A 71681-nucleotide genomic window follows, 5' to 3' on the forward strand; every position below is an offset into this window, starting at 1 on the left:
GTCGCTCACAATCGCAATGAGCACTTGTAGAAATGGATCTTGTGGGATGCCTGAGCAGCTATGGCCTGAGTGACTGTATATTTTGTTTCAGCTTTAAATTGCCGCAGGGCTAATTAAAGTTTTCTCCTCAGGAACCTGCACATTAATGACATCATGTTAGCAGCACCTAGAACACCTACTTTGTACTAAAATATATTAACCACCAATTTGGTTGGCATTCCGCTTTTTGGAAGCAGAAGCACCAATGAACCAAACACAGCCTGAGTAAGAGCTAGAGTTTTACTTCAAGACTTCAGCAGAAGAGCATAATGTGGCATATTCCTTACCTTCTTCCACGAACTGGAGGCACGTGGATCAAATGATTGCCAACAGCCTCATCCAACCGAATTGCAGCCAGTGTAGCAAGCAACTTCATGGACTGTAGTAAAATAGAGAATAATTTTCAGCTACTACAATATAATCCATTTATATTTCAAATATATAGTACTGACATTTGACCTATAGCTGAACATGCGGTTTTAGTAATTGCTTTTATGTCCTTTCCTGTCCACATCCTTGGTATTGAGTCAGCATCACAACTGAATTGAGTATTTGAGTTGAGAACCTACAAGCTTTTCCTTATACAATGTAGCTTTATACAGAAGATGTGTCATTGTATTGTAGCTTTTTTAGAATACTTATTGCTTGTTGAAAGCTGGTCTGCTCAAGTTATGGTTTTGGACTCTGAATTTTAGGAAGGGCGCGTTTAGTTCCGAAAATTTTTGGCTTTTGGCTACTGTAGCACTTTCGTTGTTATTTGGCAAAAATTGTCCAATTATGGACTATTTAGGCTTAAAAGATTCGTCTCGCGATTTCTCGATGAACTGTGCAATTAGTTTTTTTTTCGTCTACATTTAGTACTCCATGCATGTGCCGCAAGATTCGATGTGACAGGGAATCTTGAAAATTTTTGGTTTTTGGGTTGGAACTGAACGGGGCCTAAGTCACTAAGTCATACTTCTAGCCTACAGATACCAAGAGGAAGTTAATAGATAGCATTCCAGAAACTGTACCTTCAGGCTTCAGATCCTTTAGGCCCCGTTTAGTTGCCGGCCGAAGTTGACGTCGCCGGAATACTACATCACTGCAGTACACTGTAGCATTTCATTTGTATTTAGTAATAATTGTCCAATCGTTGACTAATTAGACTCAAAACGTTCGTCTCATAAAGTACAACCAAACTGTGCAATTAGTTTTTGATTTCGTCAACATTTAGTACTCCATGCATGTACCGCAAGTTTAATATGACGAGAAATCTTCTTTTGTATAGTGCGGGGATTTTGGGATAACTAAACAAGGGCTTATTTATCAAACTTTTCTAAGAAAGTCTGCGTACAATCACGAGCTGCAACAGCAAATACCTCCTTTGTGAGGGCTTTGTCAAAGGACTCCTTATCAGGTGAGGTTTGTACTTTGCTCGGCGGATCAGGAACTTCTCCTGCACGTCGAGGAAATTCGTGAGGATATCCCAACCAAATCTGCAATATATAAGAAGCAAAAAAAAACCAGAGAAACTCGTTTCGAACTTTTGGATTTGAGGTCGAACATACCTTGGATTTGATTTGATTTTTCCAATCCAATTCCAATTAAGACTCGTTCGGACAAAATCGCGCCGGTCCGCAACAGTTCGTGTGCGCCGCTCCCGCCCCGCTCCGAGTCCGTCCCGACGTCCCTGCGCCTCGGCGGCCTTGGCGTCTGCGTAGCCCAAGCCCAGCGCGCTGAGGATATCGCTTGTGGTAGCGGCATGGTCGCCGCCCGCGGCGTTTACGTCGTCGAAGCGGCGGTCGAGGGTGATGAGACGGAGCAGCACAGAGTTGGCGAGCAGGCTGCGGCGAGCGAGCCTAGGCTCCCGCGCGTGGGCGCAGCCGCGACATCGACGCGCCTCGGCGGCCTTCCCTTCCATCCCGGCGTCCGGCGGCCAGCGGCGGCGGCGGCGACGCGGCCTTTTTCTTTCTTTCTTTTTTTAACGGGAGAGCATCCACGCGAGTACGGGAGAGAGAGGACCTGGAAGGCCAGTCGTCATTATAGATGGCCAACCGGCCGGGGCGGCACAGCACGCAGTGCCTCATAGGGCCATGGGCTTGGCCTTCGGCCCAGGTATGATCCTATGGGTCGATTTTCTTGTCGGACTGGTCTGAGAAGCACGGCCATTTTCACAAGCCGTGCCAGCCCGAGGCCCACTGAGTCGCTGGGAGCAGGGTCGTCGTCGCCGGGACGCAGGGGTCATGGAGGAGCGGCGGGGGCTCGAGGCCAGCCACCGCGCTGGGGCCTTGGGAGAGGAGGGCGGCTGCCAACGTGCTCGAGGCTGAAGCGCGCGCCGCGGCCGCGTGGGGAGGCGAGGATGTGGCCGTTGGATCAGCCCGCCCACGCGCTCCTAGCCGCGTGCCGCTGAGGGAGAGTGAGGGAGGGTGGGAGGCAGGGATGGGGAGGAGGCACCGCGCCAGCGTCGAGGCAAGGGTGGGGAGCCGGATCTGCGGTGGAGAAGATCACGCCGAGGAGAGGGAGGAGGCATCCTGGACTCCCGGTCCCGCATCCGCTCTCGCTCGCCTCGCCCGACGCGAGGGAAGGGGAGGGGGCATCCGCGGCGCCGGCTCTAGGGTTCGAAGTGAGGGAGAGGGAGAGCCGCCGCGGGCGTGAGGGAAGGGGAGGGGGCGGGCGTCCGCGACGCCGGCTCTAGGGTTCAGGGTGAGGGAGAGGGAGAGCCGTCGCGGGCGTGAGGGAAAGGGAGGGAGCGTCCGTCCACGGTGCCGGCTCTAGGGTTCGGGGTGAGGGAGAGGGAGAGCCGCCCCGGGCGTGAGGGAAGGGGAAGGGGCGGTCGTCCGCGGCGTCGGCTCTAGGGTTCGGGGTGAGGGAGAGAGAGAGCCGCCGCGGGCGTGAGGGAAGGGGAGGTGGCGTCCGTCCGCGACGCCGGCTCTAGGGTTCGGGGTGAGGGAGAGGGAGAGCCATCGTGGGCGTGCCCGCTTATATATGAATATGAGGGGGGCGGGCCGGGGAGCGCGTGGGTCGCACTGGGCCGTGGGGAGGGGAGGAGTGAGGAGGGGGTGGGGGGAGGCTGGGCCGCTGCCGGGCCGTTCGTTGAAGGCCGGGCCGTGCCGTGCCAGCCCACGGGCCTGAGCAGCGGCCCAGGCACGGCCTGCTCCCTCGGGCCGTGCCAGCCCGAGCCCATTCGCCACCGGGTCGGGCCGTGCTTGGGCCGGGCCAAAAAAAACGAGCCTCGTGCCGGGCCAACAGGCTCAGGCTGCATGGCCATATATAGTCGTCATCCACGCGAGGGAGAAGGGAGCCGCACTGAGAGCGGGCCGTGCCGAGCAAGCCGTGCGGGAAGAGGGCCAATGCACCGCGCGTTTGGACCAAAAAAACGTGAGTGGGACAGTTGTGCAGCAGAATGGCCCAGACGAAAAAAGAGGTTGAAATTTTGCCTTTTATTAATAGGTATAGATGTGCAACTATAATATCTACTGATAGATTCAATAAAGTTGTGAATTTATGTTTTGAAAAATAGATAGAGAGAAAATTCTAAGAGGAACACATAGGACAAACAAAAATGTTAAAAAAAAAGACAGCACAAACTAAAAAGGCCAAAATGCAAAAAAAAAGGAGAATGGGGAAATTGCTAAAAAGAGATCAGACAAATAATGATAAACTATAAATTTACTTAAAAAGGAGAGAGAGTGAAATGCTAAAATAAAAGGCAGGACAGACATAACAGGAAAACATTAAAAAAATACAGGGAAAATGCTAAAAGAGGACATGAAAAGGGGAAAGAGAGAAAAAGAAAATACTAAAAATAAAAACATAGGACAAACAAAAAGGGATAGGTCAAAATTTTATTTTAGAAAACAAGAGGAAAAATATGCTAAAAAGGAAAAACGGAACAAAAAGGAGGGAAAACTAGAAAAAGAAAAAGAGGAGAGAGGAAAAAATGCTAGAAAGAGGACAAACAGAAAGAGAAAAGATACGACAAAAAAAGGATAAATTGTAAATTTATTTAAAAATGATAGGAAGAAATGCTAAAAGAGAAGACAGGACAATACAAAGGAGAAAAAAACTAGAAACATGCTAAAAGTGGACAAACAAAAAGAGAATAAAGACACCAAAATGGATAAAAAGAAAGGTCAGAACAAACAAAAAGGTGTAATTGTTTCAAAAAAGAGGGAAAACAAATAGGACAAAAATACATTAGAGGGAGGGCTTGAACCTCTGACCTTGTGGTTAACAGCCAAATGCTCTAACCAACTGAGATACTCCAGTTCTTGTTATTGTCCTCTGGGTAGCAATTTTATCTAAAATGCAACAATAGTTGTTTATCCCAACTAATCTCGAATCGAGGCAGGATTCCAATACAATTTGCATGCACCAGAGATGAAACAAACTCTTCAGAGCCTGTTCAGTTAGTGTGGAATGAGACCAGAATTATTGGTGCTAATCAATGTTATACAAATTAGACCATCGTTCCAGCTGTGAGTTGTTCTGGGTGTCCATTCCGAGGTGACCGAACAGGCCATGAGTGAATTTCGACACCTTTGTAATGGCGCAAATTTTGAAGAGTGATTTTCGACACCTTATTAATGGCGCAAACTTTGGTATATATTGTGGTGTATAACTCCGTATAATCGAAACAAGACCATAGACTGAGACAGCGTCTGCATAGCCGATCCAGTTCGGTTTTATGGAAGAATTTATAAGATCTGGTCTAGTAAATAAAACTTGCTCATAATTCTAAACTCACTTTTTGTGTAAGCAGATCCTAACTCCAATACATTGACCAAAGTTTCTCTGCACACGAGTGAAATAATGGATACATTTGTCTACAGTTCACTAAACTTTCAACAGCCATTTAGGACCTGTTTGGCACGGCTCCTCTGAGGGGCTCCTCCGGAGGAGCCGGAGCCGTTTTGGAGGAGCCATAAATTGTGGCTCCTCCAAAACGGCTCCGGCTCCTCTGTTTTTTACTGAAAAACGGCTCCTCCAAGAAAACGTTTGGCAGGGCTCCTCTGGAGGAGCCGGAGCCAGAGCCGGAGAGGAGCCCTGCCAAACAGGTCCTTAGTATTCGTAACAAACCACACTGGCGTCCCCAATTTGTCTCAAACAAGGCCCTCCTTCCAGGTGGCACTACAACATAGCTACAACGAGAAAACACCATATAATCATTTAAAGCCTGCAGAGCAGCAACAATGAAACCTGAAGTCTGAGAAATATTAGAGCTTTAACAATCAGTGATATTTGATGCTCTTTAAGTCAAATATTCAAGAATGTACAACTGGCATGGCATAAAATCTAGACACCACATCCTCATCTTGCCACACAAACATGCCTTGCGAGGTTAAAGGAATGAATTACAACAAAGCATCAATGGCTTTGCAGATTACCAATGGTACCATTAACTCAATTGTTTTCTCTATACAATGCAATAGCTATGTACAACAGCTTATATAAGAATTCACAAATCTTCAGCACAACTAAAAAAAATATGGCAGCAATAAGATTTAACTGTGAGAAGTATAGGCTCCAAAATAAACCCAAAGAAGTTGAGCTTCGTCATCGTTCTCGGAGATCAATCATATCAAACTTTATATCGGTGTCCATGTACACATGGGAGCACTGCTCATAGATTGGTGAACCATCAAGAGGTGCCTTATGAGGATGGAAACCTCTCTCTTGACAATCATGGATCACGCCCATACCACCTGGATCCGTGAGATGAAATATACCATGTTTTCTGGTCAAACAAATACATAACCATGATCACAGTCAGATGTCTTCTGATGCTAAGATGCTTACAAACTACAGAAAGGGTAACACAAACTAGCAAGCTGCCAAACAACACAAAAGCCAGTTAACTCCAGGTACGAGAAGATTTACCAAACCTATGGATAAAACAATAACCACAACCAAACAGGTTTACAACGTAGATAATTTATATTTTAAAGCTTGCAAAGATAATGATGACCTAAAGAAACTATACATTCCTCAAACCAAATGAGACCCAATCTAGTGGAACACTGGAACTAGGCTCTTTTCATTAAGAAGGAAAAGGTGCACAAATTCGAGTCGAAGAGGACTCAAACCTAGGTGGTTGAGATGCACTACCACACCTCCCACCTGAACGAGTTAAGCTAGTCACACTTCCTGAAACTATATGTTCCTTACTAACCAAGTTATTTTGGAACATTGGTAAACATTGGAAAATAGATGAAACATTGAATAATTTGGCACCCATGAAATTAAGTATCAGGAAATGATGTACAGTATCATATATCAACAGAAGTGCTGAAAAAAAATGCAAATAATGGATATCAACAGCATAGATGGATAACCTTGTTGTGTCAGTAGGTGCCATAACTATTGCAATTGCTTCAGGTAGCATGACCTATCAGCAAAAAGAAAAGGCAAACCACATAATCAAAGTAAAACATTAAGTATTTTCAATTGATAGACTAGTAGACTATGCAGCACGGATACAGATACGTGTATCGGTATCGGACGGATACAGATACGCGGATACGCCATTTTTTGAAAAAAACCGATACGTGGATACGTTTTATTATTTTTTTAATAAGGGACAAGAAAATTATTGGCAGTCGATTGGTATGTATGGATGCCCTCTGGAGACTACTCCAATCATTTCACAACTTCTAGTTGCTACTTCTACCTGTGCTGGCAGTTGGAGGGGTATTTTTTGGCATGTAAATGTGCACGTGCACGTCTGCTTAGCTGGGCCCAAGATTAGATTTTTTAATCTTCTTTCTCTCCCCAACATTCTTCCCCACACGGTGCCTCTTCATTCAGCCGTCTGCGCGGCTGCGCTCCTGCTGGCCTGCTCCTCGCAGTTCCTCCTCCACCGGCGCCATGCCTTCCTCCTCCCACGCCGGTGACCGAGGTCCCTCTCAACACAGGCAGCCGAGCGACCATGGCTGCGCCCCACTCCACCACACACGCATGGCCAGCGGGAGACCCACCCGGCGCGAATGCAGCTCGTGGATCTCGACGGCGCGGAGCTCGCCCAGCGCGGGGTGCAGTGCGGCGCGTGGCCAGCGGTCAGCCTGCCCGGCGTGAATGCAGCGCGGAGCTTGCCCAGCGCGTGGCTGGCGAGCAGCCCACTCAGTGCGTGAGGGATAGGCCGTATCGCCAAACGCCCAAACGGATTGGATACGTATCAGTCCACGTATCGGAATTTTTTTTTGCCGATACTACATGGATACGTATCCGCCGCGTATCCAGTGCGTATCCGTATCAGATATATATCCAATACAGGATACGTGGTCAACCTCACGTATCCGTGTAACGTAGCCAGTAGATATTAAGCAAATTAGCAGGATGAACTTCTTTTTTTGGAGGGGGGGGGGCACACTAAACTATTGCACACATAACAAGCGGATACCAAAAATTTAATTACTAGAAAACACTTTGCCAAATCTAATCTTTGGGTATGGATTAGTATTCCAGAAGAGGATTAAACATAATTAAACCTAGTGTGACCAGTCATTGAGCTTATTCTATTGAAGAATAGTAGAAGAACCAAATCTCATTGAGCTACTCCATTGGATCATTCAAATCTGGAACTATGAAAGCGCACTAAGAACATGTTTTAGTATTGGAGAACATCCTCACAATAGCTAGAATCCAGTAAGTTTTTCCAAATTTAAACAATAAAAAGAATAGTTATGAATCAAATAAGATCAATGGCTGAGGGACTGGTTGCAGTAATAACCAGAGAACTGTGCCATCAAATAAGCAGAAACATATTATGAGATCCAGTCTGCCAGCATTACCTGATAAGAATAATGATTGTGGAGGTCAATGGAAGAAAGGAAGCAGGACTGTGTCGGATGTGTCTGGAAAAAAAAACATTGAAGAATGTGATATTTTCTCTAGCATGAGTAAAGCAATCAATCAACCAATGCAACCACAGTTCCAAGTAATTACAAGACTATTTGCACTTTTGCAGGTACAAAAAAAACATCAACCACCACATGTAATTTAAAAGATACAACTCCTGAAAGATTGGAAGAATATTTAATACCAAAATTGTAACGGCCACATATAATATAAACATGCAAGTGCATGATGTCAAAGTTAAATGATAAATCATAGTGTAGTACATACAATGCTATGCAAACATGCTAAATGTTGGTCAAATTCTTCTGTACGACCAATAAGATAAGACAAAAGTGCTGGATCAGGCACTGCTCAACATGCACAATGAGACTCTCAGCCTGGTGTAGCAGAAATGAAGACCATAGGCAAAAATCTCTATCAGACACCCAAGCTTCCATGTTCCATGACAGGTCAAACCAAGCTAAAGATTTTTCATATCATAATATCCATATTTATAAAGCACTTGCAATGCTTAAGCAGATATTTTTGCACAAGGCAGAAGCAGCTTGAAAACAAGTAAGCATCTTCATCAGTATGTTCTTACAAATATTGAGTGTAGTCAAGGGTGCAAGTGGGTATCCAATGGTGTTTTGTGGGTCAGCTAGCCTAGTTCATTTCTCTCCCTAAATTAATTACATGGCATGACATTCTAGTTCATCTTAACAAGTTTAAGGTTGACCCAATGACCCAAAAATGAGGGACTTGCATCCCTAAGTGTAATCCATATACCCTTTTTTTCCTTCTCTAGGGGATGGAGACATACTCCCTCCGTCCTGAAATATTAAGGTATCTGAGCAATTTTAGGACATATTATATGGTAAACAAATGCACATGTAACCCTCCCTGATTACCATATTTGGATTGGTGGTAGACATTAATGGTAGCCTGGTAGGTATGCATGTGAATGTTTCCTTTTAGAGGGTTTGTACACCTAAAATCCCTTATAATTTGGGACAAATTTGAATGCTTGGATATCCTCATATTACAGGACGGAGGGAGTAGAGTACATCTACCTTATTCACTTCACTTGAGAAACCAAAAGAAAGTGTCCAAGTTAGATAGAACTCACATGAATCCAACCAAGAGTGAACAGTGAGCCTGTGTCCTGAACTTCAAATAGTTCTTCTTCATTTGTAGCTTCACACTGGACAAAGAAAGTCATGCCATTCAGTACTAAACTCAAGTACAGGGGTACAAGCATACAGCATTGCATGTGTTGTTAACTTTGCAATAAAAAGAATAGGAACGGAACGAGGAAGACAAAGATAAAAAGTAAAAACTAAGATCCTACCGTATTAGATGTCGATTTCTGCTTTGGAATAATTAAGGTTGTCACATAAAAAATTCTCTTTTTCTATATGAAAAAAAATACGAAGTGTCAGAAATCCAACAAACCACCATTCTTATTTCCTGTAAGTGATGTATTCATACCAGGGTACCAGCAAGAACCCCACAGGTTTCTAAGCTTCTTTTGGTGTTTGACTCAGCAACCCTTAGAAAACACTCCATCAACTTGATCGGCTAACAACAACGCACAATGAAATAAACAATCAAAGTAAGTTAAAAAAGTACATGAGTTAGAATTTAGAAATGTTAGAAACGAAATAGATGGAAGAACCAAAATTGTTATAGATAAAATACGTGTGCATGAAATGCAATGTGATGATTGATATAGATTTTAAAAAGGAAAAAAGATGCATTTCAAACTTACAACATGCAAGTTCTGAAAACGGGCAGTTCCTGAGGTCGGAAGTCCTGGTGTTGGATCAGCAACTCTTGATGGAGAAATTGGCCTTTGTACCTCCGCCAGAACTGGTGGAGGAGAAGGTTGTTTGATATTCAATTGGAACAACTCTTCTTCCAAACTAGCAGAAGGAAGTGGAGTGCGTTCTTCCGCTGGCACAGACCATCGACCATCATCAAGAGAGAGAACAGATTTCATATCATCATTGTCATTTGAGGAGCTATCTGGAGGTGGAGGTGCAGTACTGGGACCATGCGAATCATCTTGGTTCAAGATGGATGGCACTAAACTGCAGAAGAAAAGCATCTGATAATGTCAAGCAATAGGAAACAAAATGGCATAGCTATGAGGATGGACTAGTTTCCAAATAGATATGACTAACTGCATCTCCCTCCAATCATTTTCATACATGTCTCCTCTAGTCTAATCTCATACACAAGGCTAAGTTTCTCTTTTAACTTGGGTGATCAAGTAATCTTTCTTTCAAAATTCTATTTGACAGATTCCACTTGAGCAATACATGTTCAGGTGCCTTTACGTTGGTACAAAACATTTAAAATATTTGTGCAAATTTGTAAAAAAAATAGCTAAAATTTGTAAAACAGAAAAACCATTACAACATTACTCCATAACGAAGAAACAGTAAGCTTCATTCACCTTGCCAATATCTCATGTTTACCATTAGTAAATTACTGTAACCATATGAAATTATTGTCATGTATTGTGGAATAATTATTGCTAAAATAAAATTGGGATCTCCAAATGTACAGGTACCTTGTAAAAACAAACAGAGAGGAAATCAAAATATCAACGAACGCATAGGACATACATGTGTTTATATTGCCCAAGTACAACATAAACCCAAACATTGAATATTAAAAAGAAACCAATATAAAGCACAAATGACATAAATCTTCCAAAAAATGATCATATTTCATGATTAAGGAAATAAAGATATTGCCAGATCTGCATTTTGAACATAGAACAGTAGAATCTCTCCAAATCAATGAATTTTAAATAAAACAGCCCTTTGCTATTTTTTACAACAGTTGGATTATTTTGGTTTTCCAGTAACCTGATACATGCTGCTGGGACGGTATAATTTTTTAATCCTCTACAACAGGATTTAGAATGAAAGAATTTCACATGAAACAGTTCATATCCTAAGGTATCCCAGTTAGAGGCATAACTGGTGGAGGTAGAAAGGAATTACACATTGCAACAGAAATGAGAACAATGGAAAAAGTATACTTCTGCTAAAACTATCAGAGGTAATGAGCTATCACCTTGTTATATCATTTTGTGTTAATTCAAAATTGCTTGGATACTGAACCTGTAACAAGCAGTAGGTAAATGCATAAGATAATGCTTGTATGTGATCAAATTCTCAACAAACATTAAACAATGAAGGAAAATAACAATACCTTAATTTCAGTAACAGGCCCATTCCATCGGCCATTAAGACCATTAGGTCCTAATATGGAGTGTCTAGCTAGTGTTTCTTCTTTTGGATATGGTAGATTCATAAATCTGCATAGTTTAGATAACAGATGACAAGGTCTATTGCTCAAAAGTACCAAAAGAAAATTAAAAAAAAAGATCAGGGAAAGGATAGGCCATCTTTTATCTAAAGGGAGCACACTGGACAATATGAACAGTCTAGAGAAGAAAATAATAGTCAGACAAAGGGATAGTCTAACTATGATTGTGACAAAGCACATAACTACATAAGTTATTGACCTCTTGCAATAACAATAATTTTGTAAGCCTCCTGTGTTTTTCCTCATGCAAGAATGTTGTTTTTTTAATTTACAAATATAAACCATTTGGAATGACCAATCAACAGAAAACCCTAGATGCAGTGTTATTCTAGGAGGTATAAATTCATTTATCTAGTTGAAGGAAATTCAGAACATATCGATAAACGTTTCAAAAAAAATGTATTGATAAAAGTACTACTGACCGATAGGATAAAGAGAAACTACGTTAACTAATTATTAAAAAAATGAACTGCTCAACTAGAGCTAGATCCTTGAACTGGTAACCCAAGCCATCTAGTGAAGATTCTGAGCAATGAACTATAGTCATGTTTGGTTACAATTGAGGAAAAACAAAATAATTCTAAACAATATATGCTCTGTTTCTTGCAAGCAGCATTAATAATTAACTTTTCTTTCTCGAACACGCCCTAAGAATTAGGTTACTATATGAGGATCATATGCTCCCTATAAGCCAACAGTTTTGCTTTGCAATCATCAAGCTACTACATTGTACTCCCTCTAGTTCCATAATTCTTGCTGTTTTGGATAAGTTTGAGGCCAAACTTTTAGAACTTCGATTGACTAACACTAACTTTTAAAATATTTAGTTTGAAGACATCATGTATAGATTAGTCATTTAGTCCTAAAAGGTACTTTGATAAAATTATATATTTGTTGATTTTTTGGTATATATTATAATAGAAAATCATAACTCCGCCTATGGTGGGGCGCCTTTGGTGTCCCAGCATAGCAGGTCCTAAGCCCTGGTAAAGGAGAAAAGTTGTGTTAGGCGCGGCGAGCCAATGTAAAAACGTAGCCACTTTTATGGAGATGAAACCCAAAAGAATCCCATTGGGGCGTAACCCTCTTAGCGACGCGCCATGTCGGAACCCGGGTATGGTGTTAAATGAGCAAGGGCTGGGTCATCACCCCCATGACGCGCCGTGTCGCGATCTAGGCACGGTGTCAAGTGAGCAAGGATCGTGTCGTCGCATCCTTAGTGGCGCACCACATCGGCGCCTGGGTGTGGTGCAAAATGAGCAAGGGTCTTCACACCTACCTCGGCGGGTGCGAAGGGTAAGGAAGCTAGTCGAGCCAACTAGGATCCGTTTAGGTAGCTGGAATGTAGGGTCCCTTACGGGTAAGTTAAGAGAGTTAGTGGACATAGCGGTTGGGAGGCGTGTAAATATCTTATGCGTCCAAGAGACTAAATGGAAGGGGCAAAAGGCGAAGGAGGTGGACAATACCGGCTTCAAGCTCTGGTACACAGGGACAACTTCAAATAAAAATGGAGTAGGAGTTTTGATTGATAAGAGCCTTAAGGATGGTGTGGTGGAGGTGAGAAGACAAGAGGATAGGATCATCTTAGTTAAACTTATCATTAGTGATATGGTCTTAAACATAATTAGTGCGTATGCCCCCTAAGTAGGCCATGATGAGAGTGCTAAGCGGCTTTTCTAGGAAGACTTAGATCGCTTGGTTAGAGCTGTCCCTAGTAGCGAGAAGCTCTTTATAGGTGATCTTAATGGCTATGTAGGTACATCAAGTGCAGGTTTCGAGGCGGTTCATGGGGGTTTCGGATTTGGTAGTAGGAACCAAGAGGGAGAGGAAGTCTCTTCGCCATAGCTTTTGATCTGATGATAGCTAACACTTTTTTCGTAAGAGACAGTCCCATTTAGTGACCTTTAGTAGCGGCCAGTACTCTAGTCAAATCGACTTTGTCCTTACAAGGAGGGATAAACGAACATGCGTGGACTGTAAGGTGATACCTGGAGAATGTGTGGTCGCTCAACACAAGCTGGTGGTGGCGGACTTCCGCTTTCTGGTGCAAGCTCGTGGGAACAAACAAGCTAGGGTTGCTAGAACGAAGTGGTGAAAATTAGAAGGGGAGGCATCAAAGGTCTTCAAGGAAAAGGTCATTGAAGAGGGCCCTTGGAAGGACGAAGACGATGCAAACAACATGTGGGAGAAGATGGCAACATGCGTTCAGAAGGTTGCTTCAGAGGTGCTTGAGTGACCAAAGGGAGTGGATGCGACTCGAAAGACACTTGGTGGTGGAATAAAGATGTGCAAAAGGCTATTAAGGAAAAGAATGCGTGCTATAAACGCTTATAGCATGACAGGTGTGCAAACAATATAGAGAAGTACAAGGTGGCAAAGAAGACTGCAAAACGAGCGATGAGTGAGACAAAGGGGGTGGGCCTATGAGGACCTTTACCAACGTTTGAGTACGAAGGAAGTAGAGAAGGACATTTATAGGATGGCTAGGGCTCGCGATAGGAAGACAAGGAACTTCAACCAAGTCAAGTGCATAAAGGATGAGTGAGAGCAGCTCTTGGTGAAGGAGGATGAGATCAGACATAGATGGCAAGAGTATTTTGATAAATTGTTCAATGGTGAGAACGAGAACACCACCGTTTAGCTGGACGGCTCGTTTGATGACACTAACAGGCGCTTTGTGCGGAGGATTCAACAATCGGAGGTCAGAGAAACCTTGAAAAGGATGAAAGGGGGCAAAGCGATGTGCCATAATGGCATCCCAATCAAGGTGTGGAGATGTCTCGGAGATATAGCTATAGTATGGCTAACCAAGATGTTCAACAATATCTTTCGATCGAACAAGATGCCTGAGTGGAAAAGAAGCATATTGGTACCAATTTACAAGAACAAGGGAGATATCCAAAGTTGTACTAATTATCGGAGAATTAAGTTGATGAGCCACACTGAAGTTATGGGAGAGTCATCGAGCAGCGCCTGCGAGGAACGACGCAGATGATGGATAAGTCTGACTGTTGTGGTCTTTGTGGGGCTGTTGTGGTCTTTGTGTTTTTAGGACAGCATAGGACAACATCTTAGACTAAAGGACAGCATAGGACAGCATCTTAGACTAGAGGACAGCATCTAGGACAGCATCTTAGACTAGCATCTAAAGGACAGCATCTTAGCATCTAGGACAGCATCTTAGACTAACATCTTGGCATATGCTTGACTGGCTAGCAGCCTATAAATATGTATCCCCAACCCCTCGGGTTGGTATGGCATTGAGAAATAAACCAGAAAATTGTCCCAACTCCTAGTGTCATCCTCTCTCGATGAGAGTATGAATTCTGCTACTTCCAAGAGTGAGAATTCAGCGACTAACAAGTGGTATCGGAGCCATACTATCCTGTAGCCTAAGCATCTCCTGCTCATCTCCTCTCCCAGCCACACAACAGCCCCAGCTGCGAGCAGCAGCTCCGGCCGCTCCTTCTCACTCCTCCCCCGCACAGACGAGCAGCTCGTCTGAAGCAGCCCTCTCCCCACGCAGCAGCCCCCCAGTAGCGCGTCATGTCCGCAGGGCAGTCTCAGCGCTCGGTCGCCTCGAGCACACGGCGTCGGCAGGAGGCCGAACTTGCCGCGGCAGAGGAACGCGAGCGAGCGGCGGCAGAGACCGCTGCGGCGGCGGCAAGGGCGTCGAGGCTGGCAGCGGCGGAGCTGGCAGCAGCCAGAGCGGAGGCGGAAGCAGCGGCGGCGGCGAATGCAGCGCGTGCGGCGGCAGCGGAGGTCGAGGCTCTGCGCGGCAGCATCGGCAGCTCCATTTCCGCTGACGACACCGCCGACGCGGACCTCGAGCTGCTAGAGAGGGAGGCAGCGCGAGCGCGGGCGGCGCAGTGGACAGCCGCGCACGTCCACGAGCGTGGCGGCAGCCCAGACAGGCGCGGACGCGCTGGCGGCGCTCCTGGAGGAGGCGCGCACGGCGGTGGCGCTCCTGGGAGCCGCGCACGCCCACGAGCGCGGCGGCAGCCCAGACAGGCGCGGACGCGCCGGCGCTCCTGGAGGAGGCGCGCACGGCGGCGGCGCTCCTGGAGGAGGCGCGCACGGCAACGGTGGCGGACGGGTCGATGGAGAGCGCGGCCTTCACAGGCAGCGTGGCTCTCTCTCCCCGGATCGGTACCGACGGGTCGATGGAGAGCGCGGCCTTCACAGGCAGCGTGGCTCTCTCTCCCCGGATCGGTACCGTGGTTACCACGGGCTCCAGGCTGTTGTCAGGGACGTCGGTCCCGGCGGTGGGTGGCCTACCCTCACCAAGACCAACTACGTCGAGTGGGCTGCGGTGATGAGGGTAAAGCTCCAGGTGCGGCACATGTGGGAGGCAGTCCGGTACGGCGACGTCGACTACGACCTAGATCGACGGGCGCTGGATGCTCTCATCGCTGCAGTCCCGCCCGAGATGCAGTTCTCGCTTACCAGCAAGCGGACTGCCAAGGAGGCTTGGGACGCCATCGCTGCGGCACGCATCGGCAGCGACCGCGCCCGCAAGTCCACACTGCAGGCACTTCGCAAGGAGTGGGAGAACCTGGCCTTCAAGCCAGGTGAGGACGTTGATGACTTTGCTCTCCGTCTCAACACTCTGTTGCAGAAGATGGTGCAGTTCGGCGACGACACCTACGGCGAGGAGAGAGCTGTCGAAAAGCTCTTCCGCTGCGTCCCCGAGAAGTACAAGCAGATGGCTCGCTCGATCGAGTCCTGCTGGATCTCTCCACGATGTCGATCGAGGAGGCGATAGGTCGCCCTCAAGGTCGTCGATAGCGATGAGCCAAGTCTCTCTCGGAGCCCATCACCACTGGCGGGAAGCTCCTCTCACTCGAGAGCAGTGGCTTACCAGCCAAGGTGTATCGGAAGAAGGGGGAGGCCTTCTTCCGCGACAAGGCGGCCGCAAGCGTGGCAAGCCACGCAAGGCGCGCAGAGACACCCACAGGCCGGGGCGCTTGTGGACGTGCCGAGGGTGTGATGCCCGCGGAGGCGCCAAGGGCGGCGCCGCTGGCAGGCACAAGCCGGCACGAGACGACGCCTGCCGCAATGTGGCCAGCTCGGCCATTGGGCCAAGGACTGCCGACAGCCAAGACGCGGCCAGGCCCCCCACATCGCCACAGGGGAGGAGCCGGCTCTGTTCATGGCACATGCAAGCATTGAGCTACCTACAGCGGCACAGGCCCGCAGCGGCTCTCTCCTCCACCTAGACGAGCCAAAAACACACGCCCTCCTCGGCGACACGCTCCGGCAACGACCAAGACTGACGCGGTGGTGCCTCGACACCGGCGCCACCCAATCACATGACCGGTCGACGGGGAGTTCTTCACCGAGCTTGACTCTAGCGTCCGAGGCTCCGTCAAGTTTGGGGATGCCTCCGGCGTGGAGATCAAGGGCGTCGGCTCCGTCATCTTCACCACCGTGTCTGGTGAGCACAGGCTGCTCACCGGAGTCTACTACATCCCCGCGTTAAGGAACTCCATCATCAGCTTAGGACAGCTGGATGAGAAACTGGTTCGCGCGTGGTGGTTGAGGACGGAGTCATGAGGATTTGGGATCGTCGTCGTCGCCTTCTTGCCAAGGTATCCAGAAGCGCAAATCGACTCTACGTCCTTAACGTGCAGGTGGCACAAACCCCTCTGTCTCGCTGCTCGTCGGGACGACGAGGCGTGGCAGTGGCATGAGCGTTTCGGGCACCTTCACTTTGAGGCCCTAAAGCGGCTCAGTGCCACGGAGATGGTGCGAGGCCTGCCGTTGCCTCGACCATGTGGAGCAGCTCTGCGACGTCTGCGTGTTGACGAAGCAGAGGCGACTCCCCTTTCCCACAGCGGGCTAGCTTTCGAGCCAAAGAGAGGCTCGAGCTTGTGCACGAGGACTTGTGTGGCCCGGGTGACACACGGCCACACCGGGAGGACGACGCTACTTCCTGCTGCTCGTCGACGACCTCTCCCGCTACATGTGGGTGATGGTCCTCGGCAGCAAGGGAGAGGGCTGCGGACGCCATCAGGCGCGCGTAGGCTGCTGCGGAGGCGGGAGTGCGGCCGCAAGCTGCGCGTGCTGCGCACCGACAACGGCGGCGAATTCACGGCGGCTGAATTCGCGTCCGTACCTGCGCTGACGAGGGCATTTAGCGCCACTACTCCGCGCCGTACAGCCCGCAGCAGAACGGCGTCATCGAGCCGCGTCAACCAGACGGTTTGTGAGGATTGGCTCGGGCCCTCCTCAAGCGAGGGGGATGCCGACTGTCTTTGGGGAGAGGGGGCGGTGGTGACGGCCCGTCTACATCCTCAACCGCTCGCCTACCAAGGCGCTCGACGGCCAGGACGTCGTACGAGGCTTGGCATGGGCGCAAGCCGGCGGTCTCCCACTTGCGGGTCTTCAGCTGCCTCGCGTTCGCCAAGGAGCTTGGCCACATCAGCAAGCTCGACGACAGGAGCACTCCGGGAGTGTTCATCGGCTACGCGGAGAGCTCGAAGGCCTACCCGCATCCTCGACCCGAAGACAGCGTGTGCGCACGGCGCGCGACGTTGTGTTCGACGAAGGGCGAGGCTGGGCGTGGGACAAGGCGGTGCACGACGGCTCGGCTCCGACGTACGACTTCACTGTCGAGTACGTCCACTTCGAGGGAGCTGGGGGAGTAGGCTGCTCTTCTTCGGCGAGCGCGTCTACCCCAGTCCCCGAGCCTCCACCGACCCCAGTGCCTGCTACTCCGACAGCACCACGCTCTCCAGCTAGGACCTCGGCTACGATGAGTTCTTCGCCGGCTCCACCACAGCCGGCAACGCCACACACTCCAGCACCGACAGGCACCACTCCGGGCACGTCTACTCCACCACCAGCTCGTGTCGAGCATGGCCCGATTGAGCTCGCTACTCCGCTCTCTCACGACGAGGAGCGCGTCGACGCGTACCACGACGGCGAGCCGTTGCGGTACCGTACGATGGAGAACCTTCTCGGCGACCAGCCGGTGCCGAGACCGGTGCCTCACGACCTGGAGGCGCAGTTGCACCTTGCGTGTGACGACGGCGAGCCTCGGTCGTTTGCAGAGGCCGAGAGACACGCGGCATGGCGCGCCGCGATGCAGTTGAAGATGGATGCGGTCGAGAAGAACCGCACCTGGGAGCTTGCTGACCTTCCTCGTGGTCACCGCGCGATCACCCTTAAGTGGGTGTACAAGCTGAAGAGGGATGAAGCCGGTGCCATCGTCAAGCACAAGGCTCGCTTGGTGGCACGAGGTTTCGTGCAGCAAGAGGGGGTCGACTTCGACAACGCCTTTGCTCCCGTGGCACGGATGGAGTCCGTGCGACTCCTCCTTGCGCTAGCTGCCTAGGAGGGCTGGCGTGTTCATCACATGGACGTCAACTCGGCGTTCCTCAACGGCGACTTGAAGGAGGAGGTCTACGTGCACCAGCCGCCAGAATTTGCGATCCCCGGCAAGGAGGGCAAGGTGCTCCGCCTGCGCAAGGCCCTCTATGGCTTGCGGCAGGCAACGAGGGCGTGGAATGCCAAGTTGGATTCCACGCTAAAGGGGATGGGCTTCGAGCAAAGCCCGCACGAGGCGGCCATCTACCGACGGGGGCAGTGGAGGTAATGCTCTGCTGGTGGGTGTCTACGTCGACGACTTGGTGATCACCGGCACCAAGGATGCGGAGGTGGCGGCATTCAAGGAAGAGATTAAGGCCACCTTCCAGATGAGTGACATGGGGCCTCTCTCCTTCTACCTGGGAATCGAAGTGCACCAGGATAACTCCGGGATCACGCTTCGACAGACCGCCTACGCCAAGCGCGTCGTTGAGCTAGCTGGGCTCACCGACTGCAACCCAGCTCTCACTCCGATGGAGGAGGCTGAAGCTGAGCCGCGACAGCACGACGGAGGTGGACGCTACGCAGTACCGGCGTCTTGTGGGGAGCCTTCGCTACCTCACCCACACACGGCCGGACCTAGCATTCTCCGTCGGCTACGTTAGTCGGTTCATGCAGGCGACCGACAACGGAGCACCAGCAGGCTGTGAAGAGGATCATCCGCTACGTTGCGAGGACTCTCGACCACGGCCTCTACTACCCTAGGTGCCCTGGGGCGGCACACTTCGTCGGGGTACAGCGACAGCGACCACGCCGGCGACATCGACACCAGCAAGAGCACGAGCGGGATCCTCTTCTTCCTCGGCAAGTGCCTCGTTAGCTGGCAGTCGGTCAAGCAGCAGGTGGTGGCCCTGTCCAGCTGCGAGGCCGAGTACATAGCGGCCTCCACCGCTTCGACTCAGGCGCTCTGGCTCGCTCGACTGCTTGGTGATCTCCTCGGCAGAGACACTAGAGCGGTGGAGCTCAGGGTGGACAGCAAGTCTGCTCTAGCCCTGGCAAAGAACCCCGTCTTCCATGAACGCAGCAAGCACATCCGGGTGAGGTACCACTTCATCCGAGGCTGTCTTGAGGAAGGGAGCATCAAGGCGAGCTACATCAACACCAAGGACCAGCTTGCGGACCTACTCACCAAGCCCCTTGGGAGGATCAAGTTCCTTGAGCTCTGCTCCAGGACCGGGATGGTTTAACTTTCCCACAAGACGACGCACAAGACTTAGGGGGAGAATGATGGATAAGTCTGGCTGCTGTGGTCTTTGTGGGGCTGTTGTGGTCTTTGTGTTTTTAGGACAGCATAGGACAGCATCTTAGACTAGAGGACAGCATAGGACAACATCTTAGACTAGAGGACAGCATCTTAGACTAGCATCTAGAGGACAGCATCTTAGCATCTAGGACAGCATCTTAGACTAGCATCTTAGCATCTAGGACAGCATCTTAAACTAGCATCTTGGCATATGTTTGGCTGGCTAGCAGCCTATAAATATGTATCCCCAACCCCTCGGGTTGGTATGGCATTAAGAAATAAACCAGAAAATTGTCCCAACTCCTAGTGTCATCCTCTCTCGATGAGAGTAAGAATTCTGCTACTTCCAAGAGTAAGAATTCAGCGACTAACAGCAGATATCAACAAACCAATTTGGTTTCATGCCCAGAAGGTCAACCACAGAAGCAATCTTCTTAATAAGACAAGTTATGCATCGGTTTAGAGAGCAGAAGAAGGACCTCCACATGGTTTTCATTGACTTAGAGAAGGCTTATGACAAGATACCAAGAAATGTTATGTGGTGGGCTTTGAACAAACATAAAGTCCCATCAAAACATGTGACCCTCATCAAGGACATGTACAACAATGTTGTGACTAGTGTTCGAACAAACGATAATAACACAGATTACTTCTCGATTAAAATTGGACTTCATCAAGGGTCAGCCTTAAGCCCGTATCTCTTTGCCTTGGTAATGGATGAGGTTAGCAGGAACATACAAGGGGATATCCCTTGGTGTATGTTGTTCGCTGATGATGTAGTGTTAATGGACGAAAGCCAGATGGGAGTAAATAGAAAACTAGAGTTATGGCGGCAGACCCTTAAGTCTAAAGGTTTAAGATTGAGCAGAACTAAAACCGAATACATAAGATGCGACTTTAGCGGAGCTGCACAGGAGAAGGGAGATGTGAGTTTGGAAGGTCAAGTAGTGCCTAAGAAGGATTCCTTTCGGTATCTGGGATCGATGCTACAGAGGGATGGAGATATTGATGCGGCCGTTAGCCATAGAATAAAAGCAGGATGGATCAAGTGGCGACAAGCTTCTGGCATTCTCTGTAACAAGAGGGTACCACAAAAGCTAAAATGCAAGTTTTATAGAACGGCGATTAGACCGGCTATGTTGTATGGAGCAGAATGTTGGCCTACAAAGATTCGACATGTTCAACAACTAAGTGTTGCAGAAATGCATATGTTGCGATGGATTTGTGGTTACACAAGAATGGACCGAGTTCGGAACGATGATATACGTGATCACCTAGAGGTAGCACCGATGAAAGAAAAGCTTGTCTAACATCGGTTGAGGTGGTTTGGCCATGTCCAAAGGAGACCTCCAGAGGCACCAGTGCATTGTGGAGTCCTAAGCCAAGCTAATAATATGAGAGGTAGAGGAAGACCGAAATTGACAGGGGGAGGCAATAAAAAGAGATTTGAAAGCTTGGGATATACCTAGAGATCTATTTGAATAGGAGTGCTTGGAAAGCAGCTATTGAAGTGCCTGAACCGTGACTTGGGGCTCTTGGAGGGTTTCAAATCTAGCCTACCCCAACTCGCTTGGGACTAAAAGGCTATGTTGTTGTTGTTGTTGTTGTATTATAATAGAAAATCATAGCCAAAGCTATGTTCGGAAGGCCGTGTCCATGTCCAAAACAACAAGCATGGAACTAGAGGGAGTAGTTTGTTAGCTAACTAACATGTCAGCTAATCTTCCCTTAACGTAAGTGGTGGCTAGCTGTTAAATAAGAAAATAACTAAATGTCCACACTATAGCTAAGCAAAGTGAAACAATAACATATCACAGACATAAAAATGGCCGAAAGGTATGCATACTGTTTATGGACGCTCGGTAAGGATGCCACTTGTCTCCCAGCATGGAAGGGTTTTTGCAATGCTCCATTAGTGCTGCCTACAAATGGCTAAAGAAGAAAAAGAATAAGGAATTATAACATAAGTAAAAAACTTGAGAATCTAAAAGTATATATTCTCCATCTCTTCTTCCCAAAATGCTTCACAATATTACAGGCTAGAAAATGCAGTGTGATGCAGTGCATACCTGTGGAGTATAAGAGCTTGGAGTACGCTGCTCTATCCTGCGAGTTGTACCATAGTTTCCATTTAGACTATTAGTATTAGATTCCACAGTACCTCCTCTATTATGCTCGGCAACCTGCCGCTGCACAACTGGCTTCAATGTCTCAAGCTCTTTGATAACATCAATAAGTTTCTGCAACAAAAGACCATTCATTTTTAGATAAACATCTGGGGAAGATCATACAAGACCAGTCACAAGAACGGAATTCAGAGATGAATTGGAGAAGGCAAAAGAACATCAATATTTGCAAGGTGTTCTACGTCTACGTGCCCAACATCTGGGATCAGAAAAGACTGTTCCTCAAAAGTATATCTAAGGCTAGAGATTTGTGATATCCGATCATGCAAAATTGTACACTTCACCAACTTTGAATAACAAAGATAATCTCTAAAGTTGAGCTGAGAGAAATTACATCAAAAAATGCCTTTTCTCTTAACTTGAAGGCATGGTAATCACGATGCTTCGGAATCGTCTCGCACAGCAAGCTGCAGCCAATCAGATGTCAACTATAACATCAATACAGATGACCAACAGTGAGTATAAATGTGACTGAATGCCCAGCCCACCTCGAGTATCTCAGAAGGATGACATACAGGTCGAGGAAGTTACTCTCGTTCCGATATATATTAGCCTGCCAACAACATCGGAGTACCAAAATTAAACACAGTCTAGTTCAACACTTTAGCAGTCGCATTAACGACGTAGCAAAAATAATCCCCAATTCGTCGAATCGCATCGCCCAAAACCATCGAGGAGAACTGCGGCCAATCGCCCATTACACAACCAGAAAGCTATGCGTTAAGCGACAAGAGATGAGATCTAGAAACGAAGGAGCGATCCACCACGCTGAGCTCCGGGGGATGGTTAGGGTTTCGACCTGTCGGAGGAGGCTGCTCGCGATGCGGAAGTAGTAGGGGAGGCTGATGCGGTGGTCGACGGCGATCGGCCGCGCGCACGCCTCGATGTTGATGGCGCCGGCCCTGGCTGGCTGCGGTGGCCCCATGGCCTCTGCTCCGGCGAGGTCCTCTCCTCTGCCGGCACGGCGAGCTCGTGGGCGACGCGGGGTTAGGAAGGGGAGGAATGGAAGTAGACTTCGGTAGCGGTGAAGGGAAGGAATCGCCGGATGGACTGCGGGCGGCTGCGGTCTAGTTACCTTTTGCGCTTGTGCCCTTGAAGATCAGCAAATTTATGTTCGACGGGTTTAAAAAGTGTACAATCTTTTATTTATTTTCTTAGAAACCTTTATGTTTTTTTCTTTCGAGTGGGCGCTACTATAATCTACATATTTTTTTAGGGTTTTTTCTTTTCTCCTAGAAAAAATTGGTGATCCTAGGAGTAGTTTTTTCTAAGATGATAACTCCTACTATCTATTTAGACATAATATATATCTAATTACATAATTTTTATAATTTAAAATAGCCGAAGTATATGAAAAGCTTGGGGAAACTAAATCTTTATCTAGGAGTTGTTTTTCTCTAGACTAGCAAATATGTTAATACCTTGCAACGGGAAAAACTATTAAACATTAATGTAAAACATTAATGGAGAATACAATCATGATTAGATTTTTTCTTTATCGTAATGCACAAAAAAATTATCATAATGATATTAATTTTTATACTATCTATGTGTTGGTAGAGTTAGATATTCCCTCCATACTCAAAAATGAGGTTATTTTGGACAAGGCTTAGGTTAAACATTGGGAATATAAATCATGAATAACTTTTAAGTTGTTGAGTTTGGAAATGAAAAAACCATATGTATAGATTTGTCTTAAAAAATACTTTCACAAAAATTTACATATATCACTTTTTGATAAATATCTTTATAAAAATAAGTAGTCAAAGTTATGCTTTGGAGACCGTGTCGCTGTCTAAAACAACTTTATTTTTTAGTATGGATGGAGTATTAAGTTTTGTGACTTCTTTTTAAGGATCCTGTTGGGATTTGACCTCAGACAAACGCAGTTCCCTCAACTTAACCATTAATTCTCAAACCAATGATTTCCTGAGTTTTTTTTTTTTTTTTTTTTTTTTTTTTTTTGCCTATCAGGGATGTCTTCATACTGTAAGACAAAATAAGACTTCATGATACAGGAGAGAACAAGGATTCGAAGGCAACCGAGTCACCTCGCAGGAAGGCAAAGACAAAGAACAAAGAACAAAAATAACCGGTCTGCTTCGCTGTCAAGCAAAGTCGAAAGTAAGCCAATGCAGATCAATTCGTCTCTAAGCTATGAAGACTTGTCTCCAATAATCCTTCTTCCAGGACCGCTTAGAAAATGTTATATCAAAGATGTAATGACAAAACTGCCCTTAAACATGAAAGAGCATGGTAAGCAATGAACTCAAGGGTACTGTAGATATTGTACTAGGATTAACGAAGGTCGAGACCTCCATTAATCCCCTAACATATAATGTTCATGGACATAAAATGAATACTCAATGGAGTTTAGGGGGTGTTTGGTTCTTTAGTCGTTCCTAAAATTCATATCACATCGAATGTTTAGATACTAATAAAAAGCATTAAATATAGATTAATTACAAAACAAATTACATAGATGGAGGCTAATTTGCGAGACAATTTTTTTAAGCCTAATTAATTTGTTATTAGCATATGTTTACTATAGCACCACGTTGTCAAATTATGAACTAATTAGGCTTAAAAGATTCGTCTCGCAAATTAATCACAAGTTATATAATTAATTTTGTAATTAGTCTATATTTGATACTACATATATATATCTAAACATTTGATATGACAGAAATTTTACTGGCACCTGTAAAAACCAAACATTGTCTTATTTTGCCTTCCGATGCTTGAGCGATCTATTTTCACCCAACAGTGCTCGCCTTGCTGGAGAGCGTTCCGTGCCGCTGCCTTGAAGAACAGCGGCGTTGTGCGAACGGGAGAAGCTACCAGCAGCGCGAGACAAGGAAACAATGCGGCGGCGGCGTGGGGAGACGAATGATTTTTTAATCAGAGCGACGTGAAAGCTAGACGGAGCGAGTGGGCCGACGCGAGCGAGTGACCCGGGTCAAATGGGTCAGATAAAAAAGACAGAAATTTTGACCCTCTAATATTAGATACGAATGTAGCTGCAAAACTAGTATTGCCAATTGATTAAAAAAAACTAATATTGCCAATTAGACAGCATAATTAATGATTAGTGTGTGATGAGTCTAGGGCCTCAATGGCAACAATGTCCAACATGTTGTAATAACATGGACTGTGTTTTTTTTTGACACAAATACTACCTTTGTAAAAAAAATGTAATTCTAGATTTGGATCAAATCAAACTTCTTTATTTTTAATAACTAAGTTTAAGAAAATATTTTGAATATTTATAACTCCATATGGTATAATAATATATTTCATGATTAATTTAGTAATACTTAATTGGTATTATAAATGTGTACTTTTTATAGATTTGATTAAATTTAAAAATATGATTTCTTAGAAATTGAGAATTTTTTTACAAAGGGACAATAAAAAAATCGGGTCCTTGCATGCATGACGCATGACGCCACGAGTCCACGACCAGTACGTGAAAAATAGTTTGTAGCAATGGGGCTTTTTCTTTAGGGGCAATTGGCATTAGAGCTGCCCTTACAGTGACGTGCTCGGGCTCCAGCACAGCAGCGCCCCTACAAATAGCACAGTAGGGGCGGCTCGTAATACGAGTCGCCCCAACAAATACGTCGATTTGTAGGGGCGGTCGGTATTACCAACCGTCCCTGCTGTGTCCATTTGTAGGGACGGCTAAATCACCAGCCGCCCCTATAAATGCCTGCGGTATATATAGCGGCTAGAAAATTCTCTCCCCCTCCTCTCTCTCTCTGTCTCTATCCTCTTCGCTCCCTCTCTCCCTCGACGCGAACAGGGCGGTGGCAACGGCGCCTGGCGCGAGCGGGCGCGGTGGCTACGGCCGCCTTTCTCCACCTCCTCCTCCCCCCATCGCACCATTTCCTTTCTCGGCTCCTCTCCTCTTTGCCCGAGTCGCTAGCCTCCTCCCTACCCTGCCTCCTCCCATCCTTGCCGTGGACCGCTTCCTCCACCTCCGCTTCCACAGCAGCCGAGCGAGGTCAACTCTTCCGCTGGCGGAGAGAGAGAGCGAGGGCAGGAGCGGGGAAGAGACGGGAGGGTCCCGGATCTGAGCCGAGCTGCACTCTCCGCGCGCCCGTCACCACCCACCGCCCACCGCCCAACACCCAGGTCTTGTCGCCCCGCGCAGATCTGCTACTGCTCCTCAAGTAAATCGTCGATTGTTTGAACCGTACCCGGTAGATCCGGTATGCTTCCACGAGCAGAGGGTAGTTCGGTTGCTAACTTCGCGGCTAGACCAGCTTGCTCTAGTAATAGCCGATAAGCATCGGCTAGTATATCTACTAGCCACCCTATATTTGGTAGATTCGCCAAATGGAGTGAAATCCGGCCTCCCGACTCCGCAGATCTCTCGAGCTCCATTGATTCTTTGATTCCTTTCCATAGAACCTGCGAAATTGTAGGGATCTGCGCGTGCCAAAACGCCTAACTGATTAATATAGTATTACCAAGAGCGAACATTGTTTTAAGGCAACAGCAGGCTAAGCGGTATGCTTATTTGTTGTCATTTCAATAACGTATTTTCTCTGTTTGGTTACCATGTGTCTGTTGTTTGTGCTGTACAGAGGTTGTCTACTTGTTAGGTAGTCATTTTTCAGTGATGATAGTCGAAACCTTGTTGATTTAACTGGTGGAGTTAGTGGCTGTCATGGACTCCATTCTAGTTTCCGTACTACAATTGGTGGTCTTTCACTAAACATGGGTATGCATTTTAATACATGTGACTGGATTTTGATTCAAATTGCCAATATTGATATAATAGTTTTTCGGTTATACAGATGTTTCAACCACTATGGTTGTAACTCCTGGTCCAGTTATTGATTTTCTCCTCACAAATCAAAATGTCAGAGACATCAGAGATATTGATTGGCCCAGGGTCCGTGGAATAAAATAACTCTCCCTAAAATCCTATATTATTTGTCTTCTGGAGAGTAGAGCTTCAAATATTTTATTAATATCTACCTTTAAATGATGCAAGCCAAGAAAATGCTTAAAAACTCAGAGTGAAAGCTAAGCATAACAACATGGAGTTCAAGATTATTGGCCTTAGTGATCAACCATGCTCTAGACAGATGTATGGATCTGTTCTTGCAATGTGCTTTCTGCACTATTCCATTCCTTTGTTGAATGGATTTTTTTTCCTCTTCAAACTAATGGTGGATATTGTTCTATGCACCTGAATAATGATATTGTCAATGTTCTCAATACCTCCATTGCTGCCATATTGCCTGCTCTAACGCAGCAGCTGCTCGTGAGGTGGACATTTTAATTTTTCCTTTTGCCTTGCCTCTGCCTCCACTGCTCAAATTTTATTCTTGTAGTAGCTGCTATATTTTACCCATCTGAATGTAATTATAGATTCACATTTGGGCTATCCTAGATTTCTCTAGGTTGCAGCCATTGTTATGACTACCGTGAGAATACAGTTGTTGCCCATCTTTCCTTCAAGTACCTTGAGGAGTGTTCTAATTGTGCGGTCGACTTAGTGTAAAAGGCAGTTGTCAATTAGAGTCTGTTTGATATAGCTCTTAGAGCTGTTTCTAGGCTTAATTTACAATCTATTCCAAGCATCTTTTTAATTAAGAAATGATTATATGCTCCACTTTTACATGATATGGCCTAGTTAGATATGCTATTTGCTTCCTGCCAGATTATCGTGCTCTGAGAACTTATATATTCTGTCCAGGAAATTTGAAGTCATCTTTGATGTTGATCATTTTATAAGTTATTTGAGGGACGATGTACGGATCATCTGGGATATCATTGACTGATTCATACAGAAGAATGAGCTCTTTGCCAGTATAAAGTAGGTGTTTTTTTACTCTATTTTGGTTACCTTAAGATTTCATAAAATGCTACTTTCTATCACCAGAAATGAAATGAAATGAAATTTGGGGTGCGTCTTGGAGCTGGAGTATATATTTCTATTTGTAACATTGCAATGTATTTCGCTCAAAGAAGACACAGCTGAAAGGTCCTAATGGCTAGAGGGGGGTGAATAGCCTAATAAAAATTTCTACAACAACACTTAACAAAATGGTTAGACAATTATGAGGCGAAGCAAGTGTTGCGCTAGCCTACTGAAAATGCAAGCCACCTACTACAATTCCAGTTTAGATAATATCGATTCACACAATAGCTATGACACTACCCTATGTTAGTGTGCTCTCAAAGGCTAACTAAAGAGCCACACCAATCAAACATGCAAGCTCTCACAACTAGCTACACTAAAGAACTTAACAACTAGTTTGCGGTAATATAAAGAGAGTGATCAAGAGGATTATACTACCGTGTAGATGAAAGAACCAATCAATCACAAGGATGAATAACAATGAAGACCAATCACCTCGGAATCAATTATGAACACAATGATTTTTACTGAGGTTCACTTGCTTGCCGGTAAGCTAGTCCTCGTTGTGGCGATTCACTCACTTGGAGGTTCACGCGCTAATTGGCTTCACACGCCAAACCCTCAATAGGGTGCCGCACAACCAACACAAGATGAGGATCACACAAGCCACGAGCAATCTACTAGAGTACCTTTTGGCGCTCCACCAGGGAAAGGTCAAGAACCCCTCACAATCACCACGATCGGAGCCAGAGACAATCACCACCCTCCGCTCAACGATCCTCGCTGCTCCAAGCCATCTAGGTGGCGGCAACCACCAAGAGTAACAAGCGAATTCTGCAGCGAAACACGAACACCAAGTGCCTCTAGATGTAAACACTCAAGCAATGCACTTGGATCCTCTCCCAATCTCACAAAGATAATGAATCAATGATGGAGATGAGTGGGAGGACTTTGGCTAAGCTCACAAGGTTGCTATGTAAATGAAAATGGCCAAGAGAGTGAGCTTGAGCCGACCATGGGGCTTAAATAGAAGCCCCCACAAAATAGAACCGTTGTACCCCTTCACTGGGTAATGATCAGGGTGACCGGACGCTCTGGTCCTACTGACCGAACGCTGCTCCTCAGCGTCTGGTCACCCGATGGTGGCCATGTGTCTCCTACGTTCAACGGTGATCGTTTGATCTCAACGGTCGAAATGTTGATCGGACGCTCCGACAGAGCTGACCGGACGCTGGACCCTCAACGTCCGGTCGTTTACAGTAAGGGTCCAAAACATGTTTTTATCGACCGGACGCGTCCGATCACGCTTGACCGGACCCTGCCAGCATCCAGTCACACTGTGACTTCTTACTGTGCTAACCGACAACACGATCGGACGCAGCCCTTCAGCGTCCGGTCGTAGAGCGACCCAGCGTCCGGTCGTTTGACCGACGCCAGTGTCTTCGCTGCTACACCTGACCGGACGTGTTGGTCCAACCGAGGCCAGCGTTCGGTCACTTCCAGTGACCTTTGTCTTTTCTATTTAGGGCGTCGGTGGCACCGTCGGACTGTCCGCACTCTACAGGCGGACACTCCGCCGGTGGAGTTTCTTACCTTTGCTCCCAAACTTCACCACCCTTGATCAAATGTGCCAACCACCAAGTGTATCACCTTGTGCACATGTGTTAGCATATTTTCACAAATATTTTCAAGGGTGTTAGCATTTCACTAGATCCTAAATGCATATGCAATGAGTTAGAGCATCTAGTGGCACTCTGATAACCGTGTTCCGATACGAGATTTACCCCTCTTAATAGTACGGCTATCAAACCTAAATGTGATCACACTCTCTAAGTGTCTTGATTACCAAAACAAAATAGCTCATATGGTTTATACCTTTGCCTTGAGCTTTTTGTTTTTCTCTTTCTTGTTTCCAAGTCGAAGCACTTGATCATCACCATGGCGTCACCACATCATGTTATGATCTTCATTTGCTTGACCACTTGGAGTGTGCTACCTATATCATGATCACTTGATAAACTAGGTTAGCACTTAGGGTTTCATCAATTCACCAAAACCAAACTAGAGCTTTCAATCTCCCCCTTTTTGGTAATTGATGACAACTCTTTCACAAAGATATGAATTGAAATTCAATTGAATCTATGTTGCTTGCCCAAGCATATTTACCATGTGTAAAAGGATATGGACAAATTTCATGAACCCCAAATGGTAGCAATTGCTCTCCCTACATATATGCTAAGAGTTTAGATTGTAGCTTGCACATATGCTTGAATAGAAAATATAGGAGTCAATGTCTACCACATGATGCTAAGGTATAAGAGATGGACCTTTGAAGCATGATACTAATCGGAGTGCACCATTATACTTTCCTTAGCACCATGATTAGCTTGATACCATTTGAAAATATATCACATGGAAATATTTGGAATAGATACCACTTGATAATACTAGAGAATGAAATTACTAGATAATCTATTCATGCTAGCTTTTTATATTATCATTCAAACTTACAACTAGCATACATCATATAAGCATGGATGTTTAAATTTAATACTTGTGCCATGCAAGCAAACATATAAAATACACATTCAAATGCATCATACAAGTTCATGAGCTTGCTCCCCCTACTTGTGTGCTCAAAATTTTAATTGATCCATTTCCTTTTTCACTTCTCTCCCCCTATGTCATATATCAAGTATATCTTTATGTTTCTCTCCCTTTATGATATTTCTCCTCCTTTTTCACTATTTTTACTACTATCTTGGTCTCTCCCCCTTTGTCATCAATGACCATAAAGGTTCAAAATATAGATAGTATTACATGTAGGGTCGAGATTATCAATGTCAATCAATGAGGTGAGGATCAAAGTTCTAAATTTGGTTCAAACTAGAATATATGCCAAAGACATTTAACTCGGTTTGATCCAAGAACAAGCTTCTTCACACCTCCAAATAAGGGTTATCTTGTACCATGTTGAGTTAAACACTTATAGCTTATGTTCTAGATTAAACACTAGGTTTATAAGCTCACAAACATGTCATATGTTACAACTAGATCAAGTCAAACATAGAAGCAATAGTGGTACTATACAATCATCAAATTCATTTGATTTTAATGAATGAGCCTAATAAAATGGAGAAATGACTAGATGCACTAAACATGTCCTTAGCAATAATGTATGACATGCCAATCAACTTTTATCTTGGATTGCTCGAAGGAGAGGCATGTCATATAAGTGGGGGGATGCATCAACACATATTTGAGAAATCCAATATGTTCAACTCATTCCTTAGCTTACAAAACATTTTCTCATCCAATGGCTTAGTGAATATATCGGCAAGTTGATCTTCGGTGCCTACACTCTCAACGCAAATGTCCCCTTTTGTTGGTGATCTCTTATAAAATGGTGGTGGACATCAATGTGCTTTGTTCTTGCATGTTGAACCGGATTGTTGGTCAACTTGATTGCACTCTCATTGTCACATAGCAATAGCACTTTCTTGAACTTGATTCCAAAGTCACTCAAAGTGGCCTTCATCCAAAGTATTTGTGCACAACAACTAACGACGGATATGTACTCGGCTTCGGTGATTGATAATGCAACACTATTTTGCTTCTTTGATGACCATGAAACAAGTGATCTTCCCAACAATTGATATGTGCCCGAGGTGCTCTTCCTTTCAACCTTGCATCCCGCATAGTTCGAGTCGGAGTAACCAACTAGCTCAAACTTTGCTCCTTTGGGATACCATAAACCAATATTTTGTGTATGCTTCAAGTACCTCAATATTCTCTTTGTAGCTTTCAAATGACTTTCTCTTGGTGAGGCTTGAAATCTTGCACACATGCATACACTAAACATAACATTCAGCCTTGATGCGGTTACATAGAGTAGGCTTCCAATCATAGACCGATACAACTTTTGATTCACCATATTTCCACTTGCATCACTATCCAAGTTGCCATTGGTTCCTATTGGTGTGCTAATGACTTTGCTATCACTCATGCCAAACTTCTTGATCATGTCCTTAATGTACTTGCCTTGACTCACAAATGTACCATTCTTCAATTGCTTGATTTGAAGACCAAGGAAGTAACTCAATTCTCCAATCATAGACATCTCAAACTCATTAGCCATCATCTTTCCAAACTCATCATAAAAATCTTGATTGGTTGATCCAAATATGATATCATCAATATAGATTTGTAAAATAAATAGATCTTTTCCAATCTTTTTGATGAAAAGAGTGGTGTCAACCTTACCCATTATGAACTCTTTAGAGAGTAGAAAATCCCTCAATCTCTTATACCATGCTCTAGGTGCTTGCTTCAAGTCATACAATGCCTTTTTCAACTTGTACACATGGTTGGGCTTCTTATCATTTTCAAAACCAGGAGGTTGCTCAACATATACTTCTTCATTGATGTAGCCATTGAGAAATGCACTCTTGATATCCATTTGATAGAGCTTGATGTTGTGGGCACAAGCATAGGCTAGCAAGATTCTAATTGCTTCTAATCTAGCAACCGAGGCATATGTTTCTCCAAAGTCAAGACCTTTAACTTGTGTATAGCCTTGTGCTACCAATCTTGCTTTGTTCCTTACTACTATCCCATCTTGATCTTGCTTGTTTCTAAAGACTCATTTGGTTCCAATCATATTGTGTTCCTTTGGTCTCTCTACTAATTCCCATACTTGATTTCTTGTGAAGTTATTCAACTCTTCATGCATTGCATTCACCCAATCAACATCCTTTAAAGCTTCATCAATCTTCGTTGGTTCAATGGATGACACAAATGAGAAATGCTCACAAAATAAAGCTAATTTTGATCTTGTTTGTACACCTCTAAAAATATCACCTATGATAGTGTCCAATGGGTGATCTCTTACAACTTTGGTTGATTGGAGTATTGGAACTTGATTGCTTGCACTTGCTCGATCATTGGGTTGAGATGATGTACTAGCCATTTGATCTTGTTCATTGTCATGAGAACCACTTGCACTAAGTTGATTTGTATCATTTTGCATATTTGAGTTAGAGAGCACTTGCACATGATCATCTTCATCATCATTCACTTGCCTAGGCCTCAATTCACCAATATCCATGTTTTTCATGGCATTTGAAAGTTGAATGCCTCTAACATCTTCTAAGTTCTCATTCTCTACTTGTGAACCTTTGGTTTTATCAAATTCAACATCATAAACTTCCTCAAGAGTACCACTATCTAAATTCCAAACTCTATATGATTTGCTTGTAGTGGAATAACCAAGTAGGAATCCTTCATCACATTTTTTGTCAAACTTGCCCAATCTAGTGCATTTCTTCAAGATATATCATTTGCAACCAAAGACCCAAAAATATGCAATGTTGGGCTTTCTACCATTCAAGAGCTCATATGGTGTCTTCTCTTTCAATGGGTGACAATAGATGCGGTTGCTACAATAACAAGTCGTGTTGATAGCTTCAGTCCAAAAAGATTGACTCACTTTGTACTCACTAAGCATAGACCTTGTCATATCAATAAGTGTTCTATTCTTCCTCTCAACAAGGCCATTTGATTGTGGAGTGTATTTGACCAAGAATTGATGTCTAATTCCAAATTCATCACATAACTCATCAATTCTAGTATTCTTGAACTCACTACCATTGTCACTTCTAACTCTCTTGATGGTTGTTTCAAACTCATTATGAATGTCCTTGACAAATGATTTGAATGTTGCAAACACATCACTTTTGTCCACTAGAAAGAATACCCAAGTGTATCTAGTATAATCATCCACTATCACAAAGCTATATTTGTTACCACCGATGCTAGTGTATTGTGTTGGCCCAAACAAATTCATATGCAATAACTCAAATGCTTTACTAGTGCTCATCATGCTTTTCTTAGGATGGGTGTTTCCAACTTGTTTGCTGGCTTAACAAGAGCTACAAAACTTATCCTTTTCAAACACATCTTTCAAGCCTTTAACTAAGTCATGCTTAACCAATCTATTTAATTGTTTCATTTCAACATGACCAAGCCTTCTATGCCATAACCAACCCATACTAGACTTAGTGAACAAGCATGTAGATAATTTAGTTTCACTAGCATTGAAATCAACCAAGTATAGATTCTCATATCTAAAGCCTTTAAAGATCAAGTTAGAGCCATCTACACTTATGATCTCTACATCATCTACCCCAAATATGCATTTGAATCCAAGATCACACAATTGAGCTACGGATAGCAAATTGAAGTTCAAGCTTTCTACTAGCAACACATTGGACATGCTCATGTCATTGGATATTGCAATCTTACCAAGCCCTTTGACTTTACCTTTGCCATTGTCACCAAATGTGATACTATCATAACCATCATTGCCATTGGTGTTGATTGAGTTGAACATTCTTGCATCACCGGTCATGTGTTGAGTGTACCCACTATCAAGAACCCAATGCATTTCTCTGGCTTTGTAATTGACCTACAAAAGAAGATCAATTCTTTTTAGGTACCCAAACTTGCTTGGATCCTTAAAGGTTAGTTACTAAATTCTTTAGTACCCAAATAGCTTTCTTCTTTGAGTCCATCCATGGTTTACTAATGAATTTAGCATTCACACTATTTGTACCCTTAGTAAGCATATAGCATAAATCAAGCTTAAGGGAGGATACATTTGCATTTTTGCTCTTGTTTTTGCACTCTTGCTCTTTATGACCAACTTGCTTGCAATTAGTGCAAAACCGACCATTGTTCTTCACAAAACTAGTCTTGTGAGGAGCAAATGCCGCCTTGCCTTTCTTGGGGGTATAGCCCAATCCCTCTTTGTAGAGGGAAGCTCTTTGGCTACCCAAGCACATAAGCAAGCGGTCCTCACCACCATAGGCCTTAGCCAAAGTGTGAGTGAGCTTAGTGACCTCCTTCTTGAGTTTCTCATTCTCAACCATTAGTGAGGCATCACAAGTGAGACCATCACTACTAGATGAGACGGAAGTAGATGTACTACAAGAAGGATTAGTAGGAGCAACAATGATAGGTATAGATAGTGATTCATCAATTATATCACAAGTTAAATCTACATTGCAAGTTTCAACATGCTTCTGTTTATTTTGAATTTTTGATCATCAAGCAAAGAGAAATTAGCCTTTTCAAGCTTTTTGTGAGCCTTGCCAAGCTTCTCATGGGCTTCCTCTAACTTTTCATGAGTTGCTTTGAGCTCATCAAGGGCTTGCTTAAGGGCTTTTACCTCCTTATTCAAGCTCTTGCATTCCCTTCTCTTAATGTCAAAGTGTTCTTTAGCATCTTCGAGCATGTCAAATAATTTATCCTTAGTAGGTTCATCATTATCACTATCACTATCATTTTCATTTTCATGCTCATTATCATCATCATATTCTTCATCACTTTCATCATCACAAGATTGTACCTTAGTGGCCTTAGCCATGAAGCATGATGAAGATTCAAATAGAGAAGGCTTCTCATTTATAGCAATGCTTGCAAGAACCTTCTTCTTGGTGATCTTGTTGTCATCACTATTATCATCATCATCACTTGATGAAGCATCACTATCCCAAGTGACTACATATGAACCACCCTTCTTCTTCTTGAAGGCCATCTTGTCCTTCTTCTCTTTCTTTTCCTTCTTATCCTTTTTCTTGTTCTTCTTATTGTCATCATCATTGTCGCTATTGTATGGGCATTGAGCAACAAGATGATCTTTGCTTCCACACTTGAAGCACCTTCTTGACTCTTCTTTGTTCTTGGATGAAGACTTCTTTCTTTTAGCACGGTAGCCCTTCTTCACCATGAACTTGCCAAATCTTTTGACAAATAGAGCCATCTTCTCATCATCATCATCATCCCATAATTCATCTTCTTCACTTGATGTTTCTTGCTTTGCTTTGCCCTTAGATTATGTGGCTTTGAATGCCACGCTCTTCTTCTTCTCATCTTTCTTCTCCTTCTTTTCTTCCTTCTCATCATCATCTCTATGTGTATCATCGGTCATTATATCTCCCAATACTTGGTTTGGTGTCATGGTGTCCAAACCACTCCTCACTAGAATAGTGACCAATGTACCAAATCTTGAAGGTAAGCATCTCAAGAACTTATAGGAGAAGTCCTTGTCCTTCACCTCTTCTCTAAGTGCTTTGAGATCATTGACAAGCACTTGAAGCCTATGAAACATCTCTGGCACACTCTCATCCTCCTTCATCTTGAAGCTTGCAAACTTCTCCTTGAGAATGTAAGCCTTTGCACCCTTCATGGCTTGAGTGCCCTCAAATGATTCTTCCAACTTCTTCCAAGCCTCATGAGCCATCTCAATATTCTTGATTTGCTCAAATGTTCTCTCATCAATTGCATCATGAATAGCACTTAGAGCAATGCCATTGTTTTGGAGAAGTACTTCGGCCGCGGTGGGATTCTCTGGATCACCAATCTCAATTTTGGTTTCTACCATATTCCACACCTTTCTATTGATTGACTTAATGTGTGTGGTCATCTTTGACTTTCAATAAGGATAATTTATGCCATCAAATTGGGGTGGCTTCTTGGTGTTGTTGATTTGAGCCATTTTAACATTGAAGGTTGTTAAGCCTCAAATAACGGTGACCTCGGCTCCGATACCACTTGAAAGATCCTAATGGCTAGAGGGGGATGAATCTAATGGCTAGAGGGGGGGTGAATAGCCTAATAAAAATTTCTACAACAACACTTAACAAAATGGTTAGACAATTATAAGACGAAGCAAGTGTTGTGCCAGCCTACTCAAAATGTAAGCCACCTACCACAATTCTAGTTTAGATAGTATCGATTCACACAATAGCTATGACACTACCCTATGTTAATGTGCTCTCAAAGGCTAACTAAAGAGCCACACCAACCAAGCATGTAAGCTCTCACAACTAGCTACACTAAAGAGCTTGACAACTAGTTTGTGGTAATGTAAAGAGAGTGATCAAGAGGGTTATACCACCGTGTAGATAAAAGAACCAATCAATCATAAGGATGAATAACAATGAAGACCAATCACCTCGGAATCAATGATGAACACAATGATTTTTATCGAGGTTCACTTGCTTGCCGGCAAGCTAGTCCTCGTTGTAGCGATTCACTCACTTGGAGGTTCACGCGCTAATTGGCTTCACACGCCAAACCCTCAATAGGGTGCCACACAACCAACACAAGATGAGGATCACACAAGCCACGAGCAATCCACTAGAGTACCTTTTGGCGCTCTACCGGGGAAAGGTCAAGAACCCCTCACAATCACCACGATCAGAGCCGGAGACAATCACCACCCTCCGCTCAACGATCCTCGCTGCTCTAAGCCGTCTAGGTGGTGACAACCACCAAGAGTAACAAGCGAATTCCGCAGCAAAACACGAACACCAAGTGCCTCTAGATGCAAACACTCAAGCAATGCACTTGGATCCACTTCCAATCTCACAAAGATGATAAATCAATGATGGAGATAAGTGGGAGGACTTTGGCTAAGCTCACAAGGTTGCTATATCAATGAAAATGGCCAAGAGAGTGAGCTTGAGCCGACCATGGAGCTTAAATAGAAGCCTCCACAAAATAGAACCGTTGTACCCCTTCACTAGGTAATGATCGGGGTGACCGGACGCTCCGGTCCTACTGACCGGACGTTGCTCCTCAGCGCCCGGTCGCCCAATGGCGGCCACGTGTCTCCTGCGTTCAACGGTGATCATTTGATCTCAACGGTCAAAATGTTGACCGAACGCTCTGACAGAGCTGACCGGACGCTGGACCCTCAACGTCTGGTCGTTTACAATAAGGGTCCAAAACGTGTTTTTACCGACCGGACGCGTCCGGTCATGCTTGACCGGACCCTGCTAGCGTCCGGTCACACTGTGACTTCTTACTGTGCTGACCGACAATACGACCGGACGCAGCCCTTCAGCGTCCGGTCGTTTGACCGACGCCAGTGTCTTCGCTGCTACACCTGATCGGATGTGTTGGTCCAATCGAGGCCAGCGTCCGGTCACTTTCAGTGACCTTCGTCTTTTCTATATAGGGTGCCGGTGGCACCATCGGACTGTCCGCACTCTACAGGCGGACACTTCGCCGGTGGAGTTTCTTACCTTTGCTCCCAAACTTCACCACCCTTGATCAAATGTGCCAACCACCAAGTGTATCACCTTGTGCACATGTGTTAGCATATTTTCACAAATATTTTCAAGGGTGTTAGCATTCCACTAGATCCTAAATGTATATGCAATGAGTTAGAGCATCTAGTGGCACTCTGATAACCGCATTTCGATACGAGATTCACCCCTCTTAATAGTATGACTATCAAACCAAAATGTGATCACACTCTCTAAGTTTCTTGATCACCAAAACAAAATAGCTCCTATGGTTTATACCTTTGCCTTGAGCTTTTTGTTTTTCTCTTTCTTCTTTCCAAGTCGAAGCACTTGATCATCACCATGGCGTCACCACATCATGTTATGATCTTTATTTGCTTGACCACTTGGAGTATGCTACCTATATCATGATCACTTGATAAACTAGGTTAGCACTTAGGGTTTCATCAATTCACCAAAATCAAACTAGAGCTTTCAACAGCTCCACCTATAACCTGTTCATATATCACTATGTAACTCATTTATCCAACATAGGTGCCTGCCATACCATATTTCCTATTTTTATGCTTTTGGGTTCTTACTTTGTTTCCCTCCTGACTTTGTACAATGGATGGTGTAGCGTCAATGAAACACTAGATCACCATTCTACCAAATGTTATCATTTCTTAATCTATATTGCTCTGTTTTGATTTTTGAGTGACATTGCTAACTTATCTGTACAAAGAGAAACATGTTGATGTCTTGTTTGTATTTCTGCTTCTCTGTCCACCTTTACATCTATGCTATAATCCGATTTGGTATTTGGATTCAATTGGTTTGCATTTTGTATTCTTGATTCTCTTGCTCTAACCATTGGAGTTTTTTTCCACATGTAGGTCTTACATGATTCAACTTCAAATTAGACGCATTTACAGAAATAAATATTCTAATTACTGCATCATAGATGATTGAATAGATTCACCTTTCCATGTAGGCTATAATCCGATTTGCTATTTGGATTCAATTGGTTTACTTTTCATTTTCTTAATTCTCTTGCTTCAACCATTGGTGTTATTTTTTCTCACGTGTAGGCCTTACATGATTTAGTTTTAAATTAGACATAATTACGGATATAATTACTGCATCATAGATGATTGCATAGGTTTATCTAAATCCATTGGGTTTCCTTTGTAGCTATCTTTCCTCAGAATTATTGGTCTGCTGTTGTCTTCACTCGACCTGAATGAAAGAAAGGAGTCCTTTATCAAGATGAGTATGATCGTTACCACCAACGAGGATCCAGACAAGATGAGAATTTGAACTCTCTTCAGTTTTGAGTCTTCATGCCAGCCCATTCAGGCCACGTTGATAAGATTTATGTCTGGCACTGCACAACTAAATAATTGTGACCACTTCTTCCATATATGAAAACCCTCTTCATGAAGCTCTGTTAAGTCTACTTGGTGTCAAAGCACGTATCAGCATGCTAGGTTTCATAATAGTTCTGTTAACAGTCAGGAATATAAGTCATGATGGAGTTGTGTATTGTCATGGAATATTTGTTATAATCTGGTATAAATAAATGTGTATTGTCATTGAGTTTTAATACAATCGCAGAAGAATATGAGTCATGATGGAGTTGTGCATGAAAAATATATGTTCCAGTCGAATTTGAATTGTAAATTTGAATCTTTTTTGACGAAAAATATACTGTAGAGACAGTTATAGATTGAACCGCCCCTACAAATAGGTATTATAGGGGCGGCTGAGCCGTCTCTACAAATCGATTTATAGATACAAATGCATGATTTGTAGAGACGGTATAATAAAGACCACTGATCTAGCCGTCTATACAAACTATCATCGCCGGCCACACCTACAAATGTTTATCGTAGTAGTGGATGGAGCCGTGCAGTAGCCGGAGTTGCAGCCGTAGAGACCTAGGTTAGGAGCCTGGGCAAAAGCGCGAGCCCGTTGTCCTGTCTAAAGATGGCAACGGGGCCCCGATACCCGATACCCAACGGGTATTTGATCCATTAGGGGACGGGGATGTGATCATATCTTTACTCGCGGGCATCTAAATGGGCAAGAATTCATCCCCGATGGGTATAGCGGGTACGGGAACGTTCCCTGTTTACCTGTCCCCGTTACTCGTTGGGGAACCCGACTATTTGAGCTGTCATGCGAGTATTAGGCCCAAAGAAGCTCAACATATGTATTTTGGCCCAAATCTGAACAATCATATATATAGTTTGTATGTTCTAGGAACCATAGTTCAATTTTTTCTCACCATCTCCGTCAGCAACACAAGTACGCCTGCCTCACGAGCGCTCGTGCCCCTCGCTTCCTCAGTTCAGTCTCTCTGCCACCTTTTATCGTACTCCTCGCAACCTCGCTCCATCTTCTCGACATCTCCGAGACTCCGCCACTTATACTCGGGTGAAGAAGAAACGTCTCCGATTGCAAAGCTGCAACCCCAAGTGTCCTTGTTTATCGGGTATGTAGTACCCGTCGGGTATCTGTTACCCGACCGATGTCCGACGGGTATGGAGATGGACAAGAATCTATACCCGAGACAGTTAACAGAACAGAGACGAGATGAATTCTCGTAGCGGAAAAGTGAACGTTCTTGCGATACCGACGGGAACATCCCGTTGCCATCCTTAGTCCTGTCCCAGACCCAGCCATTGCCACGCACGCGGACCGTGCGCGCCGCGCACCCAAGACGTCACTGAAGCTCTCGAGCCGCGGGGCGGAATCGATCGGGACTCGGGACGAAGACGAAGGCCGAAGGAGCAGCGACGGGAATCCCTGACCCTCTCGCTCGCTCGCTCGCTACAGCACCAGCAACGCTCTCACCTTGTCTGGCCTCGCAGTGCCAAACTACCAACCGAAGAGAGGCGTGTGTGGTGGTGGTGGCAATGGCGGCGAGGAGGGCGGCGCTGCTCGTCGCTGTCCTCCTCCTGCACTAAGCGGTGTCTTCGCTTGCTGGGTACGGCCCTGGATCCGTCACAACTGGTTTCCTCCGACTCTTTATCGGGGGTTCTTCTTTTCGTTTTCTTGGAATTCGCTCTGCAGTCTGCACGCGAGTTCGTTAGTAGCCTACTAGCCTCAGATCAATCTGTCGGCGAAAATCGCATCTTGCTCAAGGGTTTCAGATCGATGACGCAGGGCTTTCATGATGTACTGCTCAAAATCACTTTCTTCCACACCTGGGTGCCCAGAGTTTCTGCATTCCTTAAACCTTCTCTTGCATTTTTTTACGGTTTAATTGCTAGCTAGTATTTTTCCAGTTCCTGGAGTCATAATTGCTCAAATTCTGAACAATTTTCCACTCCTCCGTAATGATGTTTCACAATATTACCTATAAGCATTGATGAGTTTGTACTGATCATTCTGATATATAATCCATTTTTTGTATGCAACCAATTGAGTAGAAAGAGCTACTATGAAATACTGCAAGTGTCAAAGGGTGCATCGGAGGAACAAATCAAGAGGGCCTACCGCAAGCTTGCGCTGAAATACCACCCTGACAAGAACCCCAACAATGAGGAAGCCGACAGGCGGTTTAGCGAGATCAACAATGGTATGTAGTACTCCCTCCATCCCAAATTGTAAGTCATTCCAAGAATCTTGGAGAGTCAAAGTTTTTCAAGTTTGACCAAATTTATATAACAAAATAATAATATTTATCATACCAAGTAAGTATCATTAGATTCTTCATTAGTTATATTTTCATATTATACCTATTTGATGTCATCAATCTTTGTATTTCTCTCTATAATTTTAGTCAAACTTGAAAAAGTTTGACTCTCCAAGATTCTTGGAATGACTTACAATTTGGGATGGAGGGAGTATGTACTAGTACTTTGGAGAATATTTTTGAGTGATCATACTACCAGAGAATGGAACATTCCTGACGGTTCCAATATTTCCTGACCGTAGTGACTGGTGAGGTTTCATCTTGCAGCCTACGAGGTCTTGACAGATCAGGAGAAGAGGAAAGTCTATGACTGGTACGGTGAGGAGGGTTTGGAGCAATTCCAAGGCAGGCACAATGATGGTGATGGTGGTCATGCTATGAACATCGAACACGTGTTTAGCAAGTAAGTAGAAAATTGCATGTTATATTAAATGTTTTTTTGTTTACATCAGCTTATTTTGACAACTAAATATAGAGAGTGAACTGTGAACACAAACTGTCTCTATGAAGCATACATTATTGTCACAACATAGAACTAAAAACATGATGCAAACCATATTTCATAATTTATTAATACATTCTTTTTTTTTTCAACTCAAACTAGGCTCCCTTACTTCAATGAGACCTAACCTCTTTCCAAAAGGAATGAGAATTTTGGTCTTATCTTAACTAAGACATTATTAGTCTTGTATGTTATGGCAAGGTTAAAGCGCATGTGGTTGGCCTACAAAAATTAAGTAAATCACAATCATTTTGGTTGGGTCCATAGATTTTTGAAAACTGATGATTTATTAGAACCACAAGCTTGATGCTCCTGACCAACTTATGTTGTATATATGTGAACTTTAGGATTTAGTATATTTAGTACGTAGAACCATGTGACATATCTTCAATTCATTCTTTAGCTGATGGATGCCATTGATTCAAATGTGTTGCACTGTGCTGTAGATGAAGTTAGTCAGTATGGAATATGAAAAAATTATCACGATTTTTATTGAAAGATCTTAAAAAGATGCCTGTCAAGTCTATGCTGCTTGCTGCAAGTTCTAGGCTGTCAGAATTTGGTGCTGCAAAGTACAGAATGCAGCTATGTTATAAATTGGTGGTTCATGTCTGGTTGTACTTGTCCTTTCTAGGTGTTGTGCTAACAATAACAATGAACAAAGTTGCAGATGTACAATTGTGCATTCCTGTCATAGACGCAAGTGTAATTATTCATTACAAAGAATTCATTCATTGTGAATGGTTCACTGATTAACATGCCATTGGGCAGATATCTCTTGTTATAGCTAACTTTTTTTGTTTCATCTTTACTTGAATGCAACTCAATGTTGAAAGAAATTGTTTCACTGTGTTCCTACTGGACCCAAATCTTTTAGATATCTCCCATCAGTAACGATCTTCTTGTTTTGTTTCTAAAAAAACAGTTTTTTTGGTGGTGGAGGTATGGAAGAGGAGGAGGAACGAACTTTAAAGGGTGATGATGTCATTGTTGAATTGGATGTTTCGCTAGAGGACTTGTGTATGGGTGGTTCCTTAAAGGTAACAACTTTTTGCAACATTAAAGTGTCGTGATAACATTTTTTAATGCGTTCTTCAAGTAGCTTGAGATTTTAGTTGAAATGGTTTGCGCTTATGGCCTCTTATAATTATTTGCTTTAACTGGTATTTGATTGGTGCATGATAGATTTGGAGGGAGAAAAATGTTATAAAACCAGCTCCTGGTAACAGGTGATGCAAATGTAGGAATGAAATTCGTCAACGAGAAATTGCTCCTAGAGTTTTTTATCAAATGAGTGAGCAGGTAATTTCTAATGTTGTAATAGTTCTATATTAATATAATGGAACATGTGTCATATGTTTCTTGTTTCATCTTGTCATGGTTTCATGATGAAGAACATTATCTTCAATTTTTCATTTTGAAGGATGGTCATATATGATCCAGTTAGCTGGCTTGCTAAACTCTGCAGTGACATGAGGATACATTTTTGTTTTCCAGGTTTGTGATACATGCCCAAATGTGAAATACATAAGAGAAGGGGATTTCATTAGTGTTGATATTGAAAAGGGGATGCAAGATGGACAGGTAGAAAGCAACTGTGTTATTTGTTTCTTCCAGTGATCTATCTGTAATGGTTGACGTCCTGCAAACTTTTGTAACAACATGTCTGAACAGTGAACACCCTGGTTTCCGCTTCTTTACACTGGCAACATTCTTTTACTTCTTTTCTTGTGATAAACAACAGAGTGTTATGCATAGGGCCCCTTTTCCGAGTCCCAGACTAACTAGCAGTGTACAACCAAGAAACTGATTTTGGTGAACCACCGGTAGTGACTGAACTATAGTAACTTCAGAATTTTAAGAACATTGGATCTACAGATCTCTGCTGGAACTTCAGTATGAGCTAGAATTTTGAATATAATATGCCATGGACATCATCGCAAGAATTGCTTAAGCTCATTCTCTAGGGCATGCTGAATTATGGATGCCGGCACTTTTTGTTGATTTCTTTTTTTCCCCTTGAACCGGTAGGAGACCTCCATGACTTTAGATTAAGAAGAAAGAATCTTACCATATGAATCCTGCCTCTAAAAGCTGGCCAGCCAGCGTGCCACGTTACGGGCTTTTCCCGGCCGTTCGATCGGGCGAGCCGCGACCATTTTTTTGAAAAAACCCTTGTATTTTTCGGAAATCAACCCACGCTCCAGAGGCCCTCGTAGTTTATTTTGCAAAAAACACCTTAGGTTATTTCAAAATCAACCGTAGTTCAGATCGGATGGGCTCCGGGGTTTTTTGCAAACAAGATATTCTCTTTATCGAAAATCAACCAGCACTCCAAGGACACTCTCAACAATTTTTGCAAAAACCTCCCCAGATTTTTCTCAAATCAACGTACAAGCCCCCTTTGATTATATCTCTTTTTTTTTTAAAATAAATTAGCTGCTTGCCTCTCACCTCCATCTCGCCCTCCCCTTCCCCTCTCTCTCTCTCTCTCTCTCTCTCCCCTTCCCTCCTGATGCGGCGGCGGGTGCCAGGCGACGGCGCCCCTGCGGCCGCTGCGCCGGCGCGAGTGGAGCCCAGCGGTGGCGGCGTGCCCTCGGCGCGGCGCCTCCCAACTGCAACTTGTCGGCGACGAGCACGCGTCGAGGCCGCGGCGCCGTGGCTGGAGTTCGCCCATGGGGAGCACGCACCGCAGGGGCTGGAGCTCTCCTTTGACTGCGACGAGCACAGGCCGGGACCAAGCTACAGAGGCTAGAACTCGCTCCAGTGGATGGGCTATGACCGCCGCCACACACACCATGCCTGCGCGCCGGCCTCACTTCAGCTTGACCAAAGGCCTCGCTCACAGAGCTGGGCAGGTGAAGGGGATGAAGAATTGCTGCTTTGTTGATTTTGGGGAAGAGAGAGAGAGAGAGAGAGAGCTGCTACTTTGGTCCTGCTCCTTGTGAATCTGATCTTCAACTCAAGAGAATCGTTGTGCGCAGTGCTAGCAAGAACAGGGAGTGTTGAAGAGAGATGGGGGAATAGTTTGGAAGCTGAAGGTGCAGCAGTGCAGTGGATCGATAAAGGATGGAGTTTGGCTCAGCCTTTCACGTGCTGCTGTGATGACCTGATGGAACATGGGCCCCACACACCAAGCCTTTCACTCGTTTGCCTCGCAAGGAGCAACGCCTACAGCGGCACGGGCAGGGCGGCCTGCGAGCAGCACGTAGCAACAGAGAGCGTGTGTACCTTTATTCATCGTTAAAAGAGTTAACATTCAGTAAAAATTGGACGAGTTAACATGCACGGCCTAAAAAACTCAACACAGCTCGAGTTATTTAATTCTAAGGTTGGACACAAAACTAATTTGGACGAGGTCTCCGTGAAAAATCTAATTGTTCGAAGTTCATAAGCTTTCATAAAAAAAGATCATGATAGAAACTTAAGAGCATGTTCTTCTGCCTCTGACCAGAAATTTTAACTCTTTACCGGTGTTTACGCCTCACGCTCATAAATTACAATCATATCTTGTAATCTGGAAATGGTGCAGGTTGTTTCACATGTGGCTCTTCCTTTTCATTTTCCAATTCACATACATGGCTAATTGCAGGTTCTCAAAGACATCGGAACAAAGGCTTTTATATAAACAAATAAAGTTGCACCTCAATAATATATCATTATCTTTGCACCTCAATAATATATCATTATCTGAACAATCCCTTCTCTTTGTTAAAAGAACAAAACATTTATACTCCCTCAAAGAGCATATTACATAGTTCTGAAATTCATTTCAATGTGATCCTCTGTGCTTCATTTAGCTATGAATAGTGAACTGTCAAATGTCTTCCTGGTATATATCTATGTTATGCTATCCATTGCAATACTGGTCCAAATCTAGAGGAGCTGTCCAGGGTGCTTGATTTCTCATTATGGATGTCTCTAATAAATTATCTCTTCTGCTTTCAGGAAATTTTATTTTACGAGGATGGTGAACCTAAGATTGATGGAGAGCCTGGTGATTTGAAGGTTGCTATCTTTTTATACATACTACGGTAAGGAATGATCAGCTTGGCACCATTTCTTTCTGACAAATTCACTTGTTGAGCAGTTTAAAATTCGGACAGCACGGCATGAGCGCTTCAGAAGAGAAGGCAACGACCTACATACAACAGTGGAAATCTCACTGGTAGTGTTCACTCAATCTTGTTTCCTCGTTAACAGTGCTACCTAGGCAGAAATTACTAATTATACAGATCTACCCCTAAGGGTCTTTTTGGTCGAAGGTCTGATTGCACTGAGAGAACCAAATCAGTTTTTTGTGCTTCTTCTTAGATGAAGATTGCTAGATGTTAAGCCAATGCATTCATTCAGCTACAAGTCAGATAGGGTTCTTGAGTACATTCTGAAGTAGGAAATTCAGCTAAAGAATAGTGTCCTTTTTTTTATTGCTGATTCTTTAGTGTTACTGAAGGCTTACTAAGTATGAACCACGAGCCTCAGTCATTCCACCAGACCAGAGTTAGTCATCCGTTAGTTTAGGCAGCCTAGAGTAACTTTGCCAATTATCACTCTCTTCCATTTCTCATGCGCTTACTCTTACATTAGTTCTGTTGTCAACCCTGAGCTTTCATCTCTCTTGCAGTCAGAAGCTCTTGTTGGATTTGAGAAGAACATAAAGCACCTTGACAACCATGCCGTGGAAATCGGGACCAAGGTAACTTGGCAGTGATTTTGAATTTTGTACCCGTCAAGAAATTATCTTGTGTGAAAATGCAAATGTGCAAACATAAACTTTGCTCATTGACAAAAATTTCAGGTGATCACGAAACCAAAAGAAGTTAGGAAGTTCGAAGGAGAGGGCATGCCACTGTACCATAGCAATAAGCAGCCTGTTCGGGAGGCTGTATCGTATCGTGGATTATTTACTGCTGGCTGGTTTGGTGTGAGAGAAAAACACTGTTTCCGGCTGGAAATTTACGATCGTTTACGAGCAAGCGAACAGGCTGAAGAAGGGAGACCTGTACGTCATTTTCGAGGTAGTCTTCCCTGAAGACCTAACTGATGATCAAAAGGCCAAGCTGATGAGCATTCCATCAAGTTCAGCTCTTGAGCTAGTTGCCAAGAGCATAGGTAAACGTGCCAATAGCAGCACGACGTAGAAAATGTATGCATCAGTATATCTGTAAATTGTCTGGCAATTTTAATTTTCAACTATCTCCTCCGCCAGCAATGCTCATGAGTTGTCTGGTTCAACACAAACAAAAAGTCTGCATTTATACATTAAGATGTGTTGAAACAGCAACCTTTCATATTCACTGAGTAGGGCATACAACCATAGCAGTAACTGTCAGGAAAGTAACTAAAATTTGTACCAGAAAAGTTACAAGTCGATGCCAACAATTGTCCGACACATGCAGTGCATTTGTACTAGTTACTGTAACATGCAGATTGTACAACTAGGAAGGCATCATATGTTAGTCGTAGCCAGAGTCTCTTCATCCACATCAAAAGCTTTCCTTGCTTGCTTGAGCTCTTCATTCATGGACAGTAGCTCAGTAGCACGGTGCAGTTTTCGTAAATCCTAAAAAAACCGACTAAAGTGTGAGCTGCACTGCAAATAAGCAAGGCAATCAAATGTGGGGTCAGACTGTGTGTACCTTGCGTATAAGATAAAGAAAATCCTCTGTCAGGAGCTTCCCTCTCTTTGAGGCAACATTCTGCGCCTTGTGCACCTGAGAAAGGGGCATTATGAATCCACTGAATGATGAAGCTGCAAATAACAGTATAAACACATGCCAGATGTGTCTGTGATTTTATCCATCTAATAATGACTCACAGGAACACTTGCACAGTGGTCATCTACTACATAATTGTTATTTCCAACAAATAATTTGAAGCACATGAATTTGCTCAATAGTCAAAAGTGGGGGTGTATGGACAGTAAATGGGGGAAGGGCTCAGGTGTTAACTAAACTGCCTATAATTTGCATACTCCCAAATCATGCATGAATAAACATAATGCATATTACCAAAAAAAAATAATCAAATAGACAAATCAGGGCTCCATGTGACATAATGCAAGTAATCAAATGAACAAATCAGGGCCCTATGTGAAACAAATAAACTTTTAATAGAAGTTGGCGAAACAAGGTCCGGAAACATTCAACAAAGCCCTGATTCAACTGCTTGATGTGAACAAACTCATGTGTAGTATAAATTCCAATCTTAAGCACAATGCAGAAGCAACATCAACTACCAAAGTTTAATGATGAAAGATATAATTTGTGGGATAAACGTGCACATTGGGCACAGCATAGATTAGTGGAAACTTGATACCTACACTGAGAAACTACAAAGTTAATTTACATTAGGACACTAGCATAAACTTTAGATATTGTACAAAAATGGGCGCACTGCATATGAACACCACAAAAAAGAATCTCAAAGCATGGCCCATAATGACATCATGAAGTTATCAATAGAGGCAAACACAGTGGTTCAAAACTTACTTGTCTTTCAAGAACACCAGAACAAGGAGTTCAAGAAGGTAACAATATTGAATGTTGAAACAGGAATAACAATTCAACAATCAGAATCATTAAAAACAGGGTCAATCCCTTTTTTTTTCTTTCCATTCACATAGCCTTACAATCAGTACACATAGCATCTCAGCAGACATAGCACAGAAGATAGAATCATAGAAACACAAAATAAGCTTACCAGGTCAGTGACATATTCGACAACAATGTCCTCCACAAGTGCAACGGTTTCTGGAAGTGGCTGCCAAATCAAGAACACAACATATGAGCGAAGAAGAATCCAATTTCTGTTTGTAAGGAAAAACCATGTGCCGCTTTCTTTACATGGAAGTTATTTAAATAATCATACGTAAGCATTGCAAATTGAAGGTCCAATGCATATTATCATCACTACCATTTAGGCATTTACTGCCTTTTATCATCACTTGCAATGTAAATTACTGCTCTGAACTACATAGATTGGCTTATTGGTCGCAGCATATATCTTTAAAACGAACTAAACAGGAAATTGTTCAGTAAACTCACATTTGGATCATCCCCAAAGCCATACATCATGTGCTGCACTGCAAGAACGTCAACAAAAATTATACTACAACACATAAAATTGAGGATGAGCAGCAAATTAATTGAACGCCTAATGACAGAACAAAGGCTAAAAATTAGCAAAGTAGGGAGTAAGCGTCCCGTACGGTCTTTCTGGAAGACGCCGCGCTTGCGCTTGAGGGTGGTGGCGGACGCGTCGGCGCCGCCACCACCACCGCCACCGCTGGCAGAGTGGTGGTGGGAAGAGGATCCCTGGCCCGAAGCCGCGGCCTGCGCCGCCGCCGACTTGCCCTTGGACGGCGTCCCCGACGGCGCCGGCGTCGCGGCGTGGTGGCCGCTAGGGTTCGGCGTCGACGACTTGCCCTTGGACGGCGCCGACGACGGGGCGGCCGTCGCGGAGTGGTGGCCGCTAGGGTTCTGCATCTCTGCGATGTCTGGGGTGCGTCGGAGGTCGAGGAGAGCAGGGGAAGGCGGAGAGGACGGCTGTCTTCGCTTTCCGGCCGGGGTAGCCGGGAGGATGCCGATTTCCGCGAACAAGAGGGGAATAGGACGAAGCGCGTCAGTCGGCTCGCAAATAGCAGCACTGGGCTCTCAGCTGAGGGCGAGGGCGAGGGCGAGGGCGGGCGGTGGCGTTACCGGCGAGGCGGCTGGCGAGCGTGCCGGCTTTGAGAGAGGACGCTTTTACCGTCTGCCATTAAAAAAGTTTAAAATTACGCGTCGTTCAAAAAGTTAAACTCCCATCCTTCTAAATTTCTTGGCTCTCTAAGCTATTCTATTGGTTTTTTTTATTTAACAATGTCAAACAGATAGATGAAATGACTATTTTACTCTATAGTGAGATCGGTTTGTCAATCACCGAAACTTTTTCTTTCTCTCTCTTTCTCTTGCGCCTCCATTCGGCGCTCCCCGTGCTCCTGCTTGTCGCCGCGGCGCTGACGGCGCGGGCGGGGGACCAAGACCTCGCGAGCGACGCGCGGGCGCCCCTGGTGTTCCCCATGGGGTGGCGCCTGGCGTGGAACGCCTCGGACGCCGCGAGCGTGTGCTCGTGGATGGGGTCTCCTGCGAGAACGGCCGCGTGGCGGTGCTGCGGCTCCCCGGGGCGGTCCTTGTGGGGACGCTAGGGAACTTAATGGCGCTCCACACGCTCAGCCTCCGCCTCAACGGGCTCTCCGGCGCGCTCCCGGCCAACCTCGCCTCCGCCGTCGTGCTTCGGAACGTCTTCCTCAACGGGAACAGGCTGTTGGGCGGGTTCCCGCAGGCGATTCTCACGCTTCCGGGGCTCGTTAGGCTCTCGCTGGGGGGAACGACCTGTTGGGGCCCATCCTGGCGGAGCTCGGCAACCTCAGCACCTCAGGGTCCTGCTCCTTGAGAATAATCGCTTTTCCGGTGAGATTTCGGATGTGAAGCTACTGCCGCTGCAGCAGTTCAATGTTTCGTTCAACCAGCTGAACGGATCCATCCCGGCCTCACTTCGGTCACAGCCGCGCTCCACGTTCCTGGGGACGGGCTTTGTGTGGTAGGCCCTTGGGGCCTTCCCTGGTGAGGTTTCCCCTTCCCCTGCTCCAGCGGGGCAGACGCCGTCACCGACGCATGTTCCCAGTGGCAATGGCAGTGGCGGTGGCTGCGGCAGTAGCGGTGGCACCAATGGTGGAAGTGGGGGAGAAAGTCAGGGAGGAGACATGCCTACCGTACGTGTAGCACTACATCCCGCTGTCGCGTGACCTCGAGTCCTCCCGCACCGAGGCCGAGCTCGTCATTTTCTCTGCCATCGATGACCTGCTCGCCAAGACCGGCCGCCGCGAGCGCACTCAGGGGGGAGCTCCGCCCTAGCCGCCACGGGTGCGCATGGAGGGCAGCTCCATCCCGGCCGCTCGCGGGCGCGGGCGCAAGCGAGCTCTGCCCGGCCGCCACGAGCGCACGTGCAGAGGAGCTCCACCCGGCCGCCGCGAGCGCGAGCGAGCTTCACCCCGGTGCGGGTGCGGGCGCAGGCGAGCGAGCTCCACCCCGGCATCGGCGCGGCGTGAGGCTGGCGCGTGGCGAGGAGGAAGGTGGAGTCGGGTCGCTGACAGTTTGGCCCCACTAGACAGAGGAGAAAGAAGCAAGAGGATAGGACAAGAGAAGGGTATTTTGGACGTTTACACTGATCGGGCCCATATGTAAGGGTTGCCAAATGGTAACAAACAAACAAAACACAGACATAATGCCTTGGAGAGTAAAGAAGTTCAGAACGATGACATTCGTAGGAGCTTAACTTTTTTAATAACTTATGCGTAATTGTAAACTTTTTTAATGGCACACAAGTAAAAAGCCTCTTTAAAGAAACAGAGGGGCAAAGGCAGGCGACGAGCAAAAGGGTTGCCTTAAGTCATGTTTAGATTACGTTAGATTATTGTAAAATCTACATGATTTAAGAGTGTCTATGGTATCTTTTTTTTTTCAAATCTAGTAATAGAAGAAGAATTGGAGTATATAGGGGATATTTGTTTCAATAGAATTGAAAAGTGAAATTGGATTTTTAGGGAATAGTTTAATTTGAAAAAAATCTTTCTATTGCATATTATTTATTTTTTAATAGGATGGATTTCATCTTTTTTGGGAGCAAATGGTGGAATATTCCCCTATTCCTCTTAATTTAACTCATTGTATATTTCATATGGAATAAGAGAAGAAGAAAAACATTCCACGACCCCAATAGCCCCCTCAAAATGGGATCGATAAAACTTGATCCCCTTTATACATGATCTCTATATGTCAGTGCTAAATAAATCTATCCTCATTTTTTCTCTTCTCTCTCGCGGTTTCTTCGCGTATTCACAACAACGCTTGCCCTCCCGACTAGAGGCACGACGCAGTGGTGGGCTACTTGGCGAGGTGCAACGTAGCGGTGGTGGCCCGTTCAACGTGGTGGCGCAGCGTTACACTGCTCGCCCAACACAACAGCCTGGAGCCCTAGTAGTCAGCGAGAGGGGAGGAAAGAAAGAGGGTCAAGAAAAATCTCGGGTTCTTCCTCTTTATTTGAGGGATGGAAGGATTAGTTTTGTCAACTAAGAAAAATAATTTAGAGAAAGAGAATCTGCAGGAGTTTGATTTTTACCTTCGATCCACTTTATTCCTTTTATAAGAAAAGAAGATAGTTTGTTCCCAATCTAGTGGAGATACTCTAACCATTCTAGATTATGATAACCCAAACAGTGGATTCTAATAATCTTATAATCCACCTCCAACCTACTAGTAGAAGATTATAGTTCATTCAACAATAATCCAATATTGATACTAATGGTTCCAAACAAAACATGTTATAATAAGACCCCCATTTGGCACAGCCTCACCACCGCCTCCTAGAGCTGTTTGGAGTTGTTTTATGTCAAACGAGATAAAACATAAATAGCTCCACCCAAGAAGGCCCTTAAAACCTGTTGAGACAAAGAACAGAGGGAGGGTGGAACTGAAAATAGCTCCATGTCGCCCTGGTGGGTCCCAGCAAGGACACAAGCCCGTTTTGCCCCGCACAGAGAAGAAGCGCTTGGGAGATTGACTGAGTTCGCTGGGGGCGTGTAGGCAGCCCAAGGGCGCATGGCTGCCGGAGTGCAGGCCGCCGAGGCGCACGAGCGAGCGGGAGCACGTGGCCACCAGAGCTGACCCACACTGGAGAAGAAGACAAGCAACGAACGTAGATGAAGAGGTGCGTCGGGCCACGCCACTGCCGAGGCGCGCGGGCAGTCGGGGCGCTCATGGCCGTCGGGCACTATAGCCACGGCGTGTGCGGGTGAGGGGGCGTAGCCAACCGACTCATGGAACCACTGAGAGCACGTGGTCAACCGAGGATGAACCAACCCGGAAGAACCGAGCACACAAGGAGAAGAAGAAAAGGGAAAAAGAGAAGGGCACTATAGTCTTTTCACTCTTTTGTCCACTATAAGGAGCTATATATTTTGACAAATGGGTCAAGAAAACAGCTCCAACTCTACCGACAAAGTTGTTGATGGAGCTGAAGACAGAAAAAACAGCTCCACTAGTAAAGTGGAGCCATGCCAAACGGGCCTAAATTAGGCCAGCTCTTTTCTAACTTAATCGAAAAGCAAAGCTTAAGTAAGTTGCATTAAAAAAACAAAACATACTATTATAATTCATAATCTAAATTACTATAACCATAATTCACAACTCAAATTATAATAATCCAAAGTGATCTAAACAGGGCCTTAGATTATACCAATGTTGTGTGATTCGAGCACTACACGAGTGATGTGTGGGTTTCTCGTAGTTGTATGAATTTGTGCATTTGAGTGATTTCTGAGCAATTTATTCTGTTTCTATTCATGATTGCAGTCTAAATCGATGCATTTATTGTGTATCTCTTGCAGGCATCAGTCGGCCTGTTCGCTGATTGATTTCTGGGCTGGCTGGTGCTGGTTTATTGTGAGAGAAAAACACTGTTGGCTGGCTGGTTTGGGCTGGCTGAAACCAACAAGCGAACAGGCTGAGTAAGATCAAGTCCAATAACCACATAGACAATGATGATGATGCAATGCACAGATAAGGGCACACTGCACCAAACGCCATTGTTGCTCGTACCTCAAACCAAAAATGGTTTTCATTGAATGAACACAAGGTCCTGATTGCCATAACAATGGTACCAGCATGAGAAAATGATGCCCAAAGTGTGTCGCGCGCCATTGGTCAGCTGAGCCGCAACGGCTTTCTCCTATGATCTACCCTTTCCTGCACACAACCAAAATATGGGACATGGAGAAGGCATAGCAAAGAGAAAAACACCACACCAAGAGGAAGAGGGCACAATTAGAGGTGGAAAAAGAAACCCAGGCAAAACCTGAGCTCGAATAGACCGCGATTGAAGAGACTCAAATTTTGGATCATACTGTAGTTTGGTTCCAGGTTGAAGAAACCCAAACACTATATTGGTTAATCCGACTCCTTGGTTGGGTACCCAACCCTTATGGCTATCCAACTTTCCCGTGCCTCTACCTAGCTTATTCGTTGTCGCTGATGTCTCAACTCAGGATCCCTAATCTATGCTCTCCTCCTGCTCGTGGATCCTCAAGCACATATGGGTCATCACTTGTCTCTCTCTCCTCCCCCTCTTAGATCCTCAAGAACCTACAGCCACCGTCGCCGGCACAACCATAATCTCTAGCTCCTGGTGTCTCTGCCTAGGAAGGATGGCTAACCACCATGCCGCACCACCAATCCTTGGACGTCCAGTGACCTACGAGCTGAACCGCCCTATGGCTATAGATCTAGATCCGATACCATAACGGCTAATAGGCATACAAGGTGGCCATCGGAGGTTTAATTGTTGTCGAGATATTTGTGTAGATCCCTTTGTGCATTCAGCCTGTATGCCTTCTACTTTGACTTGACACTCTTCTCCGACCTTATTGCATGTGCATCCTCCGGCCTCAATAGTTCACAGTTGCAAGGTGATGTGTCGCTAGAGAGAGGCTCCCGTGAGCACGATAATGAAAGAGGGGCATTGTTGTTCAATTAGAGTTGGTTGGAACCGAAGACCATGGCCAATGCTTGGGGTAACCAAATTGTTGATCCTTGGTTTTTCAAACACAATTTTGGTTTCTAATATGCAAAGACTGATTTTTTAATGAAACCAATTTACTCGAATTGAGTTCTCAATTTGTTCCAAATGCCCACTCCTAGACACAATGATCCTAACTGTGGCACAAGGCCTAGCCTTAACCAACATAGGGAGGCAAGCAGAAGCTAAGACGAACACATGACTGGAGTACTTTCCAAAAAGATGGCAACAATGAGAATATTTACTATTTTTCCTATTTAGAGGTAGCCCATTTTAAGATGTCACCTTTAGAAGTGCTCTACATAAGCAGGGCATTGCACAACTCCCAAGAGACAAAATCAAGAGCAGCCCGACCCGACCCGACCTGACCGAGTAGGAACCCTACTAGAGACCTTGCACAACGAACCCAACAAAAAAGCCAAGCTAGATACCAGGCACGCCGTCAAAGATTCTAGATTGTTGCACATTAGCGATAGTGCCACCACTAGGACTGCCTAGATCTAGCCCCTCTGTAAGTGGACAAAACCACCCGTGCAATAGGCCTCAGTGATTTCGTGCACAAAAACCACAATGACATCAACCTGGCCATGCCACAAGAGCCAGGGTGGGTCGGTGGGGTTTGGTGGGGAAGGGGCAGGTGGGAGATTGTCTAGTTTGGCATGTTCCACATTGTGCCGAGGTCCAAAAAAGTTGTTCGTCGCCAAACTCGACTGGATCCTACTGCCAAGAGCTCAGCACACGGATTCAAAAACCCTAGCTTCGACCTGATGCCCAAGCAAGGGGAAGGGAGTGGGTATGGGAGAGCAACCCGCGGTGCCGCTGCTTAGGATCAATGTGGCCATAGTCGGGCTTGGTTTGGGATCAACGTGGCCATTGTCAGTGGGGCATGGTGGTGGTAGCCAAGCACCTTATTATTAAGGTTGAAAACGGACAAAAAAAATCCCGTTCCGACCCGTCCCGTTTTCTATTTTGTTCTGTCCGTTTCCCTATTTGTGGGATCTCGTTTTCATATTTACGAAAATAGGAGAAGGTTTTTTCCACATGTTTCCATGGAATCCCGTTTTTATCCGGAATTGACTCGTAGTTATTCCCTTTTTCATCCCGTTTTCAATCTATGTGAGATATGTCTAGAAATTGATACGTTCATAAACCTACTAATCATAAATTATGCATGTTAACATATTAACACATGGCATGCTTGTGAATATTGGACCGATAACTTCGTACGTGTATCCTATTTTGTGACTTTGTTCGTATATACTCGAGAAAATTTAATCATGTTATTCTAATTTAATTTGTCGGCTCTTCGTCCGTATTTGTCTGTTTCTATATTTCCGTATATCCCCATCTATTTTTAATTCTGTTTTTTTTTCTGAACCCGATCCCGCTTCTTCTAAAAATATAGAAAAGGAGAGAATTTTTTTCGCCCGTTTCTGCCCGTTTTCATCCCTTTGTTCCTGTCATCGAGCATAGTAGATTTGTTGATATGCCGATTCGTTTGATGCATGTCTGGATTGCTTGTGTTTAATCCTCATTTGTTTTTGTTATTATTATCAAGCATAGTAGATATGTTCATGTGTAGATTCGTTTCCTGCATGCCTACATTATTCGTTTCCTGCATGTCTAATCCTCTATTGTTTCTGTTATCAAAGTATAGTAGATTGATTCATGTGTAGCGATGTGATATCCATGTCCAGTTTATGCAGCTCGTGCGATGTGATTTTGCTACCTAACCAAGTTTACCCATTTATGTACATAATTTATCTCGGATTAAACTAAACCCGAAAGACCAAATATTCGAAGATGCATCAGCATCCAAAAATCCTTAACTTAAGCATTGTCAATTGCTTCACCCCTCGAACAATTCCAGCAGCTGAGACTCTATTTGCTCGATGCTGTACCTTGCAGACTTGGGCATCTTCTCTGAGTCACACTCCACATGCATTCGGTACAATGATGGGAGAACCTTGTGAGAGATTGCTTCGCGCAACTTGTGCCGCATCAGTGGATCAGCAACTTTCCAATGCTTGTGCGCACTGGAAGTCACCTCAAAAGCTGAAGTGAACTTGCATAACAACTGATGAGGCCACAATATTACCGAGAACCGGGTTTTCCTCTCAAGTGAGGACATAACCGGTGTCCAAGACACGTCCACATAGCCTGCTATGAATTGGTCGATTTGGTCATGGCACCGTAAGAACCAGCTTTCTCCTAGAATCAGTACCAACTCTGTATTCTTCTCGGCTGCCTCGAGCATGAAGTGGACATTGTTTAAAAGGAATATCTGCTCCTGCCCTTGTAGTTGCAAACTCCTGGAATTCACGTTCAATATTAACTCCAAAGACCAGATCAGCCGTGTCACCAGTTCACCAAATGATTCTAGACCACCCTCTAGCATTGGATGGATTGTCCTCTTATGTTGAACTAGCAATCGTATATGATCCATGACATGCTTCGTAAAACGATGGACACCAGTATCAGTGATGAACAAATATTGTGATCTGACAGTATTGTTTAGTTCATCAGATAATTTGGCAAACACATCTGACAATCTCTTGATAAGCTCTTCACCCTCTGCAACAACGAGCTCCTTAGTTTTCCCCGAAAGCAGTGATAAGATTGTTGGCAAACCATGATCCAGTGCTTGGTACACCATCACAACATCTACCATTTTGGATAGGTTACGTTCAGCTGCCCCATAACTGTTCTTGCATGACTGGTCAGTTGGTGGGTCCACCTGAAAACTGATAGAATTAGCTGAGTCAAGCAACTTCATGACATTTACCTTTGCAATTGCCAAGAAATATTCCTCCTTGATTTTATCGAAGGAACCAAAATCATGTGCATCCAATTGTCTTTGCATCTCATTCAGAAAACTAATGATAATGTGCACTGCGGATGTCCAGACTTTCATTAGAATTTCTCTTGATTCTTCCAATTGATATCCAAAAATGTTGTCAATGTCAAGTATTTCAATGTACCTATTGGTTATAGGTGAAAACAAGGTTAATTGTCAGTATCAGACTCTTAGGAACATGGTATTATCGATATCTATCGAATTTGATATGGGCTCGTCTCAAGGAACCTGATTACGACTAATTAACATGGCCTTATCTATATATCATCTACAAGACAAACAAACTGCCTTTCGGTAGTAAATTGTTTGCTCCCATGTTAAGTTGGAATTCTCCCAACCTTCCTCGTCATTAGTTCTTGCTTCTCCAAATTAAATATTCACTGCACCCTCCAAACAACTCTGCCATGTTTGCTTCTACTCCGCGCACGACCAATCGCTCTTCTTGAAAGTGCAACTGCCGCACATGAAAGTTTTCTTTAGACAAAGTATATAAAGGATTGTCTGACCCTGACGGGAACACTTTAGGCCTTGTTAGGTTATCTTAGAATGGGCCATGATCAAGCCTATACAAATTAACTAACCATTTCAGTTCGGAATCTTTCCAGGAGACGGTTCCTGCACAACCCAACGAGGCCTTAATAATAGATCTCGGATACTACCGTGAATATCTGCATCATCCATATCATTGCTTTACTTTTTTAAGGTTAATTTCCCCCTTCAGCTTTCCGAGTAGGTAGAAATATTAATTAGTTGAGGTTGCAAGAAATATATAGAACATCAAATTAAACTGGAGTGAGATCAAGCGACACCCACGCAGGCATTAATTACCTTGCAAGTTGAGCGCAGTGTCGATCAAAAGCTCCTCGTAGAATATCTTCATATTTGCTCCCAATCATGACGCTCGCAATATCACGGACGATCGACAATGACCTACGGTCGACATAAATCATTCCAGCTGCGAACGTGCTGTGACTTTGGACCGACGGTTCTTCACCTAGGCCCCTGTGGTACGAGCCATAGCTCGCATCGCTTGTGCCGCCGCTGCCGGTGGTGAAGGACCCAGAGGACGAGGAGCTCATCATCCGGGCAGAGTCCTGGGAACCACTGCGGCTGCGCCTGGCGGAATCCCAGATGGAGGCCGGCGAGTGATCCCTCGCCGTAGCATCGTCCAGCCTCCACACCTTGAGGTGGCAGAACTCGTTCGCGAGGCAGGACATGACCGTCTCGAGGAGGCTCTTCTTGCGCTGATCGATGTCCCCTGACGTGTCCAGCCGCTGCAGCCGCTTCGCAGCAGCGAGGAACCTGTCGAGGCGCTGCGTGTCCCTGTCTGGGAAGAACTCCCTGGCCTCGGTGTTCAGGCATATCGGGATGACGATGGATCTCTCGATGCTGTGAAGCTCACGCTCTAAGCGATCAGCTTCCTCCCTGCACACACACACACACACACATATATATCCGTTTCTCCAAACTTGAGTCACCGACGGTGAGGTACCTTGCGCGCGATGCCATCGATGGGCAGGACGAGTCACCGACGGTGAGGTACCGGGAAGAAGCTGGATAGCCTCCACCAACACAAGAGTCACCGGCGCCGGGGAGGTAGTACCGGCGAGAAGGATAGACCCCATGGACACGGCCCTCCATGTCGCTGTGGAACTGGGAGCCCGCGGTGTGGGCAAGCCGCCCTCCCCGGACGCGATCATCTCGGTGATTCTCCCCGCCATCCTCCTCGCCCTCGTGTGGCCGGAACAGCCCGCGACGAAGGCCCGATGTGGAATGGTGGTGCGGACCAAGACCGCCGTGCCCGTGGGCACGTTGCCACGGCTCTCTTGGCATGCCAAGCCTCTGGATCGATCCGGCCGATCAAAACTCTCTTGCTAATTTCAAAAACAGTGAGACATCTCTTGCTAGGAGCAGCTAGTCTACTTACTAGACATTGTCTAGCTTATGTCTAGCTAGCTACATACCTACCTCCGATCCATATATTATCAGTGGATGTGCAAGATTTGGCTTCCGTTGTTCCATTATTGTTTAAGTCGACGATGAGCGCTAGCTGACGAGGCGGATTCAGCGAGGCGTTACCTGGCTAAAATGCCGATGTTTACAACAAGTAACAGCGACACGAAAACGTCACAGTGGGAGAGGCTCCAATCATAGTTAAGAAGAAACTGCGCTCGCTCCACCAAAATATTCTGAGCGGCGTTGATTTTATGCGGTGTTAGAAAAACGAGTGACGGGAATGTCTCTACGGAGTATCTAACTAGTCTTAGACTCTGAGCTTTATTAAATGGATGAGGACTAAGGTAGATTCGGCGAAACTTCCATTTGCATGACCTATACGTATGTATGTATTGGGCCTATCAAGACTCAAGAAGGAACCATATTTGCCAAGAAGGTACGGCATAATATTTGACGTGGTGCAAGTAAGATGCTTAGTAGGAAGAGATATTTTTTTACTGGTTCCTTTACAGTATCTTCTCTATATTACGAAAACAGGGCCAAGCTCGGCCACCTGATTGGGCCACGTAGCCTGTTTTTTCTCATCCATCGGATTTTGATCGAACCATCGAAAAGCGGGCACATGACCCGTGCCTTCGCGTTCCTCCTTCCCGTCGCTGCAGGCTGCAGCCGCCGGCTCCCTCCGCCTTCGCCGTAACAACGCGGCTCTCGAGGCAGACCCGGTGGTTGCTGATAGGAAGATGGCTCTCCGCTTCGCCGTCCTCCTCCACCTCCTTGCCTCGCCGTGCCTGGCTAGCCCGCTTGGATCTCCGCCGTCACGTGGCGCATCTCATCCCTACCCGAAGAGAGCAAACCCCTGCCACGGTGACGAGCCATGGCGGCCAGCCCTTGCCGCAGCTGAGTTCGAGGATCACTGCTGGACGTATTGCCCCCGTGCCTCCACCTATGTGATGGCCGGTGATTCATATCATGTCGGGCGTCGTAAGCACAGCGCCTCCCATGGGTCACGCTCGCTGGCTGTTCGACAAAATGCCAAGCGCGCCATGGAACAGCCCTACTATGCATTGTGGATAGCCACGGCGAGCTATGCACTGCACGTGCTGTGCTGCAGCCTTTGCGTCGCGTGGCTGGCATATCCCGGGGTGTGCTAGCCATGAATGGAGCGCCGGGTCCGAGCGTTAGCCTTATAGCTGTTGGGTAAGACAATTTATTTTATCCAGTTAGTTATTTGACATTGTCAACAGTGCAATTTGATTTAGACATGCCAGTTAGTTATTCTGCCGGCCGTGGCTGCTGCAGCCACCAGGCATAGAACACTGTAGCAAAAGCACAGCCACAGCCGTGAAAACAGCCGGAGATGATATAAGTTGTTTACTAGATGACCGACGTCAGTCATTACATGGACATTCAAGTAGAGTCACTTGTCTACCGCTTCTTGCAGTATGTCAATATTCATGTTGGTGACCTGTTCTTCAAAGGTTATCCTCTTTGCAATTTCAGAAGGAAGCTCTACTACTTTTGGTCTGATATAAGGATCTTTTGATTAGATATGGAGAGATAACCAAGGAAGAGCTCACGTGAAAATAACATATCGGTGTAGTTCTGCAATGGATCATGACTAGAAACCTCGATACCAGCGCGTGCCGAGCAGCACAACTTGTGTCCATGCCCACAGGAGGCTCTCGGTTTCGTCGCGACACCGTAGTTGCTACTGATAACACCATTACTGATCACACACCCAAAGTGAAATTTCAAGTTGCACAGATTGGGTCGTATGAACAAGCACTATATGAAGGAGGGATAGCAAGCAAATGTAGTCACAAGGTCAGGATTCAACGAGGAGGCGATCCGAAGATTAAAACACAACGCAAAGGAACATAGCTTAATTGCCGAAGACAACTGAGCAGAGGACTCTTGCTTAATTTCCATATACGCCTTGTGTCCACACCAAGATGATTACCAGGTAAAGATTAACATGAGATTTAGTCTTGCCGAGAAGCAACATGAGATCAAGACCACTGTTCGCCTACACGGCCGTGTAGCCCGTGTACACGCCGTGTACACGCTACACGGTGGTGCGCCGTTTCCGTCCGTTTCCGTTTAATCGTCCGTTTACCCCGTTTAATCGACCGTTTAGCCCGTTTAATTGACCGTTTAGCCCGAATAATAGCTAAACGGTAGGTGACCGACTGTTTACCGTTTAGCGTTTAGGAAAACACTGATCAAGACTGATAAATATCCAGAGACTTGAAAGAGTTAGAGGCAAAACAAGCGAGATTCGAGGGACAGAGCCAATGCACTGACTAGGGATTCAGTTGATAAAGCAACGACATGATCTGCGAGGAAAATATTCCAAAGCCAAGGTTGATAGCAATTAGCGTTGTACCAGATCATCTGTAGGAGAAGGAGCAATGACGCCCGACAAGAATTTTTGAGCAGGGTCCTCCCACACAGGAGCGGGACAACCACGGCACATGCAAGCATTCAAGGAAACTAAGCTTGGGCTTAAGGTCAAGCAAAGGCAAGGATATAGGTCTTCGTAGCGCAACGTTCAAGGGCTAGCAACCACGTGTACAGGCTCAGGCTCCTAAGAGAAAACTTAATTGGGGACGACAACAATGAGATTATCAAAACTTGGACGTTGTTCTAGGATAGCGCTCTTCAACACTCGTATGCTTACCGAGGACAAAAGAGGTAACGACTATAATACTACCTAGGTAACAAATCATCCACACATACATCATGGTCTTAAGCAAGCATTTGAGAAACTCAATCAAATTAGCTTAAGCGACTATTACTAAGCACAAAGCTCGCACATAACAAGTAGTCACCTACATCAACACCACTACACATAACATGCAAACATGGTGATAAGGTACTGTTATCTTTTATTTTCTTTTACTGAGTAGGTGGATATCTCTTCAAAATAAGTTTTACTTATATTTAGCAAATTTGTTTTCGGTCATGCACAACATGACCATATGGTTACAATAAGTTATCCATGAATAGAACAAGGGTGAGAGGAGCATGTTTATGCACAAGCAACAATCATGATGCATGCTCGTCCTATTCGTCCTCACGAAATTGTCAGCCTAAGGCGGCAATTACGTTCTATGTCGGTGGCATAACATGTACTCTCTCGATATAAAGCTAGTCATCAGCTGCATTCAATCTACGCATTCGTGGTTAACGTACCTATAGAAGGATTTCATTTCAGCCCAACCCTACAATTATATATGATGAAATGAAAGTCTGGGCTCTAGGTTGTAAGCTAAATACTTTCATATATATATATATACCCACATATATATACTTCCGTATCAAAGCTACCCAAAATTAAATACGTCTATACATACATATAGAATATGCATATATAACCGTATCAAAGCTAACCTATAATTAAATACTTCCGTATATATATGAGATATATATACTTAAGTATCAAAACTACCTCTCCCATTTGACCGCGCGCTCACGTCTTGCGGTCATGCCACTCACCATCTTATTGGGCGTAGAGGTATATTGATCCATACATTACCAATCAAACGAAGAGCATACATACAATAGCACGTCGTATGGATGACGAAATAAAAATTGCAATTAAGTAAATCTCCCATAGTTAGTATCAGTTTACTTAGTCACCTAGTAGTCCTTAATTAGGCTTAACTAGAGGTTGTCGCAAGCATAGTTTTCCAAATTAGTTTTGATAAATTTGACTGTAGCTAAGGTTTTAGTCCAAATAGGCTTTTAAAACCAAAACTTTGTTTTTTTAAAACTACGTACATGACAGTATTATGCTTAATCTTGCTCTAATGCCAGTTGTGACAGAACCACCCAATTTATACAAAATCAAGTACGGCAGTCCCCGTTAAACACGTTGACACGCGCATACTTTTACTTATATAAACCCGGTAGTCCGTCGAGTGTCACGAATGATCTTGGTAAATCAACGTCACAACCAAGATTGCATGATTAAGCAAATACACATCATATACACAGAGTTGCAGCAGAAATAATGTTTACAATGAGTTCATAAATAACAATACAAGTTTGAGTTTCAAAACCGATTAGTGAAAACAACATAGCTTTCAAATGATTACAATAATATGATTACAATAATATAAGATCCAAATACATTGCTAGCATAAGTGACATTCTCTGATAAAAGCATATAGATGAGAAATAAATATAGAGTCACCGAGCCCACCAACGGTTAGCCGCCATCTTCAGCAGGCCGAGAACTTCACCTACAACATGGTGGGATAAACCCTGAGTACTCAAATATACCCAGCTAGACTTACCCATCATAAACCAGAAATAAAGTGACACCAAGGAGTATGCAAGGCTTTATCGATGGAGTTAGCTTGACAATATTTTGCATAAAAGCTTAAGTAACATAACTTGGAGATTTAATATCTTTAGCTTCAAATTGAATACCTATTCAATTAAGCATCTCTAGATTAGCACCTGTACTAGAGCAATCACGTGATTAAGCTAACAAGCATTAGTAACCATATCCGGTGTATTAATTTAAGCATCATTATAACCATCAAGTTCTATCAATTAATGCTACGTTGCCGCTGCTCAGTCAAGTTCTCACTATCCAGGAGAGACGGTGACTCGAATCGATTTCAACCAGTTGGGGAGTTATTCCTAACAAAAACCCAGACATACCTACGCCAAGGTAGTCTTAGGTCACTTTTGGTACAACTCAGGTACAGTCGTGGGTCCGAGCAGTGCCGCACCCTTAGGGATACTACTAGTCTGCCAGGAAGTTCAGGCCCGGCCTACCCTTGGACTCACGCCACTGGCTCCCCGCACATCCTTACTTCCTCTAGTGTGCGCACTTTCACTTACCGGGTCCCGGCCTGAGTTGAGCTACTTGTCTTCGCGGTCGGAACGACTTATCCAGGCCACTAAGTGTTAGGCATGCGTTCAACATGACATGAGGACGTACAACGAATTAGTCCTTAACAGACACAGATGGGGATAAATAGGCACCAAGACCTCCATGCCTTGTTGCTTCTCTATCACAATCCTGCTCGATCTCCTTTTTATTCATCATCACATTGTTATTTCCACGATAGCAATTGTAGTCATCCGTGATCAGATATCTACCTATATCTTGTAGGTGATAGAAAATCACCCAACTTCTACCGAACTAAGCATGGCTAAGCATATATTCGATCTTGGACCTACATAGGATTCAAGATATATTTGTCTGGACAAGGAAAGCATATGCAGCAAGTGGTTTAAATCAACCCCTAGTACTTAATACATCAAACATAAATGACGCAAGATATATTTGTAAAAATATAGGAGGTTTAGAATGCTCCGGGGCTTACTTGGGATCCAACACTAGGTTAGTGTTTGTTAGACGACACTCGCTTGGCAAGCATCTCCCATCTCATCACTTGCTTAGTCCTTCCGTCTTCTGGATGGATTCACCAAACTCCATCTTTGGGTTTGGCTCCAACATCACGTCCTTCACATGGTGCATCTAGTGTACCTACATGAGATGCAACAATGCAAGTGCATGAATATGAAGAATGGCAATATAAGATGCCTCACATAAAAGTATTCAAGATGAGCACAAGGTTACACCGAACATATATAAGCACTCCACATTACTTAATTAAACATCTCACAACCTATCATGCTAGGATAGCAAGGAAGGTAGCACCAACCATGATACATGTTTCATAAGGTTTTAGGTATATTAACTTAACACCATAAAAGGCATGAGCCACACTTAGCAACACACAAAGCAAAGCAAGGTGAAGCAAACAATTTTAGGTACAAACACAGATTTTGAACAACAGCACCACAATCACATGTTTTAATCATACCTAGAGTTCTAGGCATGCAAAAAGTATGATTCAAGACTTTCTAGAAAGCCAATGAAATTATCTAAAACTTTGTTATTAACAGCAAAAGCTGATTCAACAAATAACAAGGTCAACATACATCATGAAGTAGAGTTTATACAACTAAGGATAGAAAACTGATATTAACTTTAGAAATGCATATCTCAAGTTATATTCATCCAACAAGCATGGTCCATAACTTTATAGAAATCTTATTAAGTTATCTATAACTTTCTAATTATCATCTTAAGATGATTCTACAGCTAACAAGGCTAAACAACACCAAGAAGGCATCTCTGTCCAGATTTAGACAGAAATCTACCATTCTACTTTGAACAACTATAACTGGAGTTCTAGACCACCAAAAAGGGTGTTCTCCAACATTTTAGAAAGCTTAGGAAAATCAATACAACTCTATTATTATCACCAATACATTATTCCATGTTTAAATGAGCCAAACAATATAATCATTCAGATCTATCTAGAGGACTTGTAAAAACCCGACAGCAAACTTCTAAAATCTATAACTCCTAAACCATTAGGCCTAAAATCATGAATTTTTAGGAAGAGCAAGATAAGGAAATTATCTATAAGTTTTGTATTCATGATATGTACAGAAAATATCATTTGATCCATGAAGTTATCATCACAATAGAAAATGCACATGCAACCATTTTAGAATGTAACAATTTGATGTTTCACTTGTTTTGCTAACAAAAAGCAGGCACACATGAGTCATTCAAGAACTTAAACCACCACTAACATACTTAGCAACACTTTATTGAACTCCAATCACTTAAACCATCACCAAATACAATTACAAGCTTTATTCACAATTATACTTTTATTAATCTTTTTTCCTAATAAACATATATATAATTTTAGTGATATATGAGAACAACTAGTTTGGGGCTGAGACTTTTATGAGTGGTATATGTTATCAAAACATGGCTATTGCACAAATTTCAAATGCTCAGGTTTTATAGATTAATTATTACAAAAAAGACAAATTGCTAATGCAAGAAAACATGTGAGAGCAAGATAAATCTAAAACACACTATTTTCTGCAAACACATAGTCATATTATGTATCAACATGACACAACAACATCATACCAAGGTAATGGAACCATCTTTTCCATTTTTGCATCTTCATAAAAATTATAACTTATTGAAAACCATTTATTAAGCAATAAACAAGTTAAATCAATAAATCAATCATACTGCATCCAATGACCATGAAATTTTTACCACAGCACACACATATCATCAGTAGCCTACCATAAAATTTTCATAGCAATTGGAGAACCACAACTTTAGATATGAATTTATCCCTAGAAAACCCTAATTAACCTAGATAAATAAAAACAAAAAAACCTTCTACTAAAACATATCATAAGATGACTCTACTGTGTATATCTACTCACAAGGATTCCAAAAAGTCCTCATTTGTTATTTTACGATTTTCTACAATTTATTATGATTTTCCAAAGTTTCAGCCATAAAAGAAAAATAGATTTGCACCGAGGCCCCTAAACTTTCAGCGAACAGGCCCTTCTAGGCACTGTTCATACGAGTCAACAGCTTTACAGTTAGGCCCTTCCCTTTCGTCGAATTCTTGCGCGAGGTCCTTCACGTGACTTGGAGCAGAGGACGCGCGGGAGCTCGCCAACGTCGGCCGGAGGAGGCTCGTCGGCGGCAGCGGAGTGGCGGCGGAGCACCAGGGAGTCCATGCGCATCCAAGGGATAGCTCGTCTCTGCCCGAGGTGGCGCGGCCACGGCAGCAGCGGTCCGACGGCCGGCGAGGACAGGCTCGGGGTCGGCCGGCCTTGGCCAGCAGGGGCCGACAGCGGCGGGGAGCACCTAGGGGTCCACGCGCATCCATTAGTAGCCACGGTTCAGCCCAAGGCGGGCCAGGTCGGCCTGGCCGCGCTGCACCAGAGGCACGGCTCGAGCGGCGGCGGCGGCTGCTCGGCGATGGGCCGTGGAAGGCGCGACACGAGCTAGAGGGGCTAAGAGAAGGTAGTGAACGAGGAGCTGCTCTTGGTTGGACACAAGGTGGTGCGGAGGCGAGGGAGACGTGGGCGGCTTGGAGCTTTGCTTTGGCATCCATGACGTCCGCGCGTGGCACTAAGGGCGACAGAGAGCGCGAAGGGAGTGGAGAGAGTGAGGGAGAGACAGAGAGGGTGCATGGGCGTGTCCAAATCGAAGCGACAGTGCTGGCAGAGGAGGTGGGACGTGCATCGGCATGGTGGGGCGCTGCTGTCCTACATGGTGGCCACGCGCCCATTTCAACGAACAGGTGGAGGGCGACGATGTGGGCAAGGTGGGAGTCGAATTGGGCCCAAAAGCAAAGTTGTAGCCCACCTGATGATCTATAAAACTCATTAAGGGTGCCTAGCCATTAGAGCTCTCCATTAGCGGCTAATTAAGCTCAAAGTTGACAGTGTCAACGACTTAACGAAGGTTAAGCCTTGCTCTGCTTGAGCTCAAATTACTTGGTCAAAACATGGATAAATTTGATCCAACTTTTTGTATGTCCTTCTCCAAGATGTAAACTCTAACTTTTATATTTGGCTCAACTTGAGTTGTTTAACAAAAATCCGAGAACGCGAGATGCCAATCATCATCAACATTGTAATCTCAGACTTAGCCAAATTTTCGAGATCCAAAACAACACTGGGTTCGGTTTTGAGTCCTTAGTTTGACCAAGTTAGGGACCAAACTAGCTAATGGCCCTTGAACAAAGTTTGTTGTGCACCACTCAAATTCAACTTTTATTAAAGGTCAAACTTCATATCTGGTACAGAAACCATTGCTTCATCTTGGTCAAAGCAACACCTCATTAAACTCGGGAATTAGGGTTTTCGACCAATTGAGGCATTTTCTTGACATTTGCTCAATATGAACTGTTCATGAGTTTTGTTGTAGAGTTCAATTAGAGTCATTTGGACAAGGTAGCAAGGTTTGGTCGACATCTTATATTTCTATTTACTTAATAAAGCAATTCAATCAAGGTTATAACTTATCATTTCATGTGACTTCTTGGCTCCAAACTTCACGAAACTTTTCCACTAGTCAAGATGGATGCATGTTGATATAATGTTCATGAAATAAGCATGTTTAACATTACTCATGCCTAATCTTAACCAGGGTCCACATGTAAGCAAAGTGTATTGTCCGAGTACAAGTTGGGGCTCATTTTCATAGGTTTGACCCCAATACCTTCATCATTACTTCCAAATTATGAACTAGAGAACATAATCATTGCTTGACATATCCTACTTAAGTCCAATTTCGCTGCTTAACTCGTGACTAACACTCGGGGTGTTACATGTATGGTCAAAGGCCATTGCTAAGCCTGTTTGATTATGAATGTTAGGTGATACGTGTTTCATTGTGATATATACAGGTATGACTTGTTTTCTGGTTGCTTGGACACAGTTTGGCCAACCATTAGATTTTGTATAATATCACCAGCTTGAAGTTGGTATAAATGAAAATATCACTGAAATCAAAGCCTTTTAGAGAAGGTATTCAGAACAACAAAATGCAGCCTTGCAAGACCTGCAGTTCAGATCCAAAGATTGCACTTACAAGGTTAATATGATGACCTGCAGTTCAGATCCAAAGATTGCACTTACAAGCACTACGGGAATCAGTGGCTTTGCCGAGTGCCAGGGGCACTCGGCAAAACCCAATTTGTACTTGGCAAAGGCTTTGCCGAGTGCTGCACTCGGCAAAGAACACTCGGCAAATAACCCGTCGGCAAAGGCGTCTTTGCCGAGTGTCTTTTGTCGGGCACTCGGCAAAGCCTTTGCCGAGTGCTCGACACTCGGCAAAGTTGAAACCGAAAAAACCCGAAAAAATGGGAATTTTTACCCAAAAAAATGGAATGTTTTTTATCAATGGAGGCCCCCACCGGCCAGCGCCCACCCATCTCTGACATTTTTCGCGTGAATTTCATGGCTACGCGTCCGATGCGATTCGAACCCGAGACCTCCCGCTGTGCACGTACCTCCTCTACCACTACACTACACTCTCACTTGTGTCTGGAGTCCGTTTTAGTTCCCAATATATTATACTAAACCGAGTGTAAATTGCATGTTTGAGGCCCTAAACGAATTCAAATAAAAAAGTTGTAAACTATAAAGTTTCATAACTTTTCGAGATCTACACTTTTAGTTTAGGAAGTTTTTCCATCCGAGGTCGTTTACAAAATTTGAATTTTAAAATTTTGAAATTCAAACACAGTTTTGCATGATAAGATGTTTTCAAATCAAAAACTTGTTAACTACAATGTTTCATAACTTTTCGAGATCTACAGAGTTTATTTTGGTTGTTTTTTCATCTGAGGTCGTTTGAAAAGTTCGAATTTTAAAATTTTGAAATTCAAACGCAGTTTTGCATGACAAGATGTTTTCAAATCAAAAAGTTGCCAACTACAATGTTTCATAACTTTTCGATATCTACAGAGTTTATTTTGGTTGTTTTTTCATCCGAGGTCGTTTGAAAAGTTCGAATTTTAAAATTTTGAAATTCAAACACAATTTTGCATGACAAGATGATTTCAAATAAAAAAGTTGTCAATTACAAAGTTTCATAACTTTTCGAGATCTACAAAGTTTATTTTGGTTGTTTGGTCATCTGTTCATCCGATATGGTCGTTCTAACATTGTTCACAAATCTTATATATCTCTCTTGTAGTTTCATAAACTACAAGAGATATATGTTAGATTTGTGAACAAATTTATTTTCACTTTGTCGTATGAAGAAAATACCAAAACAAACATTGTACATCTTGATGAGTTATACAACTTTGTAGTTGAAAACTTTTTCATTTGAATTAATTTACTGTTTCAAAATGTGCTTTGAAATTTTCTTTGCCGAGTGTAAAAAAAACACTCGGCAAAGAACCTCTTTGCCGAGTGTAAAAAAAACACTCGGCAAATAAGCTTCTTTGCCGAGTGTCAAAAAAAAAACACTCGGCAAAGAAGCTTCTTTGCCGAGTGTCAAAAAAAAAACACAAATTACATGTTTGAGGCCCTAAACGAATTCAAATAAAAAAGTTGTAAACTACAAAGTTTCATAACTTTTCGAGATCTACACTTTTAGTTTAGAAAGTTTTCCCATCCGAGGTCGTTTACAAAATTTGAATTTTAAAATTTTGAAATTCAAACGCAGTTTTGCATGACAAGATGTTTTGAAATAAAAAAGTTGCAAACTACAAAGTTTCATAACTTTTCGAGATCTATAGAGTTTATTTTGGTTGTTTGGTCATCTGTTCATCCGACATGGTCGTTCTAACATTGTTCACAAATCTTATATATCTCTCTTGTAGTTTCATAAACTACAAGAGAGATATGTTAGATTTGTGAACAAATTTACTTTCACTTTGTCATATGAAGAAAAGACCAAAACAAACATTGTACATCTTGATGAGTTATACAACTTTGTAGTTGAAAACTTTTTTATTTGAATTAATTTACTGCTTCAAAATATCAATTGAAATTTTCTTTGCCGAGTGTCAAAAAAAATAACACTCGGCAAAGAATCTCTTTGCCGAGTGTAAAAAAAAAACACTCGGCAAAGAGCCTCTTTGCCGAGTGTAAAAAAAAAAACACTCAACAAAGACGTCTTTGCCGAGTGCCCGAAAAACAACACTCAACAAACCACCTGGCACTCGGCAAAGAGCCGATCTCCGGTAGTGAAGGATAATATGATGGATAGCAAATTTTTTAGAAAATAACACTTCTGCAGCTGCAACCAAGAGGCCCTTTCACTAAAAAGGTTAACTAACAAATTATCGTCTTCTATTTCTCAATGTAATATGATTAGCTCCCGTAATTGGGTGACCATTTCTGGTATTACAGAAGGTCAAACTTGGTGTTATCGAGCTTATAGAGTGTGCAGGTCTAGAATGCAACCCGATGCTAATACTTATAAATGCAACAAACAAGGCTGTTCATTCACTTAGGTTGTTTGGAGGTAAACTCATTTTACACATACATACACATGCGAGTATTAGACTATTAGTTATAAGATATTAATCTTGATCAACCATTTACTGTAATTAACAGGTACAAGGTACCATTCCTCGGTAAAACTTACAGACTTGAGTTTATGTTATTTGTAAACAGTGGAACAAAATTGATTAGAGAGACTTGAGTTTATGTTATTTGAAAACAATGGAACAAATTTGATTAGAGAAACTGCTGAAAACCTTCACAAT

The 71681-nt window shown here is 44.2% G+C and overlaps 3 protein-coding genes, 1 non-coding gene and 1 pseudogene across 5 annotated transcripts; 1 reads left to right on the forward strand and 4 right to left on the reverse strand.

The window, feature by feature from the left end:
- Positions 1-4216: 4216 nt before the first annotated feature.
- TRNAN-GUU (transfer RNA asparagine (anticodon GUU)) lies at positions 4217-4290 on the reverse strand. The gene has a single exon. It is a non-coding gene; the product is annotated as a tRNA-Asn (tRNA).
- Positions 4291-5224: 934 nt separating this feature from the next.
- Positions 5225-23067, reverse strand: LOC136449955 (AMSH-like ubiquitin thioesterase 3). The gene is made up of 14 exons (XM_066450184.1): positions 22802-23067; positions 22491-22555; positions 22337-22409; positions 21886-22056; positions 21663-21748; positions 11086-11191; positions 10948-10994; positions 9629-9950; positions 9349-9438; positions 9209-9271; positions 8987-9061; positions 7812-7874; positions 6357-6409; positions 5225-5758 (listed from the first exon to the last, which is right to left on the reverse strand). The coding sequence occupies exons 1-14, from the start codon at positions 22925-22927 to the stop codon at positions 5578-5580; spliced, it is 1521 nt and encodes a 506-aa protein (XP_066306281.1). The 5' UTR covers positions 22928-23067; the 3' UTR covers positions 5225-5577.
- Positions 23068-40874: 17807 nt separating this feature from the next.
- Positions 40875-47299, forward strand: LOC136454625 (dnaJ protein ERDJ3B-like; annotated as a pseudogene).
- An 87-nt stretch (positions 47300-47386) lies between these two features.
- LOC136452158 (transcription initiation factor TFIID subunit 13-like) lies at positions 47387-49913 on the reverse strand. The gene is made up of 5 exons (XM_066452799.1): positions 49369-49913; positions 49205-49242; positions 48861-48920; positions 47798-47872; positions 47387-47721 (listed from the first exon to the last, which is right to left on the reverse strand). Exons 1-5 carry the CDS (start codon positions 49643-49645, stop codon positions 47608-47610), a joined length of 564 nt encoding a protein of 187 aa, XP_066308896.1. The 5' UTR covers positions 49646-49913; the 3' UTR covers positions 47387-47607.
- Positions 49914-56499: 6586 nt separating this feature from the next.
- LOC136452159 (exocyst complex component EXO70B2-like) lies at positions 56500-61032 on the reverse strand. 2 transcript variants are annotated; one of them, XM_066452801.1, is made up of 3 exons: positions 59120-61032; positions 58456-59052; positions 56500-57514 (listed from the first exon to the last, which is right to left on the reverse strand). In XM_066452801.1, the coding sequence occupies exons 1-3, from the start codon at positions 59458-59460 to the stop codon at positions 56620-56622; spliced, it is 1833 nt and encodes a 610-aa protein (XP_066308898.1). In that variant the 5' UTR covers positions 59461-61032; the 3' UTR covers positions 56500-56619. The 2 variants fall into 2 exon arrangements, with proteins under 2 accessions (XP_066308898.1, XP_066308897.1); XM_066452800.1 differs by having other exon boundaries at positions 56500-57751.
- Between the last annotated feature and the right edge of the window lie 10649 nt (positions 61033-71681).

This window comes from Miscanthus floridulus, chromosome 5, assembly GCF_019320115.1.
Source record: "Miscanthus floridulus cultivar M001 chromosome 5, ASM1932011v1, whole genome shotgun sequence".
NCBI lineage: Eukaryota > Viridiplantae > Streptophyta > Magnoliopsida > Poales > Poaceae > Miscanthus > Miscanthus floridulus.

Bases quoted from the DNA above. Each gene is read 5' to 3' on its own strand.
- LOC136449955 (XM_066450184.1), bottom strand. From the start codon at position 22,927: ATGGGGCCACCGCAGCCAGCCAGGGCCGGCGCCATCAACATCGAGGCG. The intron at 21,749-21,885 runs GTATGCACTGCA...TTTCTTCTTTAG, and splicing joins CAAGCTCTTATACTCCACAG to CCATTTGTAGGCAGCACTAA. The intron at 9,951-10,947 runs GTGATAGCTCAT...TTTCTTCTGCAG, and splicing joins ACACAAAATGATATAACAAG to TTTAGTGCCATCCATCTTGA.
- LOC136452158 (XM_066452799.1), bottom strand. From the start codon at position 49,645: ATGCAGAACCCTAGCGGCCACCACTCCGCGACGGCCGCCCCGTCGTCG. The intron at 47,873-48,860 runs GTAAGCTTATTT...CCCCTTTCTCAG, and splicing joins TCGAATATGTCACTGACCTG to GTGCACAAGGCGCAGAATGT. The intron at 47,722-47,797 runs GTACACACAGTC...CGGTTTTTTTAG, and splicing joins TTCTTTATCTTATACGCAAG to GATTTACGAAAACTGCACCG.
- LOC136452159 (XM_066452800.1), bottom strand. From the start codon at position 59,460: ATGCCAAGAGAGCCGTGGCAACGTGCCCACGGGCACGGCGGTCTTGGT. The intron at 59,053-59,119 runs GTACCTCACCGT...GTGTGTGTGCAG, and splicing joins TCGATGGCATCGCGCGCAAG to GGAGGAAGCTGATCGCTTAG. The intron at 57,752-58,455 runs GTAATTAATGCC...TATAACCAATAG, and splicing joins CACTGCGCTCAACTTGCAAG to GTACATTGAAATACTTGACA.